Below are 72,089 nucleotides of genomic sequence, written 5' to 3'. Positions count from 1 at the left end.
CAACATGCTGTGACTGGGAACATGCTGTAACGTAGACCAGACTGTGACAGGGAACATGTGGTTACAGAGACCAGGCATTGACAGGGACCAGACTGTGACAGAAACCGGACTGTGACAGACACAAGACTGTGACTGGGAGCAGACTGAAACAGAAACCAAGCTGTGAACAGGGACCAGACTCTAACAGAAAACAGACTGTGACAGGGACCAGACTGTAACAGAAAACAGACTGTGACAGAGGCCAGACTGTAAGAGAAAACAGACTGTGCCAGAGACCAGACTGTGACAGGGACCAGACTGTGACCGAGACTAGACTGACTGAGACCAGACTGTGACAGAGACCAGACTGTGACAGGGACCAGACTTTGACCATGACCAGACTGTAACAGCAACCAGTCTGCGACAGAGACCAGACTGTGACAGGGACCAGACTGTAACAGAAACCAGACTGTGACAGAAACCAGACTGTGACAGAGAGCAGACGGTGACAAAGACCAGACTGTGACAGGGTCCAGACTGTGACAGAGACTAGAATGTGACAGAAACTAGACTGTGACTGAGACCAGACTGTAACAGGAACCAGACTGTGACTGGGACCAGTCTGTGACAGAGACCAGACTGTGACTGGTACGAGAATGTAACAGAAACCAGACTGTGACAGAGACCAGACTGTGACAGGGACCACACTGTGACAGACACCAGATTGTGACAGGGACCAGACTGTAACAGTCACCAGACTATGTCAGACACCATACTGTCACAGTGACTAGACAATAACACAAACCAGACTGTGACAGAGACCAGCTGTGACAGAGACCAGGCTGTGACAGACACCAGACAGTGACAGAGACCAGACTGTGACAGAGATCAGACTGTGACAGGGAACCGACTGTGACAGAGAGCAGTCTGTGACAGAGACCAGACTTTGCTTTAGACCAGACTGTGACAGAGACCAGACTGTGACAGAGACCAGACTGTGACAGGGAACATGCTGTGACAGAGACCAGACTGTGAAAGACACCTGACTGTGACAGGGACCAAATGGTAACAGAAACCAGACTGCGACAGAGACCAGACTGTGACCGGGAACAGATTGTGACAGGGAACCGACTGTGACAGACACCAGACTTTGCTTTAGACCAGACTGTGACAGAGGCCAGACTGTGACAGAGACCAGACTGTGACAGGGAACATGCTGTGACAGAGACCAGACTGTGACATGGAACATGCTGATGCAGAGACCAGGCATTGACAGGGACCAGTCTGTGACAGAAACCGGACTGTGAGAGATACAAGACTGTGCCAGGGAGCAGACTGAAACAGAAACCACACTGTGAACAGGGACCAGACTGTAAAAGAAAACGGACAGTGACAGGGACCAGACTGTAACAGAAAACAGACTGTGACAGGGACCAGACTGCAACAGAAACCAGACTGTGAAAGAGACCAGACTGTGACAGGGACCAGACTATGACAGAGACCAGACTGATTGAGACCAGACTGTGACAGAGACAATACTCTGACAGGGACAGACTGTGACAGAGACCAGACAATGACAGAAACCAGACTGTGACAGAGACCAGACTGTGACAGAGACCAGACTGTGAAGGGGACCAGACTGTGACCGAGACCAGACTGAATGAGACCAGACTGTGACAGAGACTAGATTGTGACAGGGACAGACTGTGATAGAGACCAGACTGTGACAGGGACCAGAATGAGACAGAGACCAGACTGTAACAGAAACCAGACTGTGACAGAGACCAGGCTGTGACAGGGACCAGACTGTAACAGAAACCAGTCTGTGGCAGAAACCAGAATGTGACAGAGAACAGACTGTGACAGAAACCAGACTGAAACAGAAAGCAGACTGTGACAGAGACCAGACTGTGACAGAGACCAGATTGTAACTGCGACCGGAATGTGACAGAGCCCAGACTGTGACAGAGACCAGACTGTGACAGGGACCACACTGTGACAGGGACCACACTGTGACAGAACCTAGACTGTGACAGACAGTAGACTGTGACCCAGACCAGACTGTGACAGTGACCAGAGTGTGACAGAGACCAGACTGTGACAGGGACCAGACTGTGACAGTGACCAGAGTGTGACAGAGACCAGACTGTGAAAGGGACCAGACTGCGACAGGGACCAGACTGTGAGAGGGAGCAGAGTGTAACAGGAACCAAACTGTGACAGGGACCAGACTGTGACAGAGACCAGACTGTGACAGAGACCAGACTGTGACAGGGACCAGACTGTGACAGAGACTAGACTGTGACTGAGAGCAGACTGTGACTGGGATGAGAATATAACAGAAACCAGACTATGGCAGAGACCAGACTGGGACAGGGACCAGACTGCAACTGAGACTAGACTGTGACAGGGACCAGACTGTTACAGGGACCAGACTATGACAGAAACCAGACTGTGACAGAGACCAGACTGGGACAGAGACCAGACTGTGACAGACACCAGACTGTGACAGGGACCAGAATGTGACAGAAACCAGACTGTGACAGAGACCAGACTGGGACAGAGACCAGACTGTGACAGACACCAGACTGTGACATGGACCAGACTGTGACAGACACCAGACTATGTCGGACACCATACTGTCACAGGGACCAGACTGTATCAGAAACCAGTCTGTGACAGAGACCAGACTGAGACAGGGACAAGATTGGGACAGAGACCAGAATGTGAGAGGGATGAGACTTTAACAGAGACCAGACTGTGACAGACAAAGTTGGTGACAGGGAGCAGACTGAAACAGAAACCAGACTGTGAACAGGGACAAGGCTGTGACAGAGACCAGACTGTGACAGACACCAGAGTGTGACAGAGACAAACAGTGACAGAGACCAGACTGTGACAGAGACCAGTCTGTCACAGGGACCAGATTGTAACAGAGTCCAGACTGTGAAAGACACCTGGCTGTGACAGGGACCAAATGGTAACAGAAACCAGACTGCGACAGAGACCAGGCTGTGACCGGGAACAGACTGTGACAGGGAACCAACTGTGACAGAGACCAGTCTGTGACAGAGACCAAACTGTGACAGGGAACATGCTGTGACATAGACCAGACTGTGACAGGGAACATGCGGTTGCAGAGACCAGGCATTGACAGGGACCAGACTGTGACAGAAACCGGACTGTGACAGACACAAGACTGTGACAGGGAGCAGACTGAAACAGAAACCACACTGTGAACAGGGACCAGACTCTAACACAAAACAGACTGTGACAGGGAGCAGACTGTAAGAGAAAACAGACTGTGACAGAGACCAGACTGTAAGAGAAAACAGACTGTGACAGAGACCAGACTGTGACAGGGACCAGACTGTGACCGAGACCAGACTGACTGAGACCAGACTGTGACAGAGACCAGACTGTGACAGGGACCAGACTTTGACCGTGACCAGACTGTAACAGAAACCAGTCTGCGACAGAGACCAGACTGTGACAGGGATCAGACTGTGACAGCCACCAGACTATGTCGGACACCAAACTGTTACAGGGACCAGACTGTAACAGAAACCAGACTGTGACAGAAACCAGACTGTGGCAGACGGTGACAAAGACCAGACTGTGACAGGGTCCAGGCTGTGACTGAGACCAGACTGTAACAGGAACCAGACTGTGACTGGGACCAGTCTGTGACAGAGACCAGACAGTGACAGAGACCAGACTATGACAGGGTCCAAACAGTGACAGAGACTAGGCTGTGACAGAGACCAGACTGTGACTGGGACGAGAATGTAACAGAAACTAGACTGTGACAGAGACCAGACTGTGACAGGGACCACACTGTGACAGGAAGCAGACTGTGACAGAGACCAGACTGGGACAGAGACCAGACTGTGACAGACACCAGATTGTGACAGGGACCAGACTGTGACAGTCACCAGACTATGTCAGACACCATACTGTCACAGGGACTAGACGGTAACACAAACCAGACTGTGACAGAGACCAGCTGTGACAGAGACCAGGCTGTGACAGACACCAGACAGTGACAGAGACCAGACTGTGACAGAGACCAGACTGTGACAGGGAACCGACTGTGACAGAGAGCAGTCTGTGACAGAGACCAGACTTTGCTTTAGACCAGACTGTGACAGAGACCAGACTGTGACAGAGACCAGACTGTGACAGGGAACATGCTGTGACAGAGACCAGACTGTGACATGGAACATGCTGATGCAGAGACCAGGCATTGACAGGGACCAGTCTGTGACAGAAACCGGACTGTGAGAGATACAAGACTGTGCCAGGGAGCAGACTGAAACAGAAACCACACTGTGAACAGGGACCAGACTGTAAAAGAAAACAGACAGTGACAGGGACCAGACTGTAACAGAAACCAGACTGTGACAGGGACCAGACTGTAACAGAAACCAGACTGTGAAAGAGACCAGACTGTGACAGGGACCAGACTGTGACAGAGACCAGACTGTGACAGGGGCTAGATTGTAACAGAGTCCAGACTGTGAAAGACACCTGAATGTGACATGGACCAAACTGTAACAGAAACCAGACTGCGACAGAGACCAGACTGTGACAGAGAACAGGCTGTGACAGGGAACCGACTGTGACAGAGACCAGTCTGTGACAGAGACCAGACTGTGACATAGACCAGACTGTGACAGAGACCAGACTGTGACAGAGACCAGACTGTGACAGGGAACATTCTGTGACAGAGACCAGAATGTGACAGGGAACATGCTGTTACAGAGATCAGACATTGACAGGGACCAGACTGTGACAGAAACCAGACTGTGACAGATACAAGACAGTGACAGGGAGCAGACTGAAACAGAAACCACACTGTGAACAGGGACCAGACTGTAACAGAAAACTGACTGTGACAGGGACCAGAGTGTAACAGAAAACAGACAGTGACAGGGACCAGACTGTAACAGAAACCAGACTGTGACAGAGACCAGACTGTGACAGAGACCAGATTGTGACAGGGACAGACTGTGATAGAGACCAGACTGTGACAGGGACCAGAATGAGACAGAGACCAGACTGTAACAGAAACCAGACTGTGACAGAGACCAGGCTGTGACAGGGACCAGACTGTAACAGAAACCAGTCTGTGGCAGAAACCAGAATGTGACTGAGAACAGACTGTGACAGAAACCAGACTGAAACAGAAACCAGACTGTGAGAGATCAGACTGTGACAGAGACCAGATTGTAACTGCGACCGGAATGTGACAGAGCCCAGACTGTGACAGAGACCAGACTGTGACAGGGACCACACTGTGACAGGGACCACACTGTGACAGAACCTAGACTGTGACAGACAGTAGGCTGTGACCCAGACCAGACTGTGACAGTGACCAGAGTGTGACAGAGACCAGACTGTGAAAGGGACCAGACTGCGACAGGGACCAGACTGTGAGAGGGAGCAGACTGTAACAGGAACCAGGCTGTGACAGGGACCAGACTGTGACAGAGACCAGACTGTGACAGGGACCAGACTGTGACAGAGACTAGACTGTGACTGAGAGCAGACTGTGAATGGGACGAGAATATAACAGAAACCAGACTATGGCAGAGACCAGACTGGGACAGGGACCAGACTGCAACTGAGACTAGACTGTGACAGGGACCAGACTGTTACAGGGACCAGACTATGACAGAAACCAGACTGTGACAGAGACCAGACTGGGACAGAGACCAGACTGTGACAGACACCAGACTGTGACAGGGACCAGACTGTGACAGACACCAGACTATGTCGGACACCATACTGTCACAGGGACCAGACTGTATCAGAAACCAGTCTGTGACAGAGACCAGACTGAGACAGGGACAAGATTGGGACAGAGACCAGAATGTGAGAGGGATGAGACTTTAACAGAGACCAGACTGTGACAGACAAAGTTGGTGACAGGGAGCAGACTGAAACAGAAACCAGACTGTGCACAGGGACAATGCTGTGACAGAGACCAGACTGTGACAGACACCAGAGTGTGACAGAGACAAACAGTGACAGAGACAAGACTGCGACAGAGACAAGACTGTGACAGGCACCAGACTGTGACAGGGACCAGACTGTGACAGAGACCAGACAGTGACAGAGACCAGACTGTCACAGGGACCAGATTGTAACAGAGTCCAGACTGTGAAAGACACCTGAATGTGACAGGGACCAAATGGTAACAGAAACCAGACTGCGACAGGGACCAGACTGTGACCAGGAACAGACTGTGACAGGGAACCGACTGTGACAGAGACCAGTCTGTGACAGAGACCAAACTGTGACAGGGAACATGCTGTGACATAGACCAGACTGTGACAGGGAACATGCGGTTACAGAGACCAGGCATTGACAGGGACCAGACTGTGACAGAAACCGGACTGTGACAGACACAAGACTGTGACAGGGAGCAGACTGAAACAGAAACCACACTGTGAACAGGGACCAGACTCTAACACAAAACAGACTGTGACAGGGACCAGGCTGTAACAGAAAACAGACTGTGACAGAGACCAGACTGTAAGAGAAAACAGACTGTGACAGAGACCAGACTGTGACAGGGACCAGACTGTGACCGAGACCAGACTGACTGAGACCAGACTGTGACAGAGACCAGATTGTGACAGGGACCAGACTTTGACCGTGACCAGACTGTAACAGAAACCAGTCTGCGACAGAGGCCAGACTGTGACAGGGACCAGACTGTGACAGCCACCAGACTATGTCGGACACCAAACTGTTGCAGGGACTAGACTGTAACAGGAACAGACTGTGACAGGAACCTGTCTGTGACAGAGACCAGACTGTGACAGAGACCAGTCTGTGACAGGGTCCAGACTGTGACAGAGACTAGACTGTGACTGAGACCAGACTGTAACAGGAACCAGATTGTGACAGGGACAAGTCTGTGACAGAGACCAGACAGTGACAGAGACCAGACTGTGTCAGGGTCCAGACAGTGACAGAGACTAGACTTTGACTGAGACCAGACTGTGACTGGGACGAGAATGTAAAAGAAACCAGACTGTGACAGAGACCAGACTGTGACAAAAAAAATCCACACTGTGACAGAAAGCAGACTGTGACAGAGACCAGACTGGGGCAGAGACCAGACTGTGACAGACACTAGATTGTGACAGGGACCAGACTGTGACAGTCACCAGACTATGTCAGATGCCATACTGTCACAGGGACTAGACTGTAACACAAACCAGACTGTGACAGAGACCAGCTGTGGCAGAGACCAGACTGTGACAGACAGCAGACTGTGACAGAGACAAGACTGTGACAGAGACCAGACTGTGAGAGGGACCAGACTATAACAGGAACCAGACTGTGACAGGCACCAGTCTGTGACAGAGACCAAACTGTGACATAGACCAGACTGTGACAGAGACCAGACTGTGACAACATGCTGTGACTGGGAACATGCTGTAACGTAGACCAGACTGTGACAGGGAACATGTGGTTACAGAGACCAGGCATTGACAGGGACCAGACTGTGACAGAAACCGGACTGTAACAGACACAAGACTGTGACTGGGAGCAGACTGAAACAGAAACCAAGCTGTGAACAGGGATCAGACTCTAACAGAAAACAGACTGTGACAGGGACCAGACTGTAACAGAAAACAGACTGTGACAGAGGCCAGACTGTAAGAGAAAACAGACTGTGCCAGAGACCAGACTGTGACAGGGACCAGACTGTGACCGAGACTAGACTGACTGAGACCAGACTGTGACAGAGACCAGACTGTGACAGGGACCAGACTTTGACCATGACCAGACTGTAACAGCAACCAGTCTGCGACAGAGACCAGACTGTGACAGGGACCAGACTGTAACAGAAACCAGACTGTGACAGAAACCAGACTGTGACAGAGAGCAGACGGTGACAAAGACCAGACTGTGACAGGGTCCAGACTGTGACAGAGACTAGAATGTGACAGAAACTAGACTGTGACTGAGACCAGACTGTAACAGGAACCAGACTGTGACTGGGACCAGTCTGTGACAGAGACCAGACTGTGACTGGTACGAGAATGTAACAGAAACCAGACTGTGACAGAGACCAGACTGTGACAGGGACCACACTGTGACAGACACCAGATTGTGACAGGGACCAGACTGTAACAGTCACCAGACTATGTCAGACACCATACTGTCACAGTGACTAGACAATAACACAAACCAGACTGTGACAGAGACCAGCTGTGACAGAGACCAGGCTGTGACAGACACCAGACAGTGACAGAGACCAGACTGTGACAGAGATCAGACTGTGACAGGGAACCGACTGTGACAGAGAGCAGTCTGTGACAGAGACCAGACTTTGCTTTAGACCAGACTGTGACAGAGACCAGACTGTGACAGAGACCAGACTGTGACAGGGAACATGCTGTGACAGAGACCAGACTGTGAAAGACACCTGACTGTGACAGGGACCAAATGGTAACAGAAACCAGACTGCGACAGAGACCAGACTGTGACCGGGAACAGACTGTGACAGGGAACCGACTGTGACAGAGACCAGTCTGTGACAGAGACCAAACTGTGACAGGAAACATGCTGTGACATAGACCAGACTGTGACAGGGAACATGCGGTTACAGAGACCAGGCATTGACAGGGACCAGACTGTGACAGAAACCGGACTGTGACAGACACAAGACTGTGACAGGGAGCAGACTGAAACAGAAACCAAGCTGTGAACAGGGATCAGACTCTAACAGAAAACAGACTGTGACAGGGACCAGACTGTAACAGAAAACAGACTGTGACAGAGACCAGACTGTAAGAGAAAACAGACTGTGCCAGAGACCAGACTGTGACAGGGACCAGACTGTGACCGAGACTAGACTGACTGAGACCAGACTGTGACAGAGACCAGACTGTGACAGGGACCAGACTTTGACTATGACCAGACTGTAACAGCAACCAGTCTGCGACAGAGACCAGACTGTGACAGGGACCAGACTGTAACAGAAACCAGACTGTGACAGAAACCAGACTGTGACAGAGAGCAGACGGTGACAAAGACCAGACTGTGACAGGGTCCAGACTGTGACAGAGACTAGACTGTGACAGAGACTAGACTGTGACTGAGACCAGACTGTAACAGGAACCAGACTGTGACTGGGACCAGTCTGTGACAGAGACCAGACTGTGACTGGGACGAGAATGTAACAGAAACCAGACTGTGACAGAGACCAGACTGTGACAGGGACCACACTGTGACAGACACCAGATTGTGACAGGGACCAGACTGTGACAGTCACCAGACTATGTCAGACACCATACTGTCACAGGGACTAGACGGTAACACAAAACAGACTGTGACAGAGACCAGCTGTGACAGAGACCAGGCTGTGACAGACACCAGACAGTGACAGAGACCAGACTGTGACAGAGACCAGACTGTGACAGGGAACCGACTGTGACAGAGAGCAGTCTGTGACAGAGACCAGACTTTGCTTTAGACCAGACTGTGACAGAGGCCAGACTGTGACAGAGACCAGACTGTGACAGGGAACATGCTGTGACAGAGACCAGACTGTGACATGGAACATGCTGATGCAGAGACCAGGCATTGACAGGGACCAGTCTGTGACAGAAACCGGACTGTGAGAGATACAAGACTGTGCCAGGGAGCAGACTGAAACAGAAACCACACTGTGAACAGGGACCAGACTGTAAAAGAAAACGGACAGTGACAGGGACCAGACTGTAACAGAAAACAGACTGTGACAGGGACCAGACTGCAACAGAAACCAGACTGTGAAAGAGACCAGACTGTGACAGGGACCAGACTGTGACAGAGACCAGACTGACTGAGACCAGACTGTGACAGAGACAATACTCTGACAGGGATAGACTGTGACAGAGACCAGACAATGACAGAAACCAGACTGTGACAGAGACCAGACTGTGACAGAGACCAGACTGTGAAGGGGACCAGACTGTGACCGAGACCAGACTGAATGAGATCAGACTGTGACAGAGACTAGATTGTGACAGGGACAGACTGTGATAGAGACCAGACTGTGACAGGGACCAGAATGAGACAGAGACCAGACTGTAACAGAAACCAGACTGTGACAGAGACCAGGCTGTGACAGGGACCAGACTGTAACAGAAACCAGTCTGTGGCAGAAACCAGAATGTGACAGAGAACAGACTGTGACAGAAACCAGACTGAAACAGAAAGCAGACTGTGACAGAGCCCAGACTGTGACAGAGACCAGACTGTGACAGGGACCACACTGTGACAGGGACCACACTGTGACAGAACCTAGACTGTGACAGACAGTAGACTGTGACCCAGACCAGACTGTGACAGTGACCAGAGTGTGACAGAGACCAGACTGTGAAAGGGACCAGACTGCGACAGGGACCAGACTGTGAGAGGGAGCAGAGTGTAACAGGAACCAAACTGTGATAGGGACCAGACTGTGACAGAGACCAGACTGTGACAGAGACCAGACTGTGACAGGGACCAGACTGTGACAGAGACTCGACTGTGACTGAGAGCAGACTGTGACTGGGATGAGAATATAACAGAAACCAGACTATGGCAGAGACCAGACTGAGACAGGGACCAGACTGCAACTGAGACTAGACTGTGACAGGGACCAGACTGTTACAGGGACCAGACTATGACATAAACCAGACTGTGACAGAGACCAGACTGGGACAGAGACCAGACTGTGACAGACACCAGACTGTGACAGGGACCAGAATGTGACAGAAACCAGACTGTGACAGAGACCAGACTGGGACAGAGACCAGACTGTGACAGACACCAGACTGTGACATGGACCAGACTGTGACAGACACCAGACTATGTCGGACACCATACTGTCACAGGGACCAGACTGTATCAGAAACCAGTCTGTGACAGAGACCAGACTGAGACAGGGACAAGATTGGGACAGAGACCAGAATGTGAGAGGGATGAGACTTTAACAGAGACCAGACTGTGACAGACAAAGTTGGTGACAGGGAGCAGACTGAAACAGAAACCAGACTGTGAACAGGGACAAGGCTGTGACAGAGACCAGACTGTGACAGACACCAGAGTGTGACAGAGACAAACAGTGACAGAGACCAGACTGTGACAGAGACCAGTCTGTCACAGGGACCAGATTGTAACAGAGTCCAGACTGTGAAAGACACCTGGCTGTGACAGGGACCAAATGGTAACAGAAACCAGACTGCGACAGAGACCAGGCTGTGACCGGGAACAGACTGTGACAGGGAACCAACTGTGACAGAGACCAGTCTGTGACAGAGACCAAACTGTGACAGGGAACATGCTGTGACATAGACCAGACTGTGACAGGGAACATGCGGTTGCAGAGACCAGGCATTGACAGGGACCAGACTGTGACAGAAACCGGACTGTGACAGACACAAGACTGTGACAGGGAGCAGACTGAAACAGAAACCACACTGTGAACAGGGACCAGACTCTAACACAAAACAGACTGTGACAGGGACCAGACTGTAAGAGAAAACAGACTGTGACAGAGACCAGACTGTAAGAGAAAACAGACTGTGACAGAGACCAGACTGTGACAGGGACCAGACTGTGACCGAGACCAGACTGACTGAGACCAGACTGTGACAGAGACCAGACTGTGACAGGGACCAGACTTTGACCGTGACCAGACTGTAACAGAAACCAGTCTGCGACAGAGACCAGACTGTGACAGGGATCAGACTGTGACAGCCACCAGACTATGTCGGACACCAAACTGTTACAGGGACCAGACTGTAACAGAAACCAGACTGTGACAGAAACCAGACTGTGACAGAGAGCAGACGGTGACAAAGACCAGACTGTGACAGGGCCTAGGCTGTGACTGAGACCAGACTGTAACAGGAACCAGACTGTGACTGGGACCAGTCTGTGACAGAGACCAGACAGTGACAGAGACCAGACTATGACAGGGTCCAGACAGTGACAGAGACTAGACTGTGACAGAGACCAGACTGTGACTGGGACGAGAATGTAACAGAAACTAGACTGTGACAGAGACCAGACTGTGACAGGGACCACACTGTGACAGGAAGCAGACTGCGACAGAGACCAGACTGTGACAGAGACCAGACTGTGACAGACACCAGATTGTGACAGGGACCAGACTGTGACAGTCACCAGACTATGTCAGACACCATACTGTCACAGGGACTAGACGGTAACACAAACCAGACTGTGACAGAGACCAGCTGTGACAGAGACCAGGCTGTGACAGACACCAGACAGAGACAGAGACCAGACTGTGACAGGGAACATGCTGTGACATAGACCAGACTGTGACAGGGAACATGCGGTTACAGAGACCAGGCATTGACAGGGACCAGACTGTGACAGAAACCGGACTGTGACAGACACAAGACTGTGACAGGGAGCAGACTGAAACAGAAACCACACTGTGAACAGGGACCAGACTCTAACACAAAACAGACTGTGACAGGGACCAGACTGTAACAGAAAACAGACTGTGACAGAGACCAGACTGTAAGAGAAAACAGACTGTGACAGAGACCAGACTGTGACAGGGACCAGACTGTGACCGAGACCAGACTGACTGAGACCAGACTGTGACAGAGACCAGACTGTGACAGGGACCAGACATTGACCGTGACCAGACTGTAACAGAAACCAGTCTGCGACAGAGACCAGACTGTGACAGGGACCAGACTGTGACAGCCACCAGACTATGTCGGACACCAAACTGTTACAGGGACCAGACTGTAACAGAAACCAGACTGTGACAGAAACCAGACTGTGACAGAGAGCAGACGGTGACAAAGACCAGACTGTGACAGGGCCCAGGCTGTGACTGAGACCAGACTGTAACAGGAACCAGACTGTGACTGGGACCAGTCTGTGACAGAGACCAGACAGTGACAGAGACCAGACTATGACAGGGTCCAGACAGTGACAGAGACTAGACTGTGACAGAGACCAGACTGTGACTGGGACGAGAATGTAACAGAAACTAGACTGTGACAGAGACCAGACTGTGACAGGGACCACACTGTGACAGGAAGCAGACTGTGACAGAGACCAGACTGGGACAGAGACCAGACTGTGACAGACACCAGATTGTGACAGTGACCAGACTGTGACAGTCACCAGACTATGTCAGACACCATACTGTCACAGGGACTAGACGGTAACACAAACCAGACTGTGACAGAGACCAGCTGTGACAGAGACCAGGCTGTGACAGACACCAGACAGTGACAGAGACCAGACTGTGACAGAGACCAGACTGTGACAGGGAACCGACTGTGACAGAGAGCAGTCTGTGACAGAGACCAGACTTTGCTTTAGACCAGACTGTGACAGAGGCCAGACTGTGACAGTGACCAGACTGTGACAGGGAACATGCTGTGACAGAGACCAGGCTGTGACAGACACCAGACAGTGACAGAGACCAGACTGTGACAGAGACCAGACTGTGACAGGGAACCGACTGTGACAGAGAGCAGTCTGTGACAGAGACCAGACTTTGCTTTAGACCAGACTGTGACAGAGGCCAGACTGTGACAGTGACCAGACTGTGACAGGGAACATGCTGTGACAGAGACCAGACTGTGACATGGAACATGCTGATGCAGAGACCAGGCATTGACAGGGACCAGTCTGTGACAGAAACCGGACTGTGAGAGATACAAGACTGTGCCAGGGAGCAGACTGAAACAGAAACCACACTGTGAACAGGGACCAGACTGTAAAAGAAAACAGACAGTGACAGGGACCAGACTGTAACAGAAAACAGACGGTGACAGAGACCAGACTGTAACAGAAACCAGACTGTGAAAGAGACCAGACTGTGACAGGGACCAGACTGTGACAGAGACCAGACTGACTGAGACCAGACTGTGACAGAGACAATACTCTGACAGGGACAGACTGTGACAGAGACCAGACAATGACAGAAACCAGACTGTGACAGAGACCAGACTGTGACAGAGACCAGACTGTGAAGGGGACCAGACTGTGACCGAGACCAGACTGAATGAGACCAGACTGTGACAGAGACTAGATTGTGACAGGGACAGACTGTGATAGAGACCAGACTGTGACAGGGACCAGAATGAGACCGAGACCGGACTGTAACAGAAACCAGACTGTGACAGAGACCAGGCTGTGACAGGGACCAGACTGTAACAGAAACCAGTCTGTGGCAGAAACCAGAATGTGACAGAGAACAGACTGTGACAGAAACCAGACTGAAACAGAAAGCAGACTGTGACAGAGACCAGACTGTGACAGAGACCAGATTGTAACTGCGACCAGAATGTGACAGAGCCCAGACTGTGACAGAGACCAGACTGTGACAGGGACCACACTGTGACAGGGACCACACTGTGACAGAACCTAGACTGTGACAGACAGTAGGCTGTGACCCAGACCAGACTGTGACAGTGACCAGAGTGTGACAGAGACCAGACTGTGACAGGGACCAGACTGTGACAGTGACCAGAGTGTGACAGAGACCAGACTGTGAAAGGGACCAGACTGCGACAGGGACCAGACTGTGAGAGGGAGCAGACTGTAACAGGAACCAAACTGTGACAGGGACCAGACTGTGACAGAGACCAGACTGTGACAGAGACCAGACTGTGACTGGGACGAGAATATAACAGAAACCAGACTATGGCAGAGACCAGACTGGGACAGGGACCAGACTGCAACTGAGACTAGACTGTGACAGGGACCAGACTGTTACAGGGACCAGACTATGACAGAAACCAGACTGTGACAGAGACCAGACTGGGACAGAGACCAGACTGTGACAGACACCAGACTGTGACAGGGACCAGACTGTGACAGACACCAGACTATGTCGGACACCATACTGTCACAGGGACCAGACTGTATCAGAAACCAGTCTGTGACAGAGACCAGACTGAGACAGGGACAAGATTGGGACAGAGACCAGAATGTGAGAGGGATGAGACTTTAACAGAGACCAGACTGTGACAGACAAAGTTGGTGACAGGGAGCAGACTGAAACAGAAACCAGACTGTGAACAGGGACAAGGCTGTGACAGAGACCAGACTGTGACAGACACCAGAGTGTGACAGAGACAAACAGTGACAGAGACAAGACTGCGACAGAGACAAGACTGTGACAGGCACCAGACTGTGACAGGGGCCAGACTGTGACAGAGACCAGACTGTGACAGAGACCAGTCTGTCACAGGGACCAGATTGAAACAGAGTCCAGACTGTGAAAGACACCTGACTGTGACAGGGACCAAATGGTAACAGAAACCAGACTGCGACAGAGACCAGACTGTGACCGGGAACAGACTGTGACAGGGAACCGACTGTGACAGAGACCAGTCTGTGACAGAGACCAAACTGTGACAGGGAACATGCTGTGACATAGACCAGACTGTGACAGGGAACATGCGGTTACAGAGACCAGGCATTGACAGGGACCAGACTGTGACAGAAACCGGACTGTGACAGACACAAGACTGTGACAGGGAGCAGACTGAAACAGAAACCACACTGTGAACAGGGACCAGACTCTAACACAAAACAGACTGTGACAGGGACCAGACTGTAACAGATAACAGACTGTGACAGAGACCAGACTGTAAGAGAAAACAGACTGTGACAGAGACCAGACTGTGAAAGGGACCAGACTGTGACCGAGACCAGACTGACTGAGACCAGACTGTGACAGAGACCAGACTGTGACAGGGACCAGACTTTGACCGTGACCAGACTGTAACAGAAACCAGTCTGCGACAGAGACCAGACTGTGACAGGGACCAGACTGTGACAGCCACCAGACTATGTCGGACACCAAACTGTTACAGGGACCAGACTGTAACAGAAACCAGACTGTGACAGAAACCAGACTGTGACAGAGAGCAGACGGTGACAAAGACCAGACTGTGACAGAGTCCAGGCTGTGACAGAGACTAGACTGTGACTGAGACCAGACTGTAACAGGAACCAGACTGTGACTGGGACCAGTCTGTGACAGAGACCAGACAGTGACAGAGACCAGACTATGACAGGGTCCAGACAGTGACAGAGACTAGACTGTGACAGAGACCAGACTGTGACTGGGACGAGAATGTAACAGAAACCAGACTGTGACAGAGACCAGACTGTGACAGGGACCACACTGTGACAGGAAGCAGACTGTGACAGAGACCAGACTGGGACAGAGACCAGACTGTGCCAGACACCAGATTGTGACAGGGACCAGACTGTGACAGTCACCAGACTATGTCAGACACCATACTGTCACAGGGACTAGACGGTAACACAAACCAGACTGTGACAGAGACCAGCTGTGACAGAGACCAGGCTGTGACAGACACCAGACAGTGACAGAGACCAGACTGTGACAGAGACCAGACTGTGACAGAGACCAGACTTTGCTTTAGACCAGACTGTGACAGAGACAAGACTGTGACAGAGACCAGACTGTGACAGGGAACATGCTGTGACAGAGACCAGACTGTGACATGGAACAGGCTGATGCAGAGACCAGGCATTGACAGGGACCAGTCTGTAACAGAAACCGGACTGTGAGAGATACAAGACTGTGCCAGGGAGCAGACTGAAACAGAAACCACACTGTGAACAGGGACCAGACTGTAAAAGAAAACAGACAGTGACAGGGACCAGACTGCAACAGAAAACAGACTGTGACAGGAACCAGACTGTAACAGAAACCAGACTGTGAAAGAGACCAGACTGTGACAGGGACCAGACTGTGACAGAGACCAGACTGACTGAGGCCAGACTGTGACAGAGACAATACTCTGACAGGGACAGACTGTGACAGAGACCAGACAATGACAGAAACCAGACTGTGACAGAGACCAGACTGTGACAGAGACCAGACTGTGAAGGGGACCAGACTGTGACCGAGACCAGACTGAATGAGACCAGACTGTGACAGAGACTAGATTGTGACAGGGACAGACTGTGATAGAGACCAGACTGTGACAGGGACCAGAATGAGACCGAGACCAGACTGTAACAGAAACCAGACTGTGACAGAGACCAGGCTGTGACAGGGACCAGACTGTAACAGAAACCAGTCTGTGGCAGAAACCAGAATGTGACAGAGAACAGACTGTGACAGAAACCAGACTGAAACAGAAAGCAGACTGTGACAGAGACCAGACTGTGACAGAGACCAGATTGTAACTGCGACCGGAATGTGACAGAGCCCAGACTGTGACAGAGACCAGACTGTGACAGGGACCACACTGTGACAGGGACCACACTGTGACAGAACCTAGACTGTGACAGACAGTAGGCTGTGACCCAGACCAGACTGTGACAGTGACCAGAGTGTGACAGAGACCAGACTGTGACAGGGACCAGACTGTGACAGTGACCAGAGTGTGACAGAGGCCAGACTGTGAAAGGGACCAGACTGCGACAGGGACCAGACTGTGAGAGGGAGCAGACTGTAACAGGAACCAAACTGTGACAGGGACCAGACTGTGACAGAGACCAGACTGTGACAGAGACCAGACTGTGACAGGGACCAGACTGTGACAGAGACTAGACTGTGACTGAGAGCAGACTGTGACTGGGACAAGAATATAACAGAAACCAGACTATGGCAGAGACCAGACTGGGACAGGGACCAGACTGCAACTGAGACTAGACTGTGACAGGGACCAGACTGTTACAGGGACCAGACTATGACAGAAACCAGACTGTGACAGAGACCAGACTGGGACAGAGACCAGACTGTGACAGGGACCAGACTGTGACAGGGACCAGACTGTGACAGACACCAGACTATGTCGGACACCATACTGTCACAGGGACCAGACTGTATCAGAAAGCAGTCTGTGACAGAGACCAGACTGAGACAGGGACAAGATTGGGACAGAGACCAGAATGTGAGAGGGATGAGACTTTAACAGAGACCAGACTGTGACAGACAAAGTTGGTGACAGGGAGCAGACTGAAACAGAAACCAGACTGTGAACAGGGACAAGGCTGTGACAGAGACCAGACTGTGACAGACACCAGAGTGTGACAGAGACAAACAGTGACAGAGACAAGACTGCGACAGAGACAAGACTGTGACAGGCACCAGACTGTGACAGGGACCAGACTGTGACAGAGACCAGACTGTGACAGAGACCAGTCTGTCACAGGGACCAGATTGAAACAGAGTCCAGACTGTGAAAGACACCTGACTGTGACAGGGACCAAATGGTAACAGAAACCAGACTGCGACAGAGACCAGACTGTGACCGGGAACAGACTGTGACAGGGAACTGACTGTGACAGAGATCAGTCTGTGACAGAGACCAAACTGTGACAGGGAACATGCTGTGACATAGACCAGACTGTGACAGGGAACATGCGGTTACAGAGACCAGGCATTGACAGGGACCAGACTGTGACAGAAACCGGACTGTGACAGACACAAGACTGTGACAGGGAGCAGACTGAAACAGAAACCACACTGTGAACAGGGACCAGACTCTAACACAAAACAGACTGTGACAGGGACCAGACTGTAACAGAAAACAGACTGTGACAGAGACCAGACTGTAACAGAAAACAGACTGTGACAGAGACCAGACTGTGACAGGGACCAGACTGTGACCGAGACCAGACTGACTGAGACCAGACTGTGACAGAGACCAGACTGTGACAGGGACCAGACTTTGACCGTGACCAGACTGTAACAGAAACCAGTCTGCGACAGAGACCAGACTGTGACAGAGACCAGACTGTGACAGCCACCAGACTATGTCGGACACCAAACTGTTACAGGGACCAGACTGTAACAGAAACCAGACTGTGACAGAAACCAGACTGTGACAGAGAGCAGACGGTGACAAAGACCAGACTGTGACAGGGTCCAGGCTGTGACTGAGACCAGACTGTAACAGGAACCAGACTGTGACTGGGACCAGTCTGTGACAGAGACCAGACAGTGACAGAGACCAGACTATGACAGGGTCCAGACAGTGACAGAGACTAGACTGTGACAGAGACCAGACTGTGACTGGGACGAGAATGTAACAGAAACTAGACTGTGACAGAGACCAGACTGTGACAGGGACCACACTGTGACAGGAAGCAGACTGTGACAGAGACCAGACTGGGACAGAGACCAGACTGTGACAGACACCAGATTGTGACAGGGACCAGACTGTGACAGTCACCAGACTATGTCAGACACCATACTGTCACAGGGACTAGACGGTAACACAAACCAGACTGTGACAGAGACCAGCTGTGACAGACACCAGACAGTGACAGAGACCAGACTGTGACAGAGACCAGACTGTGACAGGGAACCGACTGTGACAGAGAGCAGTCTGTGACAGAGACCAGACTTTGCTTTAGACCAGACTGTGACAGAGGCCAGACTGTGACAGTGACCAGACTGTGACAGGGAACATGCTGTGACAGAGACCAGGCTGTGACAGACACCAGACAGTGACAGAGACCAGACTGTGACAGGGAACCGACTGTGACAGAGAGCAGTCTGTGACAGAGAGCAGACTTTGCTTTAGACCAGACTGTGACAGAGGCCAGACTGTGACAGTGATCAGACTGTGACAGGGAACATGCTGTGACAGAGACCAGACTGTGACATGGAACATGCTGATGCAGAGACCAGGCATTGACAGGGACCAGTCTGTGACAGAAACCGGACTGTGAGAGATACAAGACTGTGCCAGGGAGCAGACTGAAACAGAAACCACGCTGTGAACAGGGACCAGACTGTAACAGAAAACAGACTGTGACAGGGACCAGACTGTAACAGAAACCAGACTGTGAAAGAGACCAGACTGTGACAGGGACCAGACTGTGACAGAGACCAGACTGACTGAGACCAGACTGTGACAGAGACAATACTCTGACAGGGACAGACTGTGACAGAGACCAGACAATGACAGAAACCAGACTGTGACAGAGACCAGACTGTGACAGAGACCAGACTGTGAAGGGGACCAGACTGTGACCGAGACCAGACTGAATGAGACCAGACTGTGACAGAGACTAGATTGTGACAGGGACAGACTGTGATAGAGACCAGACTGTGACAGGGACCAGAATGAGACCGAGACCAGACTGTAACAGAAACCAGACTGTGACACAGACCAGGCTGTGACAGGGACCAGACTGTAACAGAAACCAGTCTGTGGCAGAAACCAGAATGTGACAGAGAACAGACTGTGACAGAAACCAGACTGAAACAGAAAGCAGACTGTGACAGAGACCAGACTGTGACAGAGACCAGATTGTAACTGCGACCGGAATGTGACAGAGCCCAGACTGTGACAGAAACCAGACTGTGACAGGGACCACACTGTGACAGGGACCACACTGTGACAGAACCTAGACTGTGACAGACAGTAGGCTGTGACCCAGACCAGACTGTGACAGTGACCAGAGTGTGACAGAGACCAGACTGTGACAGGGACCAGACTGTGACAGTGACCAGAGTGTGACAGAGACCAGACTGTGAAAGGGACCAGACTGCGACAGGGACCAGACTGTGAGAGGGAGCAGACTGTAACAGGAACCAAACTGTGACAGGGACCAGACTGTGACAGAGACCAGACTGTGACAGAGACCAGACTGTGACAGGGACCAGACTGTGACAGAGACTAGACTGTGACTGAGAGCAGACTGTGACTGGGACGAGAATATAACAGAAACCAGACTATGGCAGAGACCAGACTGGGACAGGGACCAGACTGCAACTGAGACTAGACTGTGACAGGGACCAGACTGTTACAGGGACCAGACTATGACAGAAACCAGACTGTGACAGAGACCAGACTGGGACAGAGACCAGACTGTGACAGACAGCAGACTGTGACAGGGACCAGACTGTGACAGACACCAGACTATGTCGGACACCATACTGTCACAGGGACCAGACTGTATCAGAAACCAGTCTGTGACAGAGACCAGACTGAGACAGGGACAAGATTGGGACAGAGACCAGAATGTGAGAGGGATGAGACTTTAACAGAGACCAGACTGTGACAGACAAAGTTGGTGACAGGGAGCAGACTGAAACAGAAACCAGACTGTGAACAGGGACAAGGCTGTGACAGAGACCAGACTGTGACAGACACCAGAGTGTGACAGAGACAAACAGTGACAGAGACAAGACTGCGACAGAGACAAGACTGTGACAGGCACCAGACTGTGACAGGGGCCAGACTGTGACAGAGACCAGACTGTGACAGAGACCAGTCTGTCACAGGGACCAGATTGAAACAGAGTCCAGACTGTGAAAGACACCTGACTGTGACAGGGACCAAATGGTAACAGAAACCAGACTGCGACAGAGACCAGACTGTGACCGGGAACAGACTGTGACAGGGAACCGACTGTGACAGAGACCAGTCTGTGACAGAGACCAAACTGTGACAGGGAACATGCTGTGACATAGACCAGACTGTGACAGGGAACATGCGGTTACAGAGACCAGGCATTGACAGGGACCAGACTGTGACAGAAACCGGACTGTGACAGACACAAGACTGTGACAGGCAGCAGACTGAAACAGAAACTACACTGTGAACAGGGACCAGACTCTAACACAAAACAGACTGTGACAGGGACCAGACTGTAACAGATAACAGACTGTGACAGAGACCAGACTGTAAGAGAAAACAGACTGTGACAGAGACCAGACTGTGACAGGGACCAGACTGTGACCGAGACCAGACTGACTGAGACCAGGCTGTGACAGAGACCAGACTGTGACAGGGACCAGACTTTGACCGTGACCAGACTGTAACAGAAACCAGTGTGCGACAGAGACCAGACTGTGACAGGGACCAGACTGTGACAGCCACCAGACTATGTCGGACACCAAACTGTTACAGGGACCAGACTGTAACAGAAACCAGACTGTGACAGAAACCAGACTGTGACAGAGAGCAGACGGTGACAAAGACCAGACTGTGACAGGGTCCAGGCTGTGACAGAGACTAGACTGTGACTGAGACCAGACTGTAACAGGAACCAGACTGTGACTGGGACCAGTCTGTGACAGAGACCAGACAGTGACAGAGACCAGACTATGACAGGGTCCAGACAGTGACAGAGACTAGACTGTGACAGAGACCAGACTGTGACTGGGACGAGAATATAACAGAAACCAGACTGTGACAGAGACCAGACTGTGACAGGGACCACACTGTGACAGGAAGCAGACTGTGACAGAGACCAGACTGGGACAGAGACCAGACTGTGACAGACACCAGATTGTGACAGGGACCAGACTGTGACAGTCACCAGACTATGTCAGACACCATACTGTCACAGGGACTAGACGGTAACACAAACCAGACTGTGACAGAGACCAGCTGTGACAGAGACCAGGCTGCGACAGACACCAGACAGTGACAGAGACCAGACTGTGACAGAGACCAGACTGTGACAGGGAACCGACTGTGACAGAGAGCAGTCTGTGACAGAGACCAGACTTTGCTTTAGACCAGACTGTGACAGAGACCAGACTGTGACAGAGACCAGACTGTGACAGGGAACATGCTGTGACAGAGACCAGACTGTGACATGGAACATGCTGATGCAGAGACCAGGCATTGACAGGGACCAGTCTGTGACAGAAACCGGACTGTGAGAGATACAAGACTGTGCCAGGGAGCAGACTGAAACAGAAACCACACTGTGAACAGGGACCAGACTGCAACAGAAAACAGACAGTGACAGGGACCAGACTGTAACAGAAAACAGACTGTGAAAGAGACCAGACTGTGACAGGGACCAGACTGTGACAGAGACCAGACTGACTGAGGCCAGACTGTGACAGAGACAATACTCTGACAGGGACAGACTGTGACAGAGACCAGACAATGACAGAAACCAGACTGTGACAGAGACCACACTGTGACAGAGACCAGACTGTGAAGGGGACCAGACTGTGACCGAGACCAGACTGAATGAGACCAGACTGTGACAGAGACTAGATTGTGACAGGGACAGACTGTGATAGAGACCAGACTGTGACAGGGACCAGAATGAGACAGAGACCAGACTGTAACAGAAACCAGACTGTGACAGAGACCAGGCTGTGACAGGAACAAGACTGTAACAGAAACCAGTCTGTGGCAGAAACCAGAATGTGACAGAGAACAGACTGTGACAGAAACCAGACTGAACTAGAAAGCAGACTGTGACAGAGACCAGACTGTGACAGAGACCAGATTGTAACTGCGACCGGAATGTGACAGAGCCCAGACTGTGACAGAGACCAGACTGTGACAGGGACCACACTGTGACAGGGACCACACTGTGACAGAACCTAGACTGTGACAGACAGTAGGCTGTGACCCAGACCAGACTGTGACAGTGACCAGAGTGTGACAGGGACCAGACTGTGACAGGGACCAGACTGTGACAGTGACCAGAGTGTGACAGAGACCAGACTGTGAAAGGGACCAGACTGCAACAGGGACCAGACTGTGAGAGGGAGCAGACTGTAACAGGAACCAAACTGTGACAGGGATCAGACTGTGACAGACACCAGACTGTGACAGGGACCAGACTGTGACAGACACCAGACTATGTCGGACACCATACTGTCACAGGGACCAGACTGTATCAGAAACCAGTCTGTGACAGAGACCAGACTGAGACAGGGACAAGATTGGGACAGAGACCAGAATGTGAGAGGGATGAGACTTTAACAGAGACCAGACTGTAACAGACAAAGTTGGTGACAGGGAGCAGACTGAAACAGAAACCAGACTGTGAACAGGGACAAGGCTGTGACAGAGACCAGACTGTGACAGACACCAGAGTGTGACAGAGACAAACAGTGACAGAGACAAGACTGCGACAGAGACAAGAGTGTGACAGGCACCAGACTGTGACAGGGACCAGACTGTGACAGAGACCAGACTGTGACAGGGACCAGACTGTGACAGAGACCAGACTGTGACAGAGACCAGTCTGTCACAGGGACCAGATTGTAACAGAGTCCAGACTGTGAAAGACACCTGACTGTGACAGGGACCAAATGGTAACAGAAACCAGACTGCGACAGAGACCAGACTGTGACCGGGAACAGACTGTGACAGGGAACCGACTGTGACAGAGACCAGTCTGTGACAGAGACCAAACTGTGACAGGGAACATGCTGTGACATGGACCAGACTGTGAGAGGGAACATGCGGTTGCAGAGACCAGGCATTGACAGGGACCAGACTGTGACAGAAACCGGACTGTGACAGACACAAGACTGTGACAGGGAGCAGACTGAAACAGAAACCACACTGTGAACAGGGACCAGACTCTAACACAAAACAGACTGTGACAGGGACCAGACTGTAACAGAAAACAGACTGTGACAGAGACCAGACTGTAAGAGAAAACAGACTGTGACAGAGACCAGACTGTGACAGGGACCAGACTGTGACCGAGACCAGACTGACTGAGACCAGACTGTGACAGAGACCAGACTGTGACAGGGACCAGACGTTGACCGTGACCAGACTGTAACAGAAACCAGTCTGCGACAGAGACCAGACTGTGACAGGGACCAGACTGTGACAGCCACCAGACTATGTCGGACACCAAACTGTTACAGGGACCAGACTGTAACAGAAACCAGACTGTGACAGAAACCAGACTGTGACAGAGAGCAGACGGTGACAAAGACCAGACTGTGACAGGGTCCAGGCTGTGACAGAGACTAGACTGTGACTGAGACCAGACTGTAACAGGAACCAGACTGTGACTGGGACCAGTCTGTGACAGAGACCAGACAGTGACAGAGACCAGACTATGACAGGGTCCAGACAGTGACAGAGACTAGACTGTGACAGAGACCAGACTGTGACTGGGACGAGAATGTAACAGAAACCAGACTGTGACAGAGACCAGACTGTGACAGGGACCACACTGTGACAGGAAGCAGACTGTGACAGAGACCAGACTGGGACAGAGACCAGACTGTGACAGACACCAGATTGTGACAGGGACCAGACTGTGACAGTCACCAGACTATGTCAGACACCATACTGTCACAGGGACTAGACGGTAACACAAACCAGACTGTGACAGAGACCAGCTGTGACAGAGACCAGGCTGTGACAGACACCAGACAGTGACAGAGACCAGACTGTGACAGAGACCAGACTGTGACAGGGAACCGACTGTGACAGAGAGCAGTCTGTGACAGAGACCAGACTTTGCTTTAGACCAGACTGTGACAGAGACCAGACTGTGACAGAGACCAGACTGTGACAGGGAACATGCTGTGACAGAGACCAGACTGTGACATGGAACATGCTGATGCAGAGACCAGGCATTGACAGGGACCAGTCTGTGACAGAAACCGGACTGTGAGAGATACAAGACTGTGCCAGGGAGCAGATTGAAACAGAAACCACACTGTGAACAGGGACCAGACTGTAAAAGAAAACAGACAGTGACAGGGACCAGACTGTGACAGAGACCAGACTGTGACAGGGAACCGACTGTGACAGAGACCAGACTGTGACAGAGACCAGACTGTGACAGGGAACATGCTGTGACAGAGACCAGACTGTGACATGGAACATGCTGATGCAGAGACCAGGCATTGACAGGGACCAGTCTGTGACAGAAACCGGACTGTGAGAGATACAAGACTGTGCCAGGGAGCAGATTGAAACAGAAACCACACTGTGAACAGGGACCAGACTGTAAAAGAAAACAGACAGTGACAGGGACCAGACTGTAACAGAAAACAGACTGTGACAGGGACCAGACTGTAACAGAAACTAGACTGTGAAAGAGACCAGGCTGTGACAGGGACCAGACTGTGACAGAAACCAGACTGACTGAGACCAGACTGTGACAGAGACAATACTCTGACAGGGACAGACTGTGACAGAGACCAGACAATGACAGAAACCAGACTGTGACAGAGACCAGACTGTGACAGAGACCAGACTGTGAAGGGGACCAGACTGTGAGCGAGACCAGACTGAATGAGACCAGACTGTGACAGAGACTAGATTGTGACAGGGACAGACTGTGATAGAGACCAGACTGTGACAGGGACCTGAATGAGACAGCGACCAGACTGTAACAGAAACCAGACTGTGACAGAGACCAGGCTGTGACAGGGACCAGACTGTAACAGAAACCAGTCTGTGGCAGAAACCAGAATGTGACAGAGAACAGACTGTGACAGAAAGCAGACTGAAACAGAAAGCAGACTGTGACAGAGACCAGACTGTGACAGAGACCAGATTGTAACTGCGACCGGAATGTGACAGAGCCCAGACTGTGACAGAGACCAGACTGTGACAGGGACCACACTGTGACAGGGACCACACTGTGACAGAACCTAGACTGTGACAGACAGTAGGCTGTGACCCAGACCAGACTGTGACAGTGACCAGAGTGTGACAGAGACCAGACTGTGACAGGGACCAGACTGTGACAGTGACCAGAGTGTGACAGAGACCAGACTGTGAAAGGGACCAGACTGCGACAGGGACCAGACTGTGAGAGGGAGCAGACTGTAACAGGAACCAAACTGTGACAGGGACCAGACTGTGACAGAGACCAGACTGTGACAGAGACCAGACTGTGACAGGGACCAGACTGTGACAGAGACTAGACTGTGACTGAGAGCAGACTGTGACTGGGACGAGAATATAACAGAAACCAGACTATGGCAGAGACCAGACTGGGACAGGGACCAGACTGCAACTGAGACTAGACTGTGACAGGGACCAGACTGTTACAGGGACCAGACTGTGACAGAGACTAGACTGTGACTGAGAGCAGACTGTGACTGGGACGAGAATATAACAGAAACCAGACTATGGCAGAGACCAGACTGGGACAGGGATCAGACTGCAACTGAGACTAGACTGTGACAGGGACCAGACTGTTACAGGGACCAGACTATGACAGAAACCAGACTGTGACAGAGACCAGACTGGGACAGAGACCAGACTGTGACAGGGACCAGACTGTGACAGGGACCAGACTGTGACAGACACCAGACTATGTCGGACACCATACTGTCACAGGGACCAGACTGTATCAGAAACCAGTCTGTGACAGAGACCAGACTGAGACAGGGACAAGATTGGGACAGAGACCAGAATGTGAGAGGGATGAGACTTTAACAGAGACCAGACTGTGACAGACAAAGTTGGTGACAGGGAGCAGACTGAAACAGAAACCAGACTGTGAACAGGGACAAGGCTGTGACAGAGACCAGACTGTGACAGACACCAGAGTGTGACAGAGACAAACAGTGACAGAGACAAGACTGCGACAGAGACAAGACTGTGACAGGCACCAGACTGTGACAGGGACCAGACTGTGACAGAGACCAGACTGTGACAGAGACCAGTCTGTCACAGGGACCAGATTGAAACAGAGTCCAGACTGTGAAAGACACCTGACTGTGACAGGGACCAAATGGTAACAGAAACCAGACTGCGACAGAGACCAGACTGTGACCGGGAACAGACTGTGACAGGGAACTGACTGTGACAGAGATCAGTCTGTGACAGAGACCAAACTGTGACAGGGAACATGCTGTGACATAGACCAGACTGTGACAGGGAACATGCGGTTACAGAGACCAGGCATTGACAGGGATCAGACTGTGACAGAAACCGGGCTGTGACAGACACAAGACTGTGACAGGGAGCAGACTGAAACAGAAACCACACTGTGAACAGGGACCAGACTCTAACACAAAACAGACTGTGACAGGGACCAGACTGTAACAGAAAACAGACTGTGACAGAGACCAGACTGTAAGAGAAAACAGACTGTGACAGAGACCAGACTGTGACAGGGACCAGACTGTGACCGAGACCAGACTGACTGAGACCAGACTGTGACAGAGACCAGACTGTGACAGGGACCAGACTTTGACCGTGACCAGACTGTAACAGAAACCAGTCTGCGACAGAGACCAGACTGTGACAGGGACCAGACTGTGACAGCCACCAGACTATGTCGGACACCAAACTGTTACAGGGACCAGACTGTAACAGAAACCAGACTGTGACAGAAACCAGACTGTGACAGAGAGCAGACGGTGACAAAGACCAGACTGTGACAGGGTCCAGGCTGTGACAGAGACTAGACTGTGACTGAGACCAGACTGTAACAGGAACCAGACTGTGACTGGGACCAGTCTGTGACAGAGACCAGACAGTGACAGAGACCAGACTATGACAGGGTCCAGACAGTGACAGAGACTAGACTGTGGCAGAGACCAGACTGTGACTGGGACGAGAATGTAACAGAAACCAGACTGTGACAGAGACCAGACTGTGACAGGGACCACACTGTGACAGGAAGCAGACTGTGACAGAGACCAGACTGGGACAGAGACCAGACTGTGACAGACACCAGATTGTGACAGGGACCAGACTGTGACAGTCACCAGACTATGTCAGACACCATACTGTCACAGGGACTAGACGGTAACACAAACCAGACTGTGACAGAGACCAGCTGTGACAGAGACCAGACTGTGACAGACACCAGATTGTGACAGGGACCAGACTGTGACAGTCACCAGACTATGTCAGACACCATACTGTCACAGGGACTAGACGGTAACACAAACCAGACTGTGACAGAGACCAGCTGTGACAGAGACCAGGCTGTGACAGACACCAGACAGTGACAGAGACCAGACTGTGACAGAGACCAGACTGTGACAGGGAACCGACTGTGACAGAGAGCAGTCTGTGACAGAGACCAGACTTTGCTTTAGACCAGACTGTGACAGAGACCAGACTGTGACAGAGACCAGACTGTGACAGGGAACATGCTGTGACAGAGACCAGACTGTGACATGGAACATGCTGATGCAGAGACCAGGCATTGACAGGGACCAGTCTGTGACAGAAACCGGACTGTGAGAGATACAAGACTGTGCCAGGGAGCAGATTGAAACAGAAACCACACTGTGAACAGGGACCAGACTGTAAAAGAAAACAGACAGTGACAGGGACCAGACTGTAACAGAAAACAGACTGTGACAGGGACCAGACTGTAACAGAAACTAGACTGTGAAAGAGACCAGGCTGTGACAGGGACCAGACTGTGACAGAAACCAGACTGACTGAGACCAGACTGTGACAGAGACAATACTCTGACAGGGACAGACTGTGACAGAGACCAGACAATGACAGAAACCAGACTGTGACAGAGACCAGACTGTGACAGAGACCAGACTGTGAAGGGGACCAGACTGTGAGCGAGACCAGACTGAATGAGACCAGACTGTGACAGAGACTAGATTGTGACAGGGACAGACTGTGATAGAGACCAGACTGTGACAGGGACCTGAATGAGACAGCGACCAGACTGTAACAGAAACCAGACTGTGACAGAGACCAGGCTGTGACAGGGACCAGACTGTAACAGAAACCAGTCTGTGGCAGAAACCAGAATGTGACAGAGAACAGACTGTGACAGAAAGCAGACTGAAACAGAAAGCAGACTGTGACAGAGACCAGACTGTGACAGAGACCAGATTGTAACTGCGACCGGAATGTGACAGAGCCCAGACTGTGACAGAGACCAGACTGTGACAGGGACCACACTGTGACAGGGACCACACTGTGACAGAACCTAGACTGTGACAGACAGTAGGCTGTGACCCAGACCAGACTGTGACAGTGACCAGAGTGTGACAGAGACCAGACTGTGACAGGGACCAGACTGTGACAGTGACCAGAGTGTGACAGAGACCAGACTGTGAAAGGGACCAGACTGCGACAGGGACCAGACTGTGAGAGGGAGCAGACTGTAACAGGAACCAAACTGTGACAGGGACCAGACTGTGACAGAGACCAGACTGTGACAGAGACCAGACTGTGACAGGGACCAGACTGTGACAGAGACTAGACTGTGACTGAGAGCAGACTGTGACTGGGACGAGAATATAACAGAAACCAGACTATGGCAGAGACCAGACTGGGACAGGGACCAGACTGCAACTGAGACTAGACTGTGACAGGGACCAGACTGTTACAGGGACCAGACTGTGACAGAGACTAGACTGTGACTGAGAGCAGACTGTGACTGGGACGAGAATATAACAGAAACCAGACTATGGCAGAGACCAGACTGGGACAGGGATCAGACTGCAACTGAGACTAGACTGTGACAGGGACCAGACTGTTACAGGGACCAGACTATGACAGAAACCAGACTGTGACAGAGACCAGACTGGGACAGAGACCAGACTGTGACAGGGACCAGACTGTGACAGGGACCAGACTGTGACAGACACCAGACTATGTCGGACACCATACTGTCACAGGGACCAGACTGTATCAGAAACCAGTCTGTGACAGAGACCAGACTGAGACAGGGACAAGATTGGGACAGAGACCAGAATGTGAGAGGGATGAGACTTTAACAGAGACCAGACTGTGACAGACAAAGTTGGTGACAGGGAGCAGACTGAAACAGAAACCAGACTGTGAACAGGGACAAGGCTGTGACAGAGACCAGACTGTGACAGACACCAGAGTGTGACAGAGACAAACAGTGACAGAGACAAGACTGCGACAGAGACAAGACTGTGACAGGCACCAGACTGTGACAGGGACCAGACTGTGACAGAGACCAGACTGTGACAGAGACCAGTCTGTCACAGGGACCAGATTGAAACAGAGTCCAGACTGTGAAAGACACCTGACTGTGACAGGGACCAAATGGTAACAGAAACCAGACTGCGACAGAGACCAGACTGTGACCGGGAACAGACTGTGACAGGGAACTGACTGTGACAGAGATCAGTCTGTGACAGAGACCAAACTGTGACAGGGAACATGCTGTGACATAGACCAGACTGTGACAGGGAACATGCGGTTACAGAGACCAGGCATTGACAGGGATCAGACTGTGACAGAAACCGGGCTGTGACAGACACAAGACTGTGACAGGGAGCAGACTGAAACAGAAACCACACTGTGAACAGGGACCAGACTCTAACACAAAACAGACTGTGACAGGGACCAGACTGTAACAGAAAACAGACTGTGACAGAGACCAGACTGTAAGAGAAAACAGACTGTGACAGAGACCAGACTGTGACAGGGACCAGACTGTGACCGAGACCAGACTGACTGAGACCAGACTGTGACAGAGACCAGACTGTGACAGGGACCAGACTTTGACCGTGACCAGACTGTAACAGAAACCAGTCTGCGACAGAGACCAGACTGTGACAGGGACCAGACTGTGACAGCCACCAGACTATGTCGGACACCAAACTGTTACAGGGACCAGACTGTAACAGAAACCAGACTGTGACAGAAACCAGACTGTGACAGAGAGCAGACGGTGACAAAGACCAGACTGTGACAGGGTCCAGGCTGTGACAGAGACTAGACTGTGACTGAGACCAGACTGTAACAGGAACCAGACTGTGACTGGGACCAGTCTGTGACAGAGACCAGACAGTGACAGAGACCAGACTATGACAGGGTCCAGACAGTGACAGAGACTAGACTGTGGCAGAGACCAGACTGTGACTGGGACGAGAATGTAACAGAAACCAGACTGTGACAGAGACCAGACTGTGACAGGGACCACACTGTGACAGGAAGCAGACTGTGACAGAGACCAGACTGGGACAGAGACCAGACTGTGACAGACACCAGATTGTGACAGGGACCAGACTGTGACAGTCACCAGACTATGTCAGACACCATACTGTCACAGGGACTAGACGGTAACACAAACCAGACTGTGACAGAGACCAGCTGTGACAGAGACCAGACTGTGACAGAGACCAGACTGTGACAGAGACCAGACTGTGACAGGGAACCGACTGTGACAGAGAGCAGTCTGTGACAGAGACCAGACTTTGCTTTAGACCAGACTGTGACAGAGACCAGACTGTGACAGAGACCAGACTGTGACAGGGAACATGCTGTGACAGAGACCAGACTGTGACATGGAACATGCTGATGCAGAGACCAGGCATTGACAGGGACCAGTCTGTGACAGAAACCGGACTGTGAGAGATACAAGACTGTGCCAGGGAGCAGATTGAAACAGAAACCACACTGTGAACAGGGACCAGACTGTAAAAGAAAACAGACAGTGACAGGGACCAGACTGTAACAGAAAACAGACTGTGACAGGGACCAGACTGTAACAGAAACCAGACTGTGAAAGAGACCAGACTGTGACAGGGACCAGACTGTGACAGAAACCAGACTGACTGAGACCAGACTGTGACAGAGACAATACTCTGACATGGACAGACTGTGACAGAGACCAGACAATGACAGAAACCAGACTGTGACAGAGACCAGACTGTGACAGAGACCAGACTGTGAAGGGGACCAGACTGTGACCGAGACCAGACTGAATGAGACCAGACTGTGACAGAGACTAGATTGTGACAGGGACAGACTGTGATAGAGACCAGACTGTGACAGGGACCAGAATGAGACAGCGACCAGACTGTAACAGAAACCAGACTGTGACAGAGACCAGGCTGTGACAGGGACCAGATTGTAACAGAAACCAGTCTGTGGCAGAAACCAGAATGTGACAGAGAACAGACTGTGACAGAAACCAGACTGAAACAGAAAGCAGACTGTGACAGAGACCAGACTGTGACAGAGACCAGATTGTAACTGCGACCGGAATGTGACAGAGCCCAGACTGTGACAGAGACCAGACTGTGACAGGGACCACACTGTGACAGGGACCACACTGTGACAGAACCTAGACTGTGACAGACAGTAGGCTGTGACCCAGACCAGACTGTGACAGTGACCAGAGTGTGACAGAGACCAGACTGTGACAGGGACCAGACTGTGACAGTGACCAGAGTGTGAGAGGGAGCAGACTGTAACAGGAACCAAACTGTGACAGGGACCAGACTGTGACAGAGACCAGACTGTGACAGAGACCAGACTGTGACAGGGACCAGACTGTGACAGAGACTAGACTGTGACTGAGAGCAGACTGTGACTGGGACGAGAATATAACAGAAACCAGACTATGGCAGAGACCAGACTGGGACAGGGACCAGACTGCAACTGAGACTAGACTGTGACAGGGACCAGACTGTTACAGGGACCAGACTATGACAGAAACCAGACTGTGACAGAGACCAGACTGGGACAGAGACCAGACTGTGACAGACACCAGACTGTGACAGGGACCAGACTGTGACAGACACCAGACTATGTCGGACACCATACTGTCACAGGGACCAGACTGTATCAGAAACCAGTCTGTGACAGAGACCAGACTGAGACAGGGACAAGATTGGGACAGAGACCAGAATGTGAGAGGGATGAGACTTTAACAGAGACCAGACTGTGACAGACAAAGTTGGTGACAGGGAGCAGACTGAAACAGAAACCAGACTGTGAACAGGGACAAGGCTGTGACAGAGACCAGACTGTGACAGACACCAGAGTGTGACAGAGACAAACAGTGACAGAGGCAAGACTGCGACAGAGACAAGACTGTGACAGGCACCAGACTGTGACAGGGGCCAGACTGTGACAGAGACCAGACTGTGACAGAGACCAGTCTGTCACAGGGACCAGATTGAAACAGAGTCCAGACTGTGAAAGACACCTGACTGTGACAGGGACCAAATGGTAACAGAAACCAGACTGCGACAGAGACCAGACTGTGACCGGGAACAGACTGTGACAGGGAACCGACTGTGACAGAGACCAGTCTGTGACAGAGACCAAACGGTGACAGGGAACATGCTGTGACATAGACCAGACTGTGACAGGGAACATGCGGTTACAGAGACCAGCCATTGACAGGGACCAGACTGTGACAGAAACCGGACTGTGACAGACACAAGACTGTGACAGGGAGCAGACTGAAACAGAAACCACACTGTGAACAGGGACCAGACTCTAACACAAAACAGACTGTGACAGGGACCAGACTGTAACAGATAACAGACTGTGACAGAGACCAGACTGTAAGAGAAAACAGAATGTGACAGAGACCAGACTGTGACAGGGACCAGACTGTGACCGAGACCAGACTGACTGAGACCAGACTGTGACAGAGACCAGACTGTGACAGGGACCAGACTTTGACCGTGACCAGACTGTAACAGAAACCAGTCTGCGACAGAGACCAGACTGTGACAGGGACCAGACTGTGACAGCCACCAGACTATGTCGGACACCAAACTGTTACAGGGACCAGACTGTAACAGAAACCAGACTGTGACAGAAACCAGACTGTGACAGAGAGCAGACGGTGACAAAGACCAGACTGTGACAGGGTCCAGGCTGTGACAGAGACTAGACTGTGACTGAGACCAGACTGTAACAGGAACCAGACTGTGACTGGGACCAGTCTGTGACAGAGACCAGACAGTGACAGAGACCAGACTATGACAGGGTCCAGAAATTGACAGAGACTAGACTGTGACAGAGACCAGACTGTGACTGGGACGAGAATGTAACAGAAACCAGACTGTGACAGAGACCAGACTGTGACAGGGACCACACTGTGACAGACACCAGATTGTGACAGGGACCAGACTGTGACAGTCACCAGACTATGTCAGACACCATACTGTCACAGGGACTAGACGGTAACACAAACCAGACTGTGACAGAGACCAGCTGTGACAGAGACCAGGCTGTGACAGACACCAGACAGTGACAGAGACCAGACTGTGACAGAGACCAGACTGTGACAGGGAACCGACTGTGACAGAGAGCAGTCTGTGACAGAGACCAGACTTTGCTTTAGACCAGACTGTGACAGAGACCAGACTGTGACAGAGACCAGACTGTGACAGGGAACATGCTGTGACAGAGACCAGACTGTGACATGGAACATGCTGATGCAGAGACCAGGCATTGACAGGGACCAGTCTGTGACAGAAACCGGACTGTGAGAGATACAAGACTGTGCCAGGGAGCAGATTGAAACAGAAACCACACTGTGAACAGGGACCAGACTGTAAAAGAAAACAGACAGTGACAGGGACCAGACTGTAACAGAAAACAGACTGTGACAGGGACCAGACTGTAACAGAAACCAGACTGTGAAAGAGACCAGACTGTGACAGGGACCAGACTGTGACAGAAACCAGACTGACTGAGACCAGACTGTGACAGAGACAATACTCTGACATGGACAGACTGTGACAGAGACCAGACAATGACAGAAACCAGACTGTGACAGAGACCAGACTGTGACAGAGACCAGACTGTGAAGGGGACCAGACTGTGACCGAGACCAGACTGAATGAGACCAGACTGTGACAGAGACTAGATTGTGACAGGGACAGACTGTGATAGAGACCAGACTGTGACAGGGACCAGAATGAGACAGCGACCAGACTGTAACAGAAACCAGACTGTGACAGAGACCAGGCTGTGACAGGGACCAGATTGTAACAGAAACCAGTCTGTGGCAGAAACCAGAATGTGACAGAGAACAGACTGTGACAGAAACCAGACTGAAACAGAAAGCAGACTGTGACAGAGACCAGACTGTGACAGAGACCAGATTGTAACTGCGACCGGAATGTGACAGAGCCCAGACTGTGACAGAGACCAGACTGTGACAGGGACCACACTGTGACAGGGACCACACTGTGACAGAACCTAGACTGTGACAGACAGTAGGCTGTGACCCAGACCAGACTGTGACAGTGACCAGAGTGTGACAGAGACCAGACTGTGACAGGGACCAGACTGTGACAGTGACCAGAGTGTGACAGAGACCAGACTGTGAAAGGGACCAGACTGCGACAGGGACCAGACTGTGAGAGGGAGCAGACTGTAACAGGAACCAAACTGTGACAGGGACCAGACTGTGACAGAGACCAGACTGTGACAGAGACCAGACTGTGACAGGGACCAGACTGTGACAGAGACTAGACTGTGACTGAGAGCAGACTGTGACTGGGACGAGAATATAACAGAAACCAGACTATGGCAGAGACCAGACTGGGACAGGGACCAGACTGCAACTGAGACTAGACTGTGACAGGGACCAGACTGTTACAGGGACCAGACTATGACAGAAACCAGACTGTGACAGAGACCAGACTGGGACAGAGACCAGACTGTGACAGACACCAGACTGTGACAGGGACCAGACTGTGACAAACACCAGACTATGTCGGACACCATACTGTCACAGGGACCAGACTGTATCAGAAACCAGTCTGTGACAGAGACCAGACTGAGACAGGGACAAGATTGGGACAGAGACCAGAATGTGAGAGGGATGAGACTTTAACAGAGACCAGACTGTGACAGACAAAGTTGGTGACAGGGAGCAGACTGAAACAGAAACCAGACTGTGAACAGGGACAAGGCTGTGACAGAGACCAGACTGTGACAGACACCAGAGTGTGACAGAGACAAACAGTGACAGAGACAAGACTGCGACAGAGACAAGACTGTGACAGGCACCAGACTGTGACAGGGGCCAGACTGTGACAGAGACCAGACTGTGACAGAGACCAGTCTGTCACAGGGACCAGATTGAAACAGAGTCCAGACTGTGAAAGACACCTGACTGTGACAGGGACCAAATGGTAACAGAAACCAGACTGCGACAGAGACCAGACTGTGACCGGGAACAGACTGTGACAGGGAACCGACTGTGACAGAGACCAGTCTGTGACAGAGACCAAACTGTGACAGGGAACATGCTGTGACATAGACCAGACTGTGACAGGGAACATGCGGTTACAGAGACCAGGCATTGACAGGGACCAGACTGTGACAGAAACCGGACTGTGACAGACACAAGACTGTGACAGGGAGCAGACTGAAACAGAAACCACACTGTGAACAGGGACCAGACTCTAACACAAAACAGACTGTGACAGGGACCAGACTGTAACAGATAACAGACTGTGACAGAGACCAGACTGTAAGAGAAAACAGAATGTGACAGAGACCAGACTGTGACAGGGACCAGACTGTGACCGAGACCAGACTGACTGAGACCAGACTGTGACAGAGACCAGACTGTGACAGGGACCAGACTTTGACCGTGACCAGACTGTTTCAGAAACCAGTCTGTGACAGAGACCAGACTGAGACAGGGACAAGATTGGGACAGAGACCAGAATGTGAGAGGGATGAGACTTTAACAGAGACCAGACTGTAACAGACAAAGTTGGTGACAGGGAGCAGACTGAAACAGAAACCAGACTGTGAACAGGGACAAGGCTGTGACAGAGACCAGACTGTGACAGACACCAGAGTGTGACAGAGACAAACAGTGACAGAGACAAGACTGCGACAGAGACAAGAGTGTCACAGGCACCAGACTGTGACAGGGACCAGACTGTGACAGAGACCAGACTGTGACAGGGACCAGACTGTGACAGAGACCAGACTGTGACAGAGACCAGTCTGTCACAGGGACCAGATTGTAACAGAGTCCAGACTGTGAAAGACACCTGACTGTGACAGGGACCAAATGGTAACAGAAACCAGACTGCGACAGAGACCAGACTGTGACCGGGAACAGACTGTGACAGGGAACCGACTGTGACAGAGACCAGTCTGTGACAGAGACCAAACTGTGACAGGGAACATGCTGTGACATGGACCAGACTGTGAGAGGGAACATGCGGTTGCAGAGACCAGGCATTGACAGGGACCAGACTGTGACAGAAACCGGACTGTGACAGACACAAGACTGTGACAGGGAGCAGACTGAAACAGAAACCACACTGTGAACAGGGACCAGACTCTAACACAAAACAGACTGTGACAGGGACCAGACTGTAACAGAAAACAGACTGTGACAGAGACCAGACTGTAAGAGAAAACAGACTGTGACAGAGACCAGACTGTGACAGGGACCAGACTGTGACCGAGACCAGACTGACTGAGACCAGACTGTGACAGAGACCAGACTGTGACAGGGACCAGACGTTGACCGTGACCAGACTGTAACAGAAACCAGTCTGCGACAGAGACCAGACTGTGACAGGGACCAGACTGTGACAGCCACCAGACTATGTCGGACACCAAACTGTTACAGGGACCAGACTGTAACAGAAACCAGACTGTGACAGAAACCAGACTGTGACAGAGAGCAGACGGTGACAAAGACCAGACTGTGACAGGGTCCAGGCTGTGACAGAGACTAGACTGTGACTGAGACCAGACTGTAACAGGAACCAGACTGTGACTGGGACCAGTCTGTGACAGAGACCAGACAGTGACAGAGACCAGACTATGACAGGGTCCAGACAGTGACAGAGACTAGAATGTGACAGAGACCAGACTGTGACTGGGACGAGAATGTAACAGAAACCAGACTGTGACAGAGACCAGACTGTGACAGGGACCACACTGTGACAGGAAGCAGACTGTGACAGAGACCAGACTGGGACAGAGACCAGACTGTGACAGACACCAGATTGTGACAGGGACCAGACTGTGACAGTCACCAGACTATGTCAGACACCGTACTGTCACAGGGACTAGACGGTAACACAAACCAGACTGTGACAGAGACCAGCTGTGACAGAGACCAGGCTGTGACAGACACCAGACAGTGACAGAGACCAGACTGTGACAGAGACCAGACTGTGACAGGGAACCGACTGTGACAGAGAGCAGTCTGTGACAGAGACCAGACTTTGCTTTAGACCAGACTGTGACAGAGACCAGACTGTGACAGAGACCAGACTGTGACAGGGAACATGCTGTGACAGAGACCAGACTGTGACATGGAACATGCTGATGCAGAGACCAGGCATTGACAGGGACCAGTCTGTGACAGAAACCGGACTGTGAGAGATACAAGACTGTGCCAGGGAGCAGATTGAAACAGAAACCACACTGTGAACAGGGACCAGACTGTAAAAGAAAACAGACAGTGACAGGGACCAGACTGTAACAGAAAACAGACTGTGACAGGGACCAGACTGTAACAGAAACCAGACTGTGAAAGAGACCAGGCTGTGACAGGGACCAGACTGTGACAGAAACCAGACTGACTGAGACCAGACTGTGACAGAGACAATACTCTGACAGGGACAGACTGTGACAGAGACCAGACAATGACAGAAACCAGACTGTGACAGAGACCAGACTGTGACAGAGACCAGACTGTGAAGGGGACCAGACTGTGAGCGAGACCAGACTGAATGAGACCAGACTGTGACAGAGACTAGATTGTGACAGGGACAGACTGTGATAGAGACCAGACTGTGACAGGGACCTGAATGAGACAGCGACCAGACTGTAACAGAAACCAGACTGTGACAGAGACCAGGCTGTGACAGGGACCAGACTGTAACAGAAACCAGTCTGTGGCAGAAACCAGAATGTGACAGAGAACAGACTGTGACAGAAAGCAGACTGAAACAGAAAGCAGACTGTGACAGAGACCAGACTGTGACAGAGACCAGATTGTAACTGCGACCGGAATGTGACAGAGCCCAGACTGTGACAGAGACCAGACTGTGACAGGGACCACACTGTGACAGGGACCACACTGTGACAGAACCTAGACTGTGACAGACAGTAGGCTGTGACCCAGACCAGACTGTGACAGTGACCAGAGTGTGACAGAGACCAGACTGTGACAGGGACCAGACTGTGACAGTGACCAGAGTGTGACAGAGACCAGACTGTGAAAGGGACCAGACTGCGACAGGGACCAGACTGTGAGAGGGAGCAGACTGTAACAGGAACCAAACTGTGACAGGGACCAGACTGTGACAGAGACCAGACTGTGACAGAGACCAGACTGTTACAGGGACCAGACTGTGACAGAGACTAGACTGTGACTGAGAGCAGACTGTGACTGGGACGAGAATATAACAGAAACCAGACTATGGCAGAGACCAGACTGGGACAGGGATCGGACTGCAACTGAGACTAGACTGTGACAGGGACCAGACTGTTACAGGGACCAGACTATGACAGAAACCAGACTGTGACAGAGACCAGACTGGGACAGAGACCAGACTGTGACAGGGACCAGACTGTGACAGGGACCAGACTGTGACAGACACCAGACTATGTCGGACACCATACTGTCACAGGGACCAGACTGTATCAGAAACCAGTCTGTGACAGAGACCAGACTGAGACAGGGACAAGATTGGGACAGAGACCAGAATGTGAGAGGGATGAGACTTTAACAGAGACCAGACTGTGACAGACAAAGTTGGTGACAGGGAGCAGACTGAAACAGAAACCAGACTGTGAACAGGGACAAGGCTGTGACAGAGACCAGACTGTGACAGACACCAGAGTGTGACAGAGACAAACAGTGACAGAGACAAGACTGCGACAGAGACAAGACTGTGACAGGCACCAGACTGTGACAGGGACCAGACTGTGACAGAGACCAGACTGTGACAGAGACCAGTCTGTCACAGGGACCAGATTGAAACAGAGTCCAGACTGTGAAAGACACCTGACTGTGACAGGGACCAAATGGTAACAGAAACCAGACTGCGACAGAGACCAGACTGTGACCGGGAACAGACTGTGACAGGGAACTGACTGTGACAGAGATCAGTCTGTGACAGAGACCAAACTGTGACAGGGAACATGCTGTGACATAGACCAGACTGTGACAGGGAACATGCGGTTACAGAGACCAGGCATTGACAGGGATCAGACTGTGACAGAAACCGGGCTGTGACAGACACAAGACTGTGACAGGGAGCAGACTGAAACAGAAACCACACTGTGAACAGGGACCAGACTCTAACACAAAACAGACTGTGACAGGGACCAGACTGTAACAGAAAACAGACTGTGACAGAGACCAGACTGTAAGAGAAAACAGACTGTGACAGAGACCAGACTGTGACAGGGACCAGACTGTGACCGAGACCAGACTGACTGAGACCAGACTGTGACAGAGACCAGACTCTGACAGGGACCAGACTTTGACCGTGACCAGACTGTAACAGAAACCAGTCTGCGACAGAGACCAGACTGTGACAGGGACCAGACTGTGACAGCCACCAGACTATGTCGGACACCAAACTGTTACAGGGACCAGACTGTAACAGAAACCAGACTGTGACAGAAACCAGACTGTGACAGAGAGCAGACGGTGACAAAGACCAGACTGTGACAGGGTCCAGGCTGTGACAGAGACTAGACTGTGACTGAGACCAGACTGTAACAGGAACCAGACTGTGACTGGGACCAGTCTGTGACAGAGACCAGACAGTGACAGAGACCAGACTATGACAGGGTCCAGACAGTGACAGAGACTAGACTGTGGCAGAGACCAGACTGTGACTGGGACGAGAATGTAACAGAAACCAGACTGTGACAGAGACCAGACTGTGACAGGGACCACACTGTGACAGGAAGCAGACTGTGACAGAGACCAGACTGGGACAGAGACCAGACTGTGACAGACACCAGATTGTGACAGGGACCAGACTGTGACAGTCACCAGACTATGTCAGACACCATACTGTCACAGGGACTAGACGGTAACACAAACCAGACTGTGACAGGGACCAGCTGTGACAGAGACCAGGCTGTGACAGAGACCAGACTGTGACAGAGACCAGACTGTGACAGGGAACCGACTGTGACAGAGAGCAGTCTGTGACAGAGACCAGACTTTGCTTTAGACCAGACTGTGACAGAGACCAGACTGTGACAGGGAACATGCTGTGACAGAGACCAGACTGTGACATGGAACATGCTGATGCAGAGACCAGGCATTGACAGGGACCAGTCTGTGACAGAAACCGGACTGTGAGAGATACAAGACTGTGCCAGGGAGCAGATTGAAACAGAAACCACACTGTGAACAGGGACCAGACTGTAAAAGAAAACAGACAGTGACAGGGACCAGACTGTAACAGAAAACAGACTGTGACAGGGACCAGACTGTAACAGAAACCAGACTGTGAAAGAGACCAGACTGTGACAGGGACCAGACTGTGACAGAAACCAGACTGACTGAGACCAGACTGTGACAGAGACAATACTCTGACATGGACAGACTGTGACAGAGACCAGACAATGACAGAAACCAGACTGTGACAGAGACCAGACTGTGACAGAGACCAGACTGTGAAGGGGACCAGACTGTGACCGAGACCAGACTGAATGAGACCAGACTGTGACAGAGACTAGATTGTGACAGGGACAGACTGTGATAGAGACCAGACTGTGACAGGGACCAGAATGAGACAGCGACCAGACTGTAACAGAAACCAGACTGTGACAGAGACCAGGCTGTGACAGGGACCAGATTGTAACAGAAACCAGTCTGTGGCAGAAACCAGAATGTGACAGAGAACAGACTGTGACAGAAACCAGACTGAAACAGAAAGCAGACTGTGACAGAGACCAGACTGTGACAGAGACCAGATTGTAACTGCGACCGGAATGTGACAGAGCCCAGACTGTGACAGAGACCAGACTGTGACAGGGACCACACTGTGACAGGGACCACACTGTGACAGAACCTAGACTGTGACAGACAGTAGGCTGTGACCCAGACCAGACTGTGACAGTGACCAGAGTGTGACAGAGACCAGACTGTGACAGGGACCAGACTGTGACAGTGACCAGAGTGTGACAGAGACCAGACTGTGAAAGGGACCAGACTGCGACAGGGACCAGACTGTGAGAGGGAGCAGACTGTAACAGGAACCAAACTGTGACAGGGACCAGACTGTGACAGAGACCAGACTGTGACAGAGACCAGACTGTGACAGGGACCAGACTGTGACAGAGACTAGACTGTGACTGAGAGCAGACTGTGACTGGGACGAGAATATAACAGAAACCAGACTATGGCAGAGACCAGACTGGGACAGGGACCAGACTGCAACTGAGACTAGACTGTGACAGGGACCAGACTGTTACAGGGACCAGACTATGACAGAAACCAGACTGTGACAGAGACCAGACTGGGACAGAGACCAGACTGTGACAGACACCAGACTGTGACAGGGACCAGACTGTGACAGACACCAGACTATGTCGGACACCATACTGTCACAGGGACCAGACTGTATCAGAAACCAGTCTGTGACAGAGACCAGACTGAGACAGGGACAAGATTGGGACAGAGACCAGAATGTGAGAGGGATGAGACTTTAACAGAGACCAGACTGTGACAGACAAAGTTGGTGACAGGGAGCAGACTGAAACAGAAACCAGACTGTGAACAGGGACAAGGCTGTGACAGAGACCAGACTGTGACAGACACCAGAGTGTGACAGAGACAAACAGTGACAGAGACAAGACTGCGACAGAGACAAGACTGTGACAGGCACCAGACTGTGACAGGGGCCAGACTGTGACAGAGACCAGACTGTGACAGAGACCAGTCTGTCACAGGGACCAGATTGAAACAGAGTCCAGACTGTGAAAGACACCTGACTGTGACAGGGACCAAATGGTAACAGAAACCAGACTGCGACAGAGACCAGACTGTGACCGGGAACAGACTGTGACAGGGAACATGCTGTGACATAGACCAGACTGTGACAGGGAACATGCGGTTACAGAGACCAGGCATTGACAGGGACCAGACTGTGACAGAAACCGGACTGTGACAGACACAAGACTGTGACAGGGAGCAGACTGAAACAGAAACCACACTGTGAACAGGGACCAGACTCTAACACAAAACAGACTGTGACAGGGACCAGACTGTAACAGATAACAGACTGTGACAGAGACCAGACTGTAAGAGAAAACAGAATGTGACAGAGACCAGACTGTGACAGGGACCAGACTGTGACCGAGACCAGACTGACTGAGACCAGACTGTGACAGAGACCAGACTGTGACAGGGACCAGACTTTGACCGTGACCAGACTGTAACAGAAACCAGTCTGCGACAGAGACCAGACTGTGACAGGGACCAGACTGTGACAGCCACCAGACTATGTCGGACACCAAACTGTTACAGGGACCAGACTGTAACAGAAACCAGACTGTGACAGAAACCAGACTGTGACAGAGAGCAGACGGTGACAAAGACCAGACTGTGACAGGGTCCAGGCTGTGACAGAGACTAGACTGTGACTGAGACCAGACTGTAACAGGAACCAGACTGTGACTGGGACCAGTCTGTGACAGAGACCAGACAGTGACAGAGACCAGACTATGACAGGGTCCAGAAATTGACAGAGACTAGACTGTGACAGAGACCAGACTGTGACTGGGACGAGAATGTAACAGAAACCAGACTGTGACAGAGACCAGACTGTGACAGGGACCACACTGTGACAGGAAGCAGACTGTGACAGAGACCAGACTGGGACAGAGACCAGACTGTGACAGACACCAGATTGTGACAGGGACCAGACTGTGACAGTCACCAGACTATGTCAGACACCATACTGTCACAGGGACTAGACGGTAACACAAACCAGACTGTGACAGAGACCAGCTGTGACAGAGACCAGGCTGTGACAGACACCAGACAGTGACAGAGACCAGACTGTGACAGAGACCAGACTGTGACAGGGAACCGACTGTGACAGAGAGCAGTCTGTGACAGAGACCAGACTTTGCTTTAGACCAGACTGTGACAGAGACCAGACTGTGACAGAGACCAGACTGTGACAGGGAACATGCTGTGACAGAGACCAGACTGTGACATGGAACATGCTGATGCAGAGACCAGGCATTGACAGGGACCAGTCTGTGACAGAAACCGGACTGTGAGAGATACAAGACTGTGCCAGGGAGCAGATTGAAACAGAAACCACACTGTGAACAGGGACCAGACTGTAAAAGAAAACAGACAGTGACAGGGACCAGACTGTAACAGAAAACAGACTGTGACAGGGACCAGACTGTAACAGAAACCAGACTGTGAAAGAGACCAGACTGTGACAGGGACCAGACTGTGACAGAAACCAGACTGACTGAGACCAGACTGTGACAGAGACAATACTCTGACATGGACAGACTGTGACAGAGACCAGACAATGACAGAAACCAGACTGTGACAGAGACCAGACTGTGACAGAGACCAGACTGTGAAGGGGACCAGACTGTGACCGAGACCAGACTGAATGAGACCAGACTGTGACAGAGACTAGATTGTGACAGGGACAGACTGTGATAGAGACCAGACTGTGACAGGGACCAGAATGAGACAGCGACCAGACTGTAACAGAAACCAGACTGTGACAGAGACCAGGCTGTGACAGGGACCAGATTGTAACAGAAACCAGTCTGTGGCAGAAACCAGAATGTGACAGAGAACAGACTGTGACAGAAACCAGACTGAAACAGAAAGCAGACTGTGACAGAGACCAGACTGTGACAGAGACCAGATTGTAACTGCGACCGGAATGTGACAGAGCCCAGACTGTGACAGAGACCAGACTGTGACAGGGACCACACTGTGACAGGGACCACACTGTGACAGAACCTAGACTGTGACAGACAGTAGGCTGTGACCCAGACCAGACTGTGACAGTGACCAGAGTGTGACAGAGACCAGACTGTGACAGGGACCAGACTGTGACAGTGACCAGAGTGTGACAGAGACCAGACTGTGAAAGGGACCAGACTGCGACAGGGACCAGACTGTGAGAGGGAGCAGACTGTAACAGGAACCAAACTGTGACAGGGACCAGACTGTGACAGAGACCAGACTGTGACAGAGACCAGACTGTGACAGGGACCAGACTGTGACAGAGACTAGACTGTGACTGAGAGCAGACTGTTACAGGGACCAGACTATGACAGAAACCAGACTGTGACAGAGACCAGACTGGGACAGAGACCAGACTGTGACAGACACCAGACTGTGACAGGGACCAGACTGTGACAGACACCAGACTATGTCGGACACCATACTGTCACATGGACCAGACTGTATCAGAAACCAGTCTGTGACAGAGACCAGACTGAGACAGGGACAAGATTGGGACAGAGACCAGAATGTGAGAGGGATGAGACTTTAACAGAGACCAGACTGTGACAGACAAAGTTGGTGACAGGGAGCAGACTGAAACAGAAACCAGACTGTGAACAGGGACAAGGCTGTGACAGAGACCAGACTGTGACAGACACCAGAGTGTGACAGAGACAAACAGTGACAGAGACAAGACTGCGACAGAGACAAGACTGTGACAGGCACCAGACTGTGACAGGGGCCAGACTGTGACAGAGACCAGACTGTGACAGAGACCAGTCTGTCACAGGGACCAGATTGAAACAGAGTCCAGACTGTGAAAGACACCTGACTGTGACAGGGACCAAATGGTAACAGAAACCAGACTGCGACAGAGACCAGACTGTGACCGGGAACAGACTGTGACAGGGAACCGACTGTGACAGAGACCAGTCTGTGACAGAGACCAAACTGTGACAGGGAACATGCTGTGACATAGACCAGACTGTGACAGGGAACATGCGGTTACAGAGACCAGGCATTGACAGGGACCAGACTGTGACAGAAACCGGACTGTGACAGACACAAGACTGTGACAGGGAGCAGACTGAAACAGAAACCACACTGTGAACAGGGACCAGACTCTAACACAAAACAGACTGTGACAGGGACCAGACTGTAACAGATAACAGACTGTGACAGAGACCAGACTGTAAGAGAAAACAGAATGTGACAGAGACCAGACTGTGACAGGGACCAGACTGTGACCGAGACCAGACTGACTGAGACCAGACTGTGACAGAGACCAGACTGTGACAGGGACCAGACTTTGACCGTGACCAGACTGTAACAGAAACCAGTCTGCGACAGAGACCAGACTGTGACAGGGACCAGACTGTGACAGCCACCAGACTATGTCGGACACCAAACTGTTACAGGGACCAGACTGTAACAGAAACCAGACTGTGACAGAAACCAGACTGTGACAGAGAGCAGACGGTGACAAAGACCAGACTGTGACAGGGTCCAGGCTGTGACAGAGACTAGACTGTGACTGAGACCAGACTGTAACAGGAACCAGACTGTGACTGGGACCAGTCTGTGACAGAGACCAGACAGTGACAGAGACCAGACTATGACAGGGTCCAGACAGTGACAGAGACTAGACTGTGACAGAGACCAGACTGTGACTGGGACGAGAATGTAACAGAAACCAGACTGTGACAGAGACCAGACTGTGACAGGGACCACACTGTGACAGGAAGCAGACTGTGACAGAGACCAGACTGGGACAGAGACCAGACTGTGACAGACACCAGATTGTGACAGGGACCAGACTGTGACAGTCACCAGACTATGTCAGACACCATACTGTCACAGGGACTAGACGGTAACACAAACCAGACTGTGACAGAGACCAGCTGTGACAGAGACCAGGCTGTGACAGACACCAGACAGTGACAGAGACCAGACTGTGACAGAGACCAGACTGTGACAGAGACCAGACTTTGCTTTAGACCAGACTGTGACAGAGACAAGACTGTGACAGAAACCAGACTGTGACAGGGAACATGCTGTGACAGAGACCAGACTGTGACATGGAACAGGCTGATGCAGAGACCAGGCATTGACAGGGACCAGTCTGTAACAGAAACCGGACTGTGAGAGATACAAGACTGTGCCAGGGAGCAGACTGAAACAGAAACCACACTGTGAACAGGGACCAGACTGTAAAAGAAAACAGACAGTGACAGGGACCAGACTGCAACAGAAAACAGACTGTGACAGGGACCAGACTGTAACAGAAACCAGACTGTGAAAGAGACCAGACTGTGACAGGGACCAGACTGTGACAGAGACCAGACTGACTGAGGCCAGACTGTGACAGAGACAATACTCTGACAGGGACAGACTGTGACAGAGACCAGACAATGACAGAAACCAGACTGTGACAGAGACCAGACTGTGACAGAGACCAGACTGTGAAGGGGACCAGACTGTGACCGAGACCAGACTGAATGAGACCAGACTGTGACAGAGACTAGATTGTGACAGGGACAGACTGTGATAGAGACCAGACTGTGACAGGGACCAGAATGAGACAGAGACCAGACTGTAACAGAAACCAGACTGTGACAGAGACCAGGCTGTGACAGGGACCAGACTGTAACAGAAACCAGACTGTGACAGCGACTCGACTGTGACAGGGACCAGACTGTGACCGAGACCAGACTGACTGAGACTAGACTGTGACAGAGACCAGACTGTGACAGGGACAGACTGTGACAGAGACCAGTCTGTGACAGGGACCAGACTGTGACATGGACCAGACTGTAACAGAAACCAGTCTGTGACATAGACCAGACTGTGACAGGGACCAGACTGTAACAGAAACCAGACTGTCACAGAAACCAGACTGTGACAGAAAACAGACTGTGACAGAGACCAGTCTGTGACAGGGACCACGCAGTGACAGGGACCACACTGTGACAGAATCCAGACTGTGGCAGACATTAAACTGTGACAGGGACCGGACTGTGACAGAGAGCAGACTGTGACAGAGACCAGGCTGTGAGATGGACCAGACTGTAACAGAGTCCAGGCTGTGAAAGACACCTGACTGTGAGAGGGACCAAAATGTAACAGAAACCAGACTGCGACAGAGACCAGAATGTGAGAGAGAACAGACTGTGACAGGGAACCGACAGTGACAGAGAACACTCTGTGACAGAGACTAGACTGTGACAGAGACCAGACTGTGACATAGACCAGACTGTGACAGAAACCGGACTGTGACAGACACCAGGCTGTGACAGACACCAGACTGTGAGAGGGACCAGAATGTGACAGAATCCAGACTGTGATAGGGACCAAATTGTAACAGAATCCAGACTGCAACAGAGATCAGGCTGTGACAGAGAACAGACTGTGACAGGGAACCGACTGTGACAGGGACCAGACTGTGACAGGGAAAATGCTGTGACAGAGACCAGACATTGACAGACACCAGACTGTGACATAGACAAGACTGTGACAGTGACAAGATTGTGACAGAGACCAGAATGTGAGAGGGACCAGGCTGTAACAGAGACCAGGCTCTGACAGACACCAGATTGTGACAGGGACCAGACTGTAACAGAGAACAGACTGTGAAAGACATCTGATTGTGACAGGGACCAGACTGTAACAGAGAACAGACTGTGAAAGATATCTGATTGTGACAGGGACCAGACTGCAACAGAGTCCAGACTGTGAAAGATATCTGATTGTGACAGGGACCAGACTGTAACAGAAACCAGACTGCGACAGAGACCAGACTGTGACAGAGAACAGACTGTGACAGACACCAGGATGTGACAGAGTCCAGACTGTGACAGAGACCAGACTGTGACTGGGACCAGTCTGTGTCTGAAACCAGACTGTGACAGAGACCAGACTGTGACAGACAGCAGACTGTGACAGAAACTACACTGTGAACAGGGACCAGAAAGTGACAGACTCCAGACTGTGACAGGCACCGAACTGTAACAGAATCCAGACAGTGACAGAAACCAGATTGTGACTGAGACCAGACTGTGACAGGGACCAGACTGTGACAGAGAACAGACGGTGACAGGGAACATGTTGTGACAGAGACCAGACATTGACAGGGACCAGACTGTGAAAGAAACCGGACTGTGACAGACACCAGACTGTGGCAGAGACCAGACTGTGACACAGACGAGATTGTGACAGGGACCAGACTGTGACAGAAACCAGATTGTGACAGGGACAGAAGTTTAACAGAAACTAGACTGTGACACAGACCAGACTGTGACAGTGACAATATTGTGACAGGGACCAGAATGTGAGAGGGACCAGACTGTAACAGAGACAAGACTGTGACAGACACCTGATTGTGAAAGGGCGCAGATTGTAACAGAAACCAGAATGTGAACAGGGACCAGACTGTGACAGACATCAGATTGTGACTGAGACCAGACTGTGACAGGGACCAGATTGTGACAGAGACCAGACTGTAACAGAGACCAGACTGTGAAAGGCACCTGACTGTGACAGGGACCAAACTGTAACAAAAAACAGACCGTGACAGAGACCAGACTGTGACATAGAAAAGACTGTGCGAGGGAACAGACTGTGTCAGACACCAGACATTGACAGAGGCCAGATTGTGACAGGGACCAGACTGTAAAAGAAACCAGACTGTGACAGAGAGCAGGCTGTAACAGAAACCAGACTGCGAAAGAAAACAGACTTTGACAGAGAGCAGGCTGTAACAGAAACCAGAGTGTGACATCAACCAGACTGTGACAGAAACCAGACTGTGAGAGACACCAGACTGCGACAGGGACCAGACTGTGACTGGGACCAGTCTGTGTCAGAAACCAGGCTGTGACAGAGACCAGACTGTGACAGACAGCAGACTGTGACAGAAACTACACTGTGAACAGGGACCAGAAAGTGACAGACTCCAGACTGTGACAGGGACCGAACTGTAACAGAATCCAGACAGTGACAGAAACCAGATTGTGACTGAGACCAGACTGTGACAGGGACCAGACTGTGACAGAGACCAGACGGTGACAGGGAACATGCTGTGACAGAGACCAGACATTGACAGGGACCAGACTGTGAAAGAAACCGGACTGTGACAGACACCAGACTGTGGCAGAGACCAGACTGTGAAACAGACGAGATTGTGACAGGGACCAGACTGTGACAGAAACCAGATTGTGACAGGGACAGAACTTTAACAGAAGCTAGACTGTGACAGAGACCAGACTGTGACAGTGACAATATTGTGACAGAGACCAGAATGTGAGAGGGACCAGACTGTAACAGAGAACAGAAGTGACAGACACCTGATTGTGAAAGGGAGCAGACTGTAACAGAAACCAGAATGTGAACAGGGGCCAGACTGTGACAGACATCAGATTGCGACAGGGACCAGACTGTAACAGAGACCAAACTGTAACAGAATCCAGACAGTGACAGAAACCAGATTGTGACTGAGACCAGACTGTGACAGGGACCAGACTGTGACAGACACCTGATTGTGAAAGGGAGTTGACTGTAACAGAAACCAGAATGTGAAAAGGGACCAGACTGTGACAGACATCAGATTGCGACAGGGACCAAACTGTAACAGAATCCAGACAGTGACAAAAACCAGATTGTGACTGAGACCAGACTGTGACAGGGACCAAACTGTAACAGAATCCAGACAGTGACAAAAACCAGATTGTGACTGAGACCAGACTGTGACAGGGACCAAACTGCGACAGAGACCAGACTGTGAAAGGCACCTGACTGTGACAGGGACCAAACTGTAACAAAAAACAGACCGTGATAGAGACCAGACTGTGACATAGACCAGACTGTGACAGGGAACCGACTGTGACATGGACCAGACTGCGACAGGGACCAGACTGTGACAGAGACCAGAGTGTGACACGGAGCAGACTGCAACAGAGTCCAGACTGTGAAAGACACCTGACTGTGACAGGGACCAGACTGTAACAGAAACCAGACTGCGACAGAGACCAGACTGTGACAGAGAACAGACTGTGACAGACACCAGAATGTGACAGAGACCAGACTGTGACAGAGACCAGACTGTGACTGGGACCAGTCTGTGTCAGAAACCACACTGTGACAGAGACCAGTCTGTGACAGGCAGCAGGCTGTGACAGAAACCACACAGTGAACAGGGACCAGAAAGTGACAGACTCCAGACTGTGACAGGGACCGAACTGTAACAGAATCCAGACAGTAACAGAAACCAGGTTGTGACTGAGACCAGATTGTGAAAGACACCTGACTGTGACAGGGACCAAACTGTAACAAAAACAGACCGTGACAGAGACCAGACTGTGACATAGACCAGACTGTGACAAAGAAAAGACTGTGACAGGGAACAGACTGTGACAGAGACCAGATATTGACAGGGACCAGACTGTGACAGACACCAGACTGTAACTGAGACCCGACTGTGACAGGGACAAGATTGTGTCAGAAACCAGACTGTGACAGAGACAAGTTTGTGACAGACACCAGAATGTGACAGAGACCAGACATTGACAGGGACCAGACGGTGACAGAAACCGGACTGTGACAGACACCAGACTGTGACAGAGGTCAGATTGTGACAAGGACCAGACTGTAACAGAAACCAGACTGTGACACGGAACATGCTGTGACAGAAACCAGACATTGGCAGAGACCAGACTGTGACACAGACGAGATTGTGACAGGGACCAGACTGTGACAGAAACCAGATTGCGACAGGGACAGAACTTTAACAGAAACTAGACTGTGACAGAGACCAGACTGTGACAGTGACAATATTGCAAGAGACCAGAATGTGAGAGGGACCAGAATGTTGCAGAGACCAGAAGTGACAGACACCTGATTATGAAAGGGAGCAGACTGTAACAGAAACCAGAATGTGAACAGGGGCCAGACTGTGACAGACATCAGATTGTGACAGGGACCAGACTGTAACAGGGACCAAACTGTAACAGAATCCAGACAGTGACAGAAACCAGATTGTGACTGAGACCAGACTGTGACAGGGACCAGACTGTGACAGACACCTGATTGTGAAAGGGAGTTGACTGTAACAGAAACCAGAATGTGAACAGGGACCAGACTGTGACAGACATCAGATTGCGACAGGGACCAGACTGTGACAGGGACCAAACTGTAACAGAATCCAGACAGTGACAGAAACCAGATTGTGACTGAGACCAGACTGTGACAGGGACCAGACTGCGACAGAGACCAGACTGTGACAGGGACCAGACTGTAACAGAGACCAGACTGTGAAAGGCACCTGACTGTGACAGGGACAAAACTGTAACAAAAAACAGACCGTGATAGAGACCAGACTGTGACATAGACCAGACTGTGACAGGGAACCGACTGTGACAGAGACCAGTCTGTGACAGAGACAAGCTGTGACAGAGACCAGACTGTGACATAGACCACACTGTGACAGAGAAAAGACTGTATGAGGGAACAGACTGTGACAGAAACCGGAATGTGACAGACACCAGACTGTGACAGAGGCCAGATTGTGACAGGGACCAGACTGTAACAGAAACCAGACTGTGACAGGGAACAGACTGTGACAGAGACCAGACTGTGAAAGATACCAGACTGTGACAGGGACCAATCTGTAACAGAAACCAGACTGCGAAAGAAAACAGACTTTGACAGAGAGCAGGCTGTAACAGAAACCAGAGTGTGACAGCAACCAGACTGTGACAGAAACCAGACTGTGAGAGACACCAGACTGTGACAGGGACCAGACTGTGACTGGGACCAGTCTGTGTCAGAAACCAGACTGTGACAGAGACCAGACTGTGACAGACAGCAGACTGTGACAGAAACCACACTGCGAACAGGGACCAGAAAGTGACAGACTCCAGACTGTGACAGGGACCAAACTGTAACAGAATCCAGACAGTGACAGAAACCAGATTGTGACTGACACCAGACTGTGACAGTGACCAGACTGTGACAGAGACCAGACTGTGACAGGGACCAGATTGTAACAGAGACCAGACTATGAAAGGCACCTGACTGTGACAGGGACCAAAATGTAACAAAAAACAGACCGTGACAGAGACCAGACTGTGACATAGACCAGACTGTGACAGGGAACCGACTGTGACAGAGACCAGTCTGTGACAGAGACAAGCTGTGACAGAGACCAGACTGTGACATAGACCAGACTGTGACAAAGAAAAGACTGTGACAGGTAACAGACTGTGACAGAGACCAGATATTGACAGGGACCAGACTGTGACAGACACCAGACTGTAACTGAGACCCGACTGTGACAGGGACAAGACTGTGTCAGAAACCAGACTGTGACAGAGACAAGTTTGTGACAGACACCAGAATGTGACAGAGACCAGACATTGACAGGGACCAGACGGTGACAGAAACCGGACTGTGACAGACACCAGACTGTGACAGAGGTCAGATTGTGACAAGGACCAGACTGTAACAGAAACCAGACTGTGACAGGGAACATGCTGTGACAGAAACCAGACATTGACAGGGACCCGACTGTGAAAGAAACCGGACTGTGACAGACACCAGACTGTGGCAGAGACCAGACTGTGACACAGACAAGATTGTGACAGGGACCAGACTGTGGCAGAAACCAGATTGTGACAGGGACAGAACTTTAACAGAAACTAGACTGTGACAGAGACCAGACTGTGACAGTGACAATATTGCGACAGAGACCAGAATGTGAGAGGGACCAGAATGTAACAGAGACCAGATGTGACAAACACCTGATTGTGAAAGGGAGCAGACTGTAACAGAAACCAGAATGTGAACAGGGACCAGACTGTGACAGACATCAGATTGCGACAGGGACCAGACTGTAACAGGGACCAAACTGTAACAGAATCCAGACAGTGACAGAAACCAGATTGTGACTGAGACCAGACTGTGACAGGGACCAGACTGCGACAGAGACCAGACTGTGACAGGGACCAGACTGTAACAGAGACCAGAGTGTGAAAGGCACCTGACTGTGACAGGGACCAATCTGTAACAAAAAACAGACCGTGACAGAGACCAGACTGTGACATATACCAGACTGTGAGATGGAACAGACTGTGACAGACACCAGACATTGACATGGACCAGACAGTGACAGAAACCGGACTGTGACAGACACCAGACTGTGACAGAGGCCAGATTGTGACAGGGGCCAGACTGTAAGTGAAACCAGACTGTGACAGGGAACAGACTGTGACAGAGACCAGACTGTGAAAGATATCAGACTGTGACAGGGACCAATCTGTAACAGAAACCAGACTGCGACAGAAAATGGACTGTGACAGAGAGCAGGCTGTAACAGAAACCAGAGTGTGACAGCAACCAGACTGTGACAGAAACCAGACTGTGAGAGAGACCAGACTGTGACAGGGACCAAACTGTAACAAAATCCAAATAGTGACAGAAACCAGATTGTGACAGAGACCAGACTGTGACAGTGACCCGACTGTGACAGAGACGAGACTGTGACAGGGGCCAGACTGTAACAGAGTCCAGACTGTGAAAAACACGTGAATGTGATAGGGACAAAACTGTAACAGAAACCAGACTGAACAGGGACCAGACTGTAACAGGAAATAGATCGTGACAGTGACCAGACTGTAACAGAAACCAGTCTGTGACATAGACCAGACTGTGATAGGGACCAGATTGTAACAGAAACCAGACTGTGACAGAAAACAGACTGTGACAGAAACCAGACTGAAACAGAAAAAAAACTGTGACAGAGACCAGTCTGTGACAGAGAGCAGACTGTGACAGAGGCCAGACTGTGACATGGACCAGACTGCGACAGGGACCAGACTGTGACAGAGACCAGACTGTGACACGGAGCAGACTGCAACAGAGTCCAGACTGTGAAAGACACCTGACTGTGACAGGGACCAGACTGTAACAGAAACCAGACTGCGACAGAGACCAGACTGTGACAGAGAACAGACTGTGACAGACACCAGAATGTGACAGAGACCAGACTGTGACAGAGACCAGACTGTGACTGGGACCAGTCTGTGTCAGAAACCACACTGTGACAGAGACCAGACTGTGACAGGCAGCAGACTGTGACAGAAACCACACAGTGAACAGGGACCAGAAAGTGACAGACTCCAGACTGTGACAGGGACCGAACTGTAACAGAATCCAGACAGTGACAGAAACCAGGTTGTGACTGAGACCAGACTGTGAAAGACACCTGACTGTGACAGGGACCAAACTGTAACAAAAACAGACCATGACAGAGACCAGACTGTTACATACACCAGCCTGTGACAGGGACCGAACTGTAACAGAATCCAGACAGTGACAGAAACCAGGTTGTGACTGAGACCAGACTGTGAAAGACACCTGACTGTGACAGGGACCAAACTGTAACAAAAACAGACCGTGACAGAGACCAGACTGTTACATACACCAGACAGTGACAAAGAAAAGACTGTGACAGGGAACAGACTGTGACAGAGACCAGATATTGACAGGGACCAGACTGTGACAGACACCAGACTGTAACTGAGACCCGACTGTGACAGGGACAAGATTGTGTCAGAAACCAGACTGTGACAGAGACAAGTTTGTGACAGACACCAGAATGTGACAGAGACCAGACATTGACAGGGACCAGACGGTGACAGAAACCGGACTGTGACAGACACCAGACTGTGACAGAGGTCAGATTGTGACAAGGACCAGACTGTAACAGAAACCAGACTGTGACAGGGAACATGCTGTGACAGAAACCAGACATTGACAGGGACCAGACTGTGAAAGAAACCGGACTGTGACAGACACCAGACTGTGGCAGAGACCAGACTGTGACACAGACGAGATTGTGACAGGGACCAGACTGTGACAGAAACCAGATTGTGACAGGGACAGAACTTTAACAGAAACTAGACTGTGACAGAGACCAGACTGTGACAGTGACAATATTGCGACAGAGACCAGAATGTGAGAGGGACCAGAATGTTGCAGAGACCAGAAGTGACAGACACCTGATTATGAAAGGGAGCAGACTGTAACAGAAACCAGAATGTGAACAGGGGCCAGACTGTGACAGACAGCAGATTGCGACAGGGACCAGACTGTAACAGGGACCAAACTGTAACAGAATCCAGACAGTGACAGAAACCAGATTGTGAATGAGACCAGACTGTGACAGGGACCAGACTGTGACAGACACCTGATTGTGAAAGGGAGTAGACTGTAACAGAAACCAGAATGTGAACAGGGACCAGACTGTGACAGACATCAGATTGCGACAGGGACCAGACTGTGACAGGGACCAAACTGTAACAGAATCCAGACAGTGACAGAAACCAGATTGTGACTGAGACCAGACTGTGACAGGGACCAGACTGCGACAGAGACCAGACTGTGACAGGGACCAGACTGTAACAGAGACCAGACTGTGAAAGGCACCTGACTGTGACAGGGACCAAACTGTAACAAAAAACAGACCGTGATAGAGACCAGACTGTGACATAGACCAGACTGTGACAGGGAACCGACTGTGACAGAGACCAGTCTGTGACAGAGACAAGCTGTGACAGAGACCAGACTGTGACATAGACCACACTGTGACAGAGAAAAGACTGTACGAGGGAACAGACTGTGACAGACACCAGACATTGACAGGGACCAGACTGTGACAGAAACCGGACTGTGACAGACACCAGACTGTGACAGAGGCCAGATTGTGACAGGGACCAGACTGTAACAGAAACCAGACTGTGACAGGGAACAGACTGTGACAGAGACCAGACTGTGAAAGATACCAGACTGTGACAGGGGCCAATCTGTAACAGAAACCAGACTGCGAAAGAAAACAGACTTTGACAGAGAGCAGGCTGTAACAGAAACCAGAGTGTGACAGCAACCAGACTGTGACAGAAACCAGACTGTGAGAGACACCAGACTGTGACAGGGACCAGACTGTGACTGGGACCAGTCTGTGTCAGAAACCAGACTGTGACAGAGACCAGACTGTGACAGACAGCAGACTGTGACAGAAACCACACTGTGAACAGGGACCAGAAAGTGACAGACTCCAGACTGTGACAGGGACCGAACTGTAACAGAATCCAGACAGTGACAGAAACCAGATTGTGACTGACACCAGACTGTGACAGTGACCAGACTGTGACTGAGACCAGACTGTGACAGAGACCAGACTGTGACAGAGACCAGACTGTGACAGGGACCAGATTGTAACAGAGACCAGACTATGAAAGGCACCTGACTGTGACAGGGACCAAACTGTAACAAAAAACAGACCGTGACAGAGACCAGACTGTGACATAGACCAGACTGTGACAGGGAACCGACTGTGACAGAGACCAGTCTGTGACAGAGACAAGCTGTAACAGAGACCAGACTGTGACATAGAACAGACTGTGACAAAGAAAAGACTGTGACAGGGAACAGACTGTGACAGAGACCAGATATTGACAGGGACCAGACTGTGACAGACACAAGACTGTGACAGAGACCCGACTGTGACAGGGACAAGACTGTGTCAGAAACCAGACTGTGACAGAGACAAGTTTGTGACAGACACCAGAATGTGACAGAGACCAGACATTGACATGGACCAGACGGTGACAGAAACCGGACTGTGACAGACACCAGACTGTGACAGAGGTCAGATTGTGACAAGGACCAGACTGTAACAGAAACCAGACTGTGACAGGGTACATGCTGTGACAGAAACCAGACATTGACAGGGACCCGACTGTGAAAGAAACCGGACTGTGACAGACACCAGACTGTGGCAGAGACCAGACTGTGACACAGACAAGATTGTGACAGGGACCAGACTGTGACAGAAACCAGATTGTGACAGGGACAGAACTTTAACAGAAACTAGACTGTGACAGAGACCAGACTGTGACAGTGACAATATTGCGACAGAGACCAGAATGTGAGAGGGACCAGAATGTAACAGAGACCAGAAGTGACAAACACCTGATTGTGAAAGGGAGCAGACTGTAACTGAAACCAGAATGTGAACAGGGACCAGACTGTGACAGACATCAGATTGCGACAGGGACCAGACTGTAACAGGGACCAAACTGTAACAGAATCCAGACAGTGACAGAAACCAGATTGTGACTGAGACCAGACTGTGACAGGGACCAGACTGCGACAGAGACCAGACTGTGACAGGGACCAGACTGTAACAGAGACCAGACTGTGAAAGGCACCTGACTGTGACAGGGACCAAACTGTAACAAAAAACAGACCGTGACAGAGACCAGGCTGTGACATATACCAGACTGTGAGATGGAACAGACTGTGACAGACAGCAGACATTGACAGGGACCAGACTGTGACAGAAACCGGACTGTGACAGACACCAGACTGTGAAAGAGGCCAGATTGTGACAGGGGCCAGACTGTAAGTGAAACCAGACTGTGACAGGGAACAGACTGTGACAGAGACCAGTCTATGACAGAGACAAGCTGTGACAGAGACCAGACTGTGACATAGACCACAGTGTGACAGAGAAAAGACTGTACGAGGGAACAGACTGTGACAGACACCAGACATTGACAGGGACCAGACTGTGACAGAAACCGGACTGTGACAGACACCAGACTGTGACAGAGGCCAGATTGTGACAGGGACCAGACTGTAACAGAAACCAGACTGTGACAGGGAACAGACTGTGACAGAGACCAGACTGTGAAAGATACCAGACTGTGACAGGGACCAATCTGTAACAGAAACCAGACTGCGACAGAAAACGGACTGTGACAGAGAGCAGGCTGTAACAGAAACCAGTGTGTGACATCAACCAGACTGTGACAGAAACCAGACTGTGAGAGAGACCAGACTGTGACAGGGACCAGACTGTGACAGGGACCAGACTGTGTCAGAAATCAGACTGTGAAAGACACCAGACTGTGACAGACAGCAGACTGTGACAGACAGCAGACTGTGACAGGGACCAGACTGTGACAGACAGCAGACTGTGACAGGGACCAGACTGTAACAGAAACCACACTGTGAACAGGGACCAGAATGTGACAGACTCCAGACTGTGACAGGGACCAAACTGTAACAAAATCCAAATAGTGACAGAAACCAGATTGTGACAGAGACCAGACTGTGACAGTGACCCGACTGTGACAGAGACGAGACTGTGACAGGGACCAGACTGTAACAGAGTCCAGACTGTGAAAAACACGTGAATGTGATAGGGACAAAACTGTAACAGAAACCAGACTGAACAGGGACCAGACTGTAACAGGAAACAGACCGTGACAGTGACCAGACTGTAACAGAAACCAGTCTGTGACATAGACCAGACTGTGATAGGGACCAGATTGTAACAGAAATCAGACTGTGACAGAAAACAGACTGTGACAGAAACCAGACTGAAACAGGAAAAAACTGTGACAGAGACCAGTCTGTGACAGAGAGCAGACTGTGACAGAGACCAGACTGTGACATGGACCAGACTGCGACAGGGACCAGACTGTGACAGAGACCAGACGGTGACAGGGAACATGCTGTGACAGAGACCAGACATTGACAGGGACCAGACTGTGAAAGATACCGGACTGTGACAGACACCAGACTGTGGCAGAGACCAGACTGTGACACAGACGAGATTGCGACAGGGACCAGACTGTGACAGAAACCAGACTGTGACAGGGACAGAACTTTAACGGAAACTAGACTGTGACAGAGACCAGACTGTGACAGTGACAATATTGTGACAGAGACCAGAATGTGAGAGGGACCAGACTGTAACAGAGACCAGACTGTGACAGACACCTGATTGTGAAAGGGAGCAGACTGTAACAGAAACCAAAATGTGAACAGGGACCAGACTGTGACAGACATCAGATTGCGACAGGGACCAGACTGTGAGAGGGAACAGACTGTAACAGAGACCAGGCTGTGAAAGACACCAGATTGTGACAGGGACCAGACTGTAATAGAGAACAGACTGTGAAAGACACCAGACAGTGACAGAAACCAGATTGTGACAGAGACCATAATGTGATAGCGACCAGACTGTGACAGAGACCAGACTGTGACAGGGACCAGACTGCAACAGATTTGAGACAGTGAAAGGCACCTGACTGTGACAGGGACCAGACTGTAACAGAAACCAGACTGCGACAGAGAGCAGACTGTGACAGAGAACAGACTGTGACAGACACCAGGATGTGACAGAGACCAGACTGTGACAGAGACCAGACTGTGACTGGGACCAGTCTGTGTCAGAAACCAGACTGTGACAGAGATCAGACTGTGACAGACAGCAGACTGTGACAGGGACCAGACTGTAACAGAAACCACACTGTGAACAGGGACCAGAAAGTGACAGACTCCAGACTGTGACAGGGACCAAACTGTAACAGAATCCAGACAGTGACAGAAACCAGATTGTGACTGAGACCAGACTGTGACAGGGACCAGACTGTGACAGAGACCAGACTGTGACAGGGACCAGACTGTAACAGAGACCAGACTGTGAAAGGCACCTGACTGTGACAGGGACCAAACTGTAACAAAAAACAGACCGTGACAGAGACCAGACTGTGACATAGACCAGAATGTGACAGGGAACCGACTGTGACAGAGACCAGTCTGTGGCAGAGACAAGCTGTGAAAGAGACCAGACTGTGACATAGACCAGACTGTGACAAAGAAAAGACTGTGACAGTGAACAGCCTGTGACAGAGACCAGATATTGACAGGGACCAGGCTGTGACAGACACCCGACTGTGACAGAGACCCGACTGTGACAGGGACAAGACTGCGTCAGAAACCAGACTGCGACAGAGACAAGTTTGGAACAGACACCAGAATGTGACAAAGACCAGACATTGACAGGGGCCAGACGGTGACAGAAACCGGACTGTGACAGACACCAGACCGTGGCAGAGACCAGACTGTGACAGAAACCAGACTGTGACAGAGACCAGACTGTGACAGGGACCAGACTGTGACCGAAACCAGACTGTGACAGAAACCAGACTGTGACAGAGACCAGACTGTGACAGGGACCAGACTGTGAACAGAAGCCCAACTGTGAACAGGGACCAGACTGTGACAGACACCATACTGTGACAGGGACAGAACTTTAACAGAAACCAGACTGTGACAGAGACCAGACTGTGACAGTGACAATATTGTGACACAGACCAGAATGTGAGAGGGACCAGACTGTAACAGAGACCAGACTGTGACAGACACCAGATTGTGAAAGGGAGCAGACTGTAACAGAAACCAGAATGTGAACAGGGACCAGACTGTGACAGACATCAGATTGCGACAGGGACCAGACTGTAACAGAGAACAGACTGTCAAAGCAACCAGACTGTGACAGGGACCAGAATGTAACAGTAACCAGAGTGTGACAGAGACCAGACTGTGACGGGGACCAGAGTGTGACAGAGATCAGAGTGTGACAGAGACCAGACTGTGACAGACAGCAGACTGTGACAGGACGCAGAATGTAACAGAATCCACACTGTGAACAGGGACCAGAAAGTTACAGACTCCAGACTGTGACAGGGACCAAACTGTAACAAAATCCAGACAGTGACAGAAACCAGATTGTTGACTGAGACCAGACTGTGACAGGGACCAGACTGCGACAGAGACCAGTCTGTGACAGAGACAAGCTGTGACAGAGACCAGAATGTGACATAGACCACACTGTGACAGAGAAAAGACTGTGAGAGGGAACAGACTGTGACAGAGACCAGACATTGACAGGGACCAGACTGTGACAGAAACCGGACTGTGACAGACACCAGACTGTGACAGAGGCCAGATTGTGACAGGGACGAGACTGTAACAGAAACCAGACTGTGACAGGGAACAGACTGTGACAGAGACCAGACTGTGAAAGATACCAGACTGTGGCAGGGACCAATCTGTAACAGAAACCAGACTGCGACAGAAACCAGGCTGTGACAGAAAGCAGGCTGTAACAGAGACCAGACTGTGACAGTGACAATATTGTGATAGAGACCAGAATGTGAGAGGGACCAGACTGTAACAGAGACCAGACTGTGACAGACAACAGATTGTGAAAGCGAGCAGACTGTAACAGAAACCAGAATGTGAACAGGGACCAGACTGTGACAGATATCAGATTGCGACAGGGACCAGACTGTAACAGAGAACAGACGATCAAAGAAACCAGACTGTGACAGGGACCAGAATGAGACAGAGACCAGACTGTAACAGAAACCAGACTGTGACAGAGACCAGGCTGTGACAGGAACAAGACTGTAACAGAAACCAGTCTGTGGCAGAAACCAGAATGTGACAGAGAACAGACTGTGACAGAAACCAGACTGAACTAGAAAGCAGACTGTGACAGAGACCAGACTGTGACAGAGACCAGATTGTAACTGCGACCGGAATGTGACAGAGCCCAGACTGTGACAGAGACCAGACTGTGACAGGGACCACACTGTGACAGGGACCACACTGTGACAGAACCTAGACTGTGACAGACAGTAGGCTGTGACCCAGACCAGACTGTGACAGTGACCAGAGTGTGACAGGGACCAGACTGTGACAGGGACCAGACTGTGACAGTGACCAGAGTGTGACAGAGACCAGACTGTGAAAGGGACCAGACTGCAACAGGGACCAGACTGTGAGAGGGAGCAGACTGTAACAGGAACCAAACTGTGACAGGGATCAGACTGTGACAGACACCAGACTGTGACAGGGACCAGACTGTGACAGACACCAGACTATGTCGGACACCATACTGTCACAGGGACCAGACTGTATCAGAAACCAGTCTGTGACAGAGACCAGACTGAGACAGGGACAAGATTGGGACAGAGACCAGAATGTGAGAGGGATGAGACTTTAACAGAGACCAGACTGTAACAGACAAAGTTGGTGACAGGGAGCAGACTGAAACAGAAACCAGACTGTGAACAGGGACAAGGCTGTGACAGAGACCAGACTGTGACAGACACCAGAGTGTGACAGAGACAAACAGTGACAGAGACAAGACTGCGACAGAGACAAGAGTGTGACAGGCACCAGACTGTGACAGGGACCAGACTGTGACAGAGACCAGACTGTGACAGGGACCAGACTGTGACAGAGACCAGACTGTGACAGAGACCAGTCTGTCACAGGGACCAGATTGTAACAGAGTCCAGACTGTGAAAGACACCTGACTGTGACAGGGACCAAATGGTAACAGAAACCAGACTGCGACAGAGACCAGACTGTGACCGGGAACAGACTGTGACAGGGAACCGACTGTGACAGAGACCAGTCTGTGACAGAGACCAAACTGTGACAGGGAACATGCTGTGACATGGACCAGACTGTGAGAGGGAACATGCGGTTGCAGAGACCAGGCATTGACAGGGACCAGACTGTGACAGAAACCGGACTGTGACAGACACAAGACTGTGACAGGGAGCAGACTGAAACAGAAACCACACTGTGAACAGGGACCAGACTCTAACACAAAACAGACTGTGACAGGGACCAGACTGTAACAGAAAACAGACTGTGACAGAGACCAGACTGTAAGAGAAAACAGACTGTGACAGAGACCAGACTGTGACAGGGACCAGACTGTGACCGAGACCAGACTGACTGAGACCAGACTGTGACAGAGACCAGACTGTGACAGGGACCAGACGTTGACCGTGACCAGACTGTAACAGAAACCAGTCTGCGACAGAGACCAGACTGTGACAGGGACCAGACTGTGACAGCCACCAGACTATGTCGGACACCAAACTGTTACAGGGACCAGACTGTAACAGAAACCAGACTGTGACAGAAACCAGACTGTGACAGAGAGCAGACGGTGACAAAGACCAGACTGTGACAGGGTCCAGGCTGTGACAGAGACTAGACTGTGACTGAGACCAGACTGTAACAGGAACCAGACTGTGACTGGGACCAGTCTGTGACAGAGACCAGACAGTGACAGAGACCAGACTATGACAGGGTCCAGACAGTGACAGAGACTAGACTGTGACAGAGACCAGACTGTGACTGGGACGAGAATGTAACAGAAACCAGACTGTGACAGAGACCAGACTGTGACAGGGACCACACTGTGACAGGAAGCAGACTGTGACAGAGACCAGACTGGGACAGAGACCAGACTGTGACAGACACCAGATTGTGACAGGGACCAGACTGTGACAGTCACCAGACTATGTCAGACACCATACTGTCACAGGGACTAGACGGTAACACAAACCAGACTGTGACAGAGACCAGCTGTGACAGAGACCAGGCTGTGACAGACACCAGACAGTGACAGAGACCAGACTGTGACAGAGACCAGACTGTGACAGGGAACCGACTGTGACAGAGAGCAGTCTGTGACAGAGACCAGACTTTGCTTTAGACCAGACTGTGACAGAGACCAGACTGTGACAGAGACCAGACTGTGACAGGGAACATGCTGTGACAGAGACCAGACTGTGACATGGAACATGCTGATGCAGAGACCAGGCATTGACAGGGACCAGTCTGTGACAGAAACCGGACTGTGAGAGATACAAGACTGTGCCAGGGAGCAGATTGAAACAGAAACCACACTGTGAACAGGGACCAGACTGTAAAAGAAAACAGACAGTGACAGGGACCAGACTGTAACAGAAAACAGACTGTGACAGGGACCAGACTGTAACAGAAACCAGACTGTGAAAGAGACCAGGCTGTGACAGGGACCAGACTGTGACAGAAACCAGACTGACTGAGACCAGACTGTGACAGAGACAATACTCTGACAGGGACAGACTGTGACAGAGACCAGACAATGACAGAAACCAGACTGTGACAGAGACCAGACTGTGACAGAGACCAGACTGTGAAGGGGACCAGACTGTGAGCGAGACCAGACTGAATGAGACCAGACTGTGACAGAGACTAGATTGTGACAGGGACAGACTGTGATAGAGACCAGACTGTGACAGGGACCTGAATGAGACAGCGACCAGACTGTAACAGAAACCAGACTGTGACAGAGACCAGGCTGTGACAGGGACCAGACTGTAACAGAAACCAGTCTGTGGCAGAAACCAGAATGTGACAGAGAACAGACTGTGACAGAAAGCAGACTGAAACAGAAAGCAGACTGTGACAGAGACCAGACTGTGACAGAGAACAGATTGTAACTGCGACCGGAATGTGACAGAGCCCAGACTGTGACAGAGACCAGACTGTGACAGGGACCACACTGTGACAGGGACCACACTGTGACAGAACCTAGACTGTGACAGACAGTAGGCTGTGACCCAGACCAGACTGTGACAGTGACCAGAGTGTGACAGAGACCAGACTGTGACAGGGACCAGACTGTGACAGTGACCAGAGTGTGACAGAGACCAGACTGCGAAAGGGACCAGACTGCGACAGGGACCAGACTGTGAGAGGGAGCAGACTGTAACAGGAACCAAACTGTGACAGGGACCAGACTGTGACAGAGACCAGACTGTGACAGAGACCAGACTGTGACAGGGACCAGACTGTGACAGAGACTAGACTGTGACTGAGAGCAGACTGTGACTGGGACGAGAATATAACAGAAACCAGACTATGGCAGAGACCAGACTGGGACAGGGACCAGACTGCAACTGAGACTAGACTGTGACAGGGACCAGACTGTTACAGGGACCAGACTGTGACAGAGACTAGACTGAGACTGAGAGCAGACTGTGACTGGGACGAGAATATAACAGAAACCAGACTATGGCAGAGACCAGACCGGGACAGGGATCAGACTGCAACTGAGACTAGACTGTGACAGGGACCAGACTGTTACAGGGACCAGACTATGACAGAAACCAGACTGTGACAGAGACCAGACTGGGACAGAGACCAGACTGTGACAGGGACCAGACTGTGACAGGGACCAGACTGTATCAGAAACCAGTCTGTGACAGAGACCAGACTGAGACAGGGACAAGATTGGGACAGAGACCAGAATGTGAGAGGGATGAGACTTTAACAGAGACCAGACTGTGACAGACAAAGTTGGTGACAGGGAGCAGACTGAAACAGAAACCAGACTGTGAACAGGGACAAGGCTGTGACAGAGACCAGACTGTGACAGACACCAGAGTGTGACAGAGACAAACAGTGACAGAGACAAGACTGCGACAGAGACAAGACTGTGACAGGCACCAGACTGTGACAGGGACCAGACTGTGACAGAGACCAGACTGTGACAGAGACCAGTCTGTCACAGGGACCAGATTGAAACAGAGTCCAGACTGTGAAAGACACCTGACTGTGACAGGGACCAAATGGTAACAGAAACCAGACTGCGACAGAGACCAGACTGTGACCGGGAACAGACTGTGACAGGGAACTGACTGTGACAGAGATCAGTCTGTGACAGAGACCAAACTGTGACAGGGAACATGCTGTGACATAGACCAGACTGTGACAGGGAACATGCGGTTACAGAGACCAGGCATTGACAGGGATCAGACTGTGACAGAAACCGGGCTGTGACAGACACAAGACTGTGACAGGGAGCAGACTGAAACAGAAACCACACTGTGAACAGGGACCAGACTCTAACACAAAACAGACTGTGACAGGGACCAGACTGTAACAGAAAACAGACTGTGACAGAGACCAGACTGTAAGAGAAAACAGACTGTGACAGAGACCAGACTGTGACAGGGACCAGACTGTGACCGAGACCAGACTGACTGAGACCAGACTGTGACAGAGACCAGACTGTGACAGGGACCAGACTTTGACCGTGACCAGACTGTAACAGAAACCAGTCTGCGACAGAGACCAGACTGTGACAGGGACCAGACTGTGACAGCCACCAGACTATGTCGGACACCAAACTGTTACAGGGACCAGACTGTAACAGAAACCAGACTGTGACAGAAACCAGACTGTGACAGAGAGCAGACGGTGACAAAGACCAGACTGTGACAGGGTCCAGGCTGTGACAGAGACTAGACTGTGACTGAGACCAGACTGTAACAGGAACCAGACTGTGACTGGGACCAGTCTGTGACAGAGACCAGACAGTGACAGAGACCAGACTATGACAGGGTCCAGACAGTGACAGAGACTAGACTGTGGCAGAGACCAGACTGTGACTGGGACGAGAATGTAACAGAAACCAGACTGTGACAGAGACCAGACTGTGACAGGGACCACACTGTGACAGGAAGCAGACTGTGACAGAGACCAGACTGGGACAGAGACCAGACTGTGACAGACACCAGATTGTGACAGGGACCAGACTGTGACAGTCACCAGACTATGTCAGACACCATACTGTCACAGGGACTAGACGGTAACACAAACCAGACTGTGACAGAGACCAGCTGTGACAGAGACCAGACTGTGACAGAGACCAGACTGTGACAGAGACCAGACTGTGACAGGGAACCGACTGTGACAGAGAGCAGTCTGTGACAGAGACCAGACTTTGCTTTAGACCAGACTGTGACAGAGACCAGACTGTGACAGAGACCAGACTGTGACAGGGAACATGCTGTGACAGAGACCAGACTGTGACATGGAACATGCTGATGCAGAGACCAGGCATTGACAGGGACCAGTCTGTGACAGAAACCGGACTGTGAGAGATACAAGACTGTGCCAGGGAGCAGATTGAAACAGAAACCACACTGTGAACAGGGACCAGACTGTAAAAGAAAACAGACAGTGACAGGGACCAGACTGTAACAGAAAACAGACTGTGACAGGGACCAGACTGTAACAGAAACCAGACTGTGAAAGAGACCAGACTGTGACAGGGACCAGACTGTGACAGAAACCAGACTGACTGAGACCAGACTGTGACAGAGACAATACTCTGACATGGACAGACTGTGACAGAGACCAGACAATGACAGAAACCAGACTGTGACAGAGACCAGACTGTGACAGAGACCAGACTGTGAAGGGGACCAGACTGTGACCGAGACCAGACTGAATGAGACCAGACTGTGACAGAGACTAGATTGTGACAGGGACAGACTGTGATAGAGACCAGACTGTGACAGGGACCAGAATGAGACAGCGACCAGACTGTAACAGAAACCAGACTGTGACAGAGACCAGGCTGTGACAGGGACCAGATTGTAACAGAAACCAGTCTGTGGCAGAAACCAGAATGTGACAGAGAACAGATTGTGACAGAAACCAGACTGAAACAGAAAGCAGACTGTGACAGAGACCAGACTGTGACAGAGACCAGATTGTAACTGCGACCGGAATGTGACAGAGCCCAGACTGTGACAGAGACCAGACTGTGACAGGGACCACACTGTGACAGGGACCACACTGTGACAGAACCTAGACTGTGACAGACAGTAGGCTGTGACCCAGACCAGACTGTGACAGTGACCAGAGTGTGACAGAGACCAGACTGTGACAGGGACCAGACTGTGACAGTGACCAGAGTGTGACAGAGACCAGACTGTGAAAGGGACCAGACTGCGACAGGGACCAGACTGTGAGAGGGAGCAGACTGTAACAGGAACCAAACTGTGACAGGGACCAGACTGTGACAGAGACCAGACTGTGACAGAGACCAGACTGTGACAGGGACCAGACTGTGACAGAGACTAGACTGTGACTGAGAGCAGACTGTGACTGGGACGAGAATATAACAGAAACCAGACTATGGCAGAGACCAGACTGGGACAGGGACCAGACTGCAACTGAGACTAGACTGTGACAGGGACCAGACTGTTACAGGGACCAGACTATGACAGAAACCAGACTGTGACAGAGACCAGACTGGGACAGAGACCAGACTGTGACAGACACCAGACTGTGACAGGGACCAGACTGTGACAGACACCAGACTATGTCGGACACCATACTGTCACAGGGACCAGACTGTATCAGAAACCAGTCTGTCACAGAGACCAGACTGAGACAGGGACAAGATTGGGACAGAGACCAGAATGTGAGAGGGATGAGACTTTAACAGAGACCAGACTGTGACAGACAAAGTTGGTGACAGGGAGCAGACTGAAACAGAAACCAGACTGTGAACAGGGACAAGGCTGTGACAGAGACCAGACTGTGACAGACACCAGAGTGTGACAGAGACAAACAGTGACAGAGACAAGACTGCGACAGAGACAAGACTGTGACAGGCACCAGACTGTGACAGGGGCCAGACTGTGACAGAGACCAGACTGTGACAGAGACCAGTCTGTCACAGGGACCAGATTGAAACAGAGTCCAGACTGTGAAAGACACCTGACTGTGACAGGGACCAAATGGTAACAGAAACCAGACTGCGACAGAGACCAGACTGTGACCGGGAACAGACTGTGACAGGGAACCGACTGTGACAGAGACCAGTCTGTGACAGAGACCAAACTGTGACAGGGAACATGCTGTGACATAGACCAGACTGTGACAGGGAACATGCGGTTACAGAGACCAGGCATTGACAGGGACCAGACTGTGACAGAAACCGGACTGTGACAGACACAAGACTGTGACAGGGAGCAGACTGAAACAGAAACCACACTGTGAACAGGGACCAGACTCTAACACAAAACAGACTGTGACAGGGACCAGACTGTAACAGATAACAGACTGTGACAGAGACCAGACTGTAAGAGAAAACAGAATGTGACAGAGACCAGACTGTGACAGGGACCAGACTGTGACCGAGACCAGACTGACTGAGACCAGACTGTGACAGAGACCAGACTGTGACAGGGACCAGACTTTGACCGTGACCAGACTGTAACAGAAACCAGTCTGCGACAGAGACCAGACTGTGACAGGGACCAGACTGTGACAGCCACCAGACTATGTCGGACACCAAACTGTTACAGGGACCAGACTGTAACAGAAACCAGACTGTGACAGAAACCAGACTGTGACAGAGAGCAGACGGTGACAAAGACCAGACTGTGACAGGGTCCAGGCTGTGACAGAGACTAGACTGTGACTGAGACCAGACTGTAACAGGAACCAGACTGTGACTGGGACCAGTCTGTGACAGAGACCAGACAGTGACAGAGACCAGACTATGACAGGGTCCAGAAATTGACAGAGACTAGACTGTGACAGAGACCAGACTGTGACTGGGACGAGAATGAAACAGAAACCAGACTGTGACAGAGACCAGACTGTGACAGGGACCACACTGTGACAGGAAGCAGACTGTGACAGAGACCAGACTGGGACAGAGACCAGACTGTGACAGACACCAGATTGTGACAGGGACCAGACTGTGACAGTCACCAGACTATGTCAGACACCATACTGTCACAGGGACTAGACGGTAACACAAACCAGACTGTGACAGAGACCAGCTGTGACAGAGACCAGGCTGTGACAGACACCAGACAGTGACAGAGACCAGACTGTGACAGAGAGCAGTCTGTGACAGAGACCAGACTTTGCTTTAGACCAGACTGTGACAGAGACCAGACTGTGACAGAGACCAGACTGTGACAGGGAACATGCTGTGACAGAGACCAGACTGTGACATGGAACATGCTGATGCAGAGACCAGGCATTGACAGGGACCAGTCTGTGACAGAAACCGGACTGTGAGAGATACAAGACTGTGCCAGGGAGCAGATTGAAACAGAAACCACACTGTGAACAGGGACCAGACTGTAAAAGAAAACAGACAGTGACAGGGACCAGACTGTAACAGAAAACAGACTGTGACAGGGACCAGACTGTAACAGAAACCAGACTGTGAAAGAGACCAGACTGTGACAGGGACCAGACTGTGACAGAAACCAGACTGACTGAGACCAGACTGTGACAGAGACAATACTCTGACATGGACAGACTGTGACAGAGACCAGACAATGACAGAAACCAGACTGTGACAGAGACCAGACTGTGACAGAGACCAGACTGTGAAGGGGACCAGACTGTGACCGAGACCAGACTGAATGAGACCAGACTGTGACAGAGACTAGATTGTGACAGGGACAGACTGTGATAGAGACCAGACTGTGACAGGGACCAGAATGAGACAGCGACCAGACTGTAACAGAAACCAGACTGTGACAGAGACCAGGCTGTGACAGGGACCAGATTGTAACAGAAACCAGTCTGTGGCAGAAACCAGAATGTGACAGAGAACAGACTGTGACATGGAACATGCTGATGCAGAGACCAGGCATTGACAGGGACCAGTCTGTGACAGAAACCGGACTGTGAGAGATACAAGACTGTGCCAGGGAGCAGATTGAAACAGAAACCACACTGTGAACAGGGACCAGACTGTAAAAGAAAACAGACAGTGACAGGGACCAGACTGTAACAGAAAACAGACTGTGACAGGGACCAGACTGTAACAGAAACCAGACTGTGAAAGAGACCAGACTGTGACAGGGACCAGACTGTGACAGAAACCAGACTGACTGAGACCAGACTGTGACAGAGACAATACTCTGACATGGACAGACTGTGACAGAGACCAGACAATGACAGAAACCAGACTGTGACAGAGACCAGACTGTGACAGAGACCAGACTGTGAAGGGGACCAGACTGTGACCGAGACCAGACTGAATGAGACCAGACTGTGACAGAGACTAGATTGTGACAGGGACAGACTGTGATAGAGACCAGACTGTGACAGAGACCAGAATGAGACAGCGACCAGACTGTAACAGAAACCAGACTGTGACA

This window comes from Somniosus microcephalus, chromosome 8 (genome assembly GCF_052327205.1).
Source record: "Somniosus microcephalus isolate GS21.2 chromosome 8, FLI_Smic_1.0, whole genome shotgun sequence".
Lineage (NCBI taxonomy): Eukaryota > Metazoa > Chordata > Chondrichthyes > Squaliformes > Somniosidae > Somniosus > Somniosus microcephalus.
The sequence above is the reverse complement of the archived record's forward strand: the minus strand, read 5'-3'. Positions refer to the sequence as shown.